This window comes from Pristiophorus japonicus, chromosome 8 (assembly GCF_044704955.1).
Source record: "Pristiophorus japonicus isolate sPriJap1 chromosome 8, sPriJap1.hap1, whole genome shotgun sequence".
NCBI lineage: Eukaryota > Metazoa > Chordata > Chondrichthyes > Pristiophoridae > Pristiophorus > Pristiophorus japonicus.
This window is the reverse complement of record NC_091984.1, coordinates 82,188,976-82,261,064: the sequence shown is the minus strand read 5'-3', so window position 1 is coordinate 82,261,064 and position 72,089 is coordinate 82,188,976. Positions and strand designations below refer to the sequence as shown.

At 46.1% G+C, this 72,089-nt stretch overlaps 1 pseudogene; it reads right to left on the bottom strand.

Moving 5' to 3' along the window:
- Positions 1 to 70,182: 70,182 nt before the first annotated feature.
- On the bottom strand, positions 70,183 to 71,450 carry LOC139269135 (MORN repeat-containing protein 1 pseudogene; annotated as a pseudogene).
- Between the last annotated feature and the right edge of the window lie 639 nt (positions 71,451 to 72,089).

The window sequence follows — 72,089 nt, the reverse complement described above, 5'->3', positions numbered from 1 at the left end:
TTAGTAACTGTCTTGTTTGCATGTTTACCTTTTCTAGTGCTCTGACTAGATGTCTCCCATGTAGTTACAGATTGAGAGTGGAAGGATGCTGAACTTGCATTGAGGACACTTCAGATTGCTGTGATGGATGACCTTGAGCAGCTCTGGGCCTTGAGGGCCTGGCTGCAGACTGCAGCATCTCGCTATGGGCTGGAGTAGTGTGACCCAGCTGGTTGTGAGACACTGACAAGGGCACTATTGGAGTGGACGTAGGAATGCTGTCCTCCTGAGAGAAGACAGCAGGTGCCTCTCCCTTTGGAGCCAAGACTATTCTCCTGGGACTTTGCCACAGCACTTCTGCAGCTCTGCATGAGTGCAGGAGTGATTTTACGCTCTGGTAGCCCCTGTCAACACTGGCCCCAGTGCCAAGATGGCAGCAGTTTAAGCTTCCATGGCAACAGTGTGAGTCCAAACATGTCAGAATAACAGTGTATTCGCCTTCCAGATGCTGATAAGACCTACTTATAGTAGCAGACTTATTAAGAAAAGGACAGCAAGGTTTGGAGCTGTATTATCATTAAGCCATGCAGAGAAGTTAATGAAGCCAAATATTTTCACTGGAAAAAAACATGAAGCGTACAGTAAGATGGGCCAAATTTATACAGTAATGAAGGGAATTGACAATATAGTTGAACAGGGGAATTTTGTGCATAACCAAGATAGGAGATTACATATAGTAAGTTTAAAGAGACCAGTGAGAAGATTGCCTAAACGCACGGTCATTTTTCAACCTTGCTTTTAGTGTTCTTTTTTGGTTTTAAAGAAGTTTTGTGGCTGTTGTTCTGCTGCTACCACCTTTTTATCCAACCATGTTACAGTGGCTTTCCAAATGTGAATTCTGCCTCCCAATATCTGAGCTTTTTGGAGAAATAGGGAAGGACCAGTGGAGGGATGCCAAGCAATTGAGACTGCACTAAAGGAGTTTGCACTCATTGCTCGTATCCTCACATCTGCACCTACAAACAGAAGTGCACCTACCTCACTTTATCAGAAGATCAGTGCATGCGGAGGCTGTAATTCCCTAAAAATGACTACGATAGCAGACACAACAGTCGAAATACAATATAAGGTCTGGCTAATTGTAATGTCAGATGGTTCAAAGAAAAAACCCCAATCACAATATTTCCTGTTCTAAGCGGTTATTCTTATTGCTCGATCTGACCATGATGGCACCTGGGGCTAGACTTTCGGCACATCATCGCCCAGTTAAGAGCTGAGATGCAGGCTATCTAGATAGGAATAGTGCAATCAAGCAGATGCAACATGGATTCATGAAGGGGAAATCATGTTTAACTAATTTACTGGAATTCTTTGAGGATATAACGAGCATGGTGGATAGAGGTGTACCGATGGATGTAGTGTATTTGGATTTCCAAAAGGCATTCGATAAGGTGCCACACAAAAGGTTACTGCAGAAGATAAAGAGTCAGAGGAAATGTATTAGCATGGATAGAGAATTGGCTAACTAACAGAAAGCAGAGAGTCGGGATAAATGGGTCCTTTTCAGGTTGGCAATCGGTAGTTAGTGGTGTGCCACAGGGATCGGTGTTGGGACCACAACTGTTTACAATATACATAGATTACCTGGAAGAGGGGACAGAGTGTAATGTAACAAAATTTGCAGATGACACAAAGATTAGTGGGAAAGCGGGTTGTGTAGAGGCTGCAAAGAGATTTAGATAGGTTAAGCGAATGGGCTAAGGTTTGGCAGATGGAATACAATGTCGGAAAATGTGAGATCATCCACCTTGGGAAAAAAAACAGTAAAAGGGAATATTATTTGAATGGGGAGAAATTACAACATGCTGCGGTGCAGAGGGACCTGGGGGTCCTTGTGCATGAATCCCAAAAAGTTAGTTTGCAGGTGCAGCAGGTAATCAGGAAGGCGAATGGAATGTTGGCCTTCATTGCGAGAGGGATGGAGTACAAAAGCAGGGAGGTCCTGCTGCAACTGTACAGGGTATTGGTGAGGCCGCACCTGGAGTACTGCGTGCAGTTTTGGTCACCTTACTTAAGGAAGGATATACTAGCTTTCGAGGGGATACAGAGACGATTCACTAGGCTGATTCCGGAGATGAGGGGGTTATCTTATGATGATAGATTGAGTAGACTGAGTCTTTACTCATTGGAATTCAGAAGGATGAGGGGTGATCTTATAGAAACATTTAAAATAATGAAAGGGATAGACAAGATAGAGGCAGAGAGGTTGTTTCCACTGGTCGGGGAGACTAGAACTAGGGGGCACAGCCTCAAAATACGGGGGAGCCAATTTAAAACCGAGTTGAGAAGGAATTTCTTCTCCCAGAGGGTTGTGAATCTGTGGAATTCTCTGCCCAAGGAAGCAGTTGAGGCTAGCTCATTGAATGTATTCAAATCACAGATAGATAGATTTTTAACCAGTAAGGGAATTAAGGGTTATGGGGAGCAGGCGGGTAAGTGGAGCTGAGTCCACGGCCAGATCAGCCATGATCTTGTTGAATGGCGGAGCAGGCTCGAGGGGCTAGATGGTCTACTCCTGTTCCTAATTCTTATGTTTTTTTTTTCTATCGCCCATATTTGCTGAAAAGTGGAAACTAGCACCAAATTAAAAAGGCGAAACTAGAGGTTTTTAAAATGGGCAATATTCCAGCGATCTTGAAAAATAAAAAAAGCACTAAGGCCGGAAATATCGCCCAAAACGACCATAGTGGAAAGTCTAGCTCCCTTTTCCATGGGGCTGAAGTCTGGCACTTTTATCCGTGCTACACAACATTTTAGCAGATAACTAATAAGCAGTAACTAAGGCACACACAACGATCAATAAACACACAGACTCTGCTTTTCGTCTGTCCATTTTACCAATAAACATACAAAAAGGTTAATGTACTCATGCATGCGCTCTGCAAATATGAGCTTTGAGATCACATGCCCGTTACTCATTTTTTAATTTACTAATCAAAAACGCAATTAGCCACCTCTAGAGTTCCATTTAGCCACATGTGGCTGATGTATTGGACAAAAGTGCTATAAAATATATCACATCTGACTAAACTGCAAAATTCATTACATTCAACTGTATTACAAAATATATCACAACACAGCATGACTAAAAGATAACTAAGATCCATAACTGTGTTTTACTTTATTAAAATAAATGTTTTGGTAAGTCCTGTCCCCCAGTGTGTAACTCAGCTGTGTTGCAGAACACCACGATCATCATATAATTCCTTAAGGCAGAATTTCATTTTAACAAGACAGAAAAAGTACATCAGATGTAAAGTGGATATTTTCAGTAAACATTAAGGGCTAGACTTTCGGCTTAATTGTTGGCGATTTTCTTGACAGTACGGTTGTTTTTACACCCGGCAAAAGATTCCACTTAAGTTTCTTCATGATATCACTCACATCTGAAGACGCCTGCTGGGACCAAACCGCCCACGTGCAACGTCGAGAACAACCGCCAGGGCATAAGTTTGGCCTCAACCGCCAACGTACAGATTGCCGAGAGAACTGCCCTGTAAAAGCTGCTTAAAAAGGGTGGTAGGTGAGTACCCTGCAAAGAAAGGTAAGTTAAAGGTTCTTTTTTTTTTAATTTTAAAATGGCGATTAGGTTTAAAACTGTCTTGGGAATGCTTTGTACATTTTTATTTTTTTTATTGAAATTTAAAAAAAATTTTCTCCCCTCCCTAGGCCCAACTACGGCCTCTGACTAAATTTTAGTACTTACCATCCATTCCAGTAACGACCGCCCATGTTGCTAACTTTCCACTTACCCGCCAAGAAAACCACCGACATTGAGTGTGCAATGCCCATTTTTTCGCCGGGCAATTAGTTTTGATTACTTTAAACATAAAAATGGAAATTCTCACCATCGAATGTTAGCGGTTCTTCTCAGCGGGCAATCAGGCATTGAGAGCCTTTAGGGAAAGTATAGCCCGTACTCTTATGCTATGTCTCAAAAGCAAAATGATTAATAATACAAAATTGTCTTTTAACATAAGAACATAAGAATTAGGAACGGGAGTAGGCCATCTAGCCCCTCGAGCCTGCTCTGCCACTCAACAAGATCATGGCTGATCTGGCCGTGGAATCAGCTTCACTTACCCGCCCGCTCCCCATAACCCTTAATTCCCTTATTGGTTAAAAATCTATCTATCTGTGACTTGAATACATTCAATGAGCTAGCCTCAACTGCTTCCTTGGGCAGAGAATTCCACAGATTCACAACCCTCTGGGAGAAGAAATTCCTTCTCAACTCGGTTTTAAATTGGCTCCCCTGTATTTTGAGGCTGTGCCCCCTAGTTCTAGTCTCCCCAACCAGTGGAAACAACCTCGCTGCCTCTATCTTGTCTATCCCTTTCATTATTTTAAATGTTTCTATAAGATCACCCCTCATCCTTCTGAACTCCAACGAGTAAAGACCCAGTCTACTCAATCTATCATCATAAGGTAACCCCCTCATCTCCGGAATCAGCCTAGTGAATCGTCTCTGTACCCCCTCCAAAACTAGTATATCCTTCCTTAAGAAAGGTGACCAAAATTGCACGCAGTATTCCAGGTGCGGCCTCACCAATACCCTATACAGGTATATTGGTAATTTAAAAAAATATTCACTTGGGAAATCTTGAAACATTTTGATTAGTTTGAGCTATTATTAATTTCAGCTGCTCTTCATCTCCCTGTCTGAAACATGTATTGATTAACTGATTCCAACCACCTCTCACCTTTCTATTAGCTACAATATGTATCATTATGATTTTTCCAGCAAGAATGGAGTTGGCCAGTCTCTGCCTTGAAAGCAAATTAAATTAAGATCTGAAGATTAATAAACTCAGATTAAAATTGAAAGGAAAGCAAACAAAGCTGTTCCACTCCACAGTGGTCATCGTAGAAAAAAAAACTGTTCTTAACTTCAAGAAATAACATTTCTAACCATTCAGGTTTAAACATAAAAAACACGTACATAATTTGTACTTTGCTCACTATCTTTACACCCCCATGCTAAATACATAATTTCCTGGCTGATGGAAAGGGTCTGGGACCTGCTTCTTGAACTCTGCTAATAGTGCACCCGTGCTGCAGTTGTACTGTTGGTACCAAAAAGATACAAGTTGAAACCTCCCTTATGCAGAACTCCCTTATCCAGAACCACCCTTAGTCCAGAAACATTCCCGGCCACCGGGTGGCACATGTGCAGAACTTTGACATGAAAAAATTGAACAAATTGAAGTCCTTCCTCACTGCCAACTCCCAAAATCGTTGGCCTGACCCCACGATCCACTGCCACCCCCCCCCCAACATAATCTCTCTGCCACACTCCCAGCCCAAGCCAGCCAGCCCCGATATCCCCTTGCTCAGTACCTGTACCATCCAATTTAACATGACCACCTCTCATCCGGAGAAATCCCTTATCAGAACAGGCCAGGTCCCAAGGGTTCTGGATAAGGGAGGTTCAACCTGTACTGATATTTTTGGAGTAGTGTGAGCACAGTACTGAGTCATACTGCCTGCTCAATGAAACAGAGCATTGTACAAGCATACTTAAGCACAGAGGCTACTGAGTCTCCAAAACATCGACTGAAACTTATAAGTTTATAAGAACTACCATCCCAATCAGCTCTTTTCTAACTTTAAACGTTCACCTGCTCCGCATAACCACCATTAACATTAAAAGTTTAAGGTTTTAAAATTTAACTACAACTGTGTGAAGCCAAAGTGATACAAGACCACTTATAAGTGGACTCACATTGCTAGAAAAACTTTAAATCGATGAAACTTCAGCTAAGCCATACTGCTCATCTTGTGCCTGTGCAATGCAAAAACTGTTTCGCACTGAAGCTGCCAGCAAGTGCACAAGACTAACCTCAACTTCCCTCAGACCTCCTATGAGGATAAGCACATTTGCTTGGTACCAGCAAGGTGATATTAGGGATGCATTATATTATTATACTAGCATAGGCAGCACTGACACACTGCATTCACACCATCTCAAAACATTTCTCTTCAATGTATTTTGTTTTAAAATGTGTGCCTATAATGCATGTTGAGACAGTACAACCAATCTGGGAGTTTAAGTTGGCATTGTTTAGAGAGCACAGGGCAGGGACTTAATTTGGAGGTTTGGGCAACAAGGTGGCGTGGTCCTATTTGGAACAAATTAATGTAGTATGCCATAGTATCACATGAATATAACCTTGAGTCTAGATCTAATAGATTTATGACAGAAAAGTTACAGGGTGAATATTAAAGCACTGAGATGGATGGTCAGAGACAACACAAAGACAAGGCGTAAAACATAAAAGTTAGGACAGTGTACACATCCAGGTGAGTTAGGTCAGGAATTGGGACAGATAGATAGCAATATCTTAGGAGATTACTTGGAGACTGGTAAGTCGAAAGAGCTGGCGCAGGCTCGATAGGCTGAACGACCCCCTCCTGTGCTGTACTATTCTATGATTCTCTGCTTCTCAGAAGTCAGGTGCAAGCCGTACCGGGCAATTCCACAGTATTGAGAGATCAGGACTGATGGCAAGTGTCGGGGAAGATAGAACAATGAGATAGCAATATATTTTAACATGAGATTTACATTCAAGTAACTACCACACATAAAAATGAATGATAAAAAAACTAATATTTTTGTCTTGGTAGTTGTTGGTGTCTGAAAAATAAAATGAGCAATATTAAAACATTGAGCACTTGACTGACGATAGTACTCACATCAAGGTCAGGTACTATTGAAGTTAACCTTTAATCATAACTAATTCTAGTCTGATGTTTGATGGTAAACACACCAATATGATTATGCTTTTATATCCCTTAGATATAAGATCACATTTAGCACTGATCAACTGAAATAAAACCAGAAGAATAGAAGTTGATTGAAAGATTTTTTAAATTAAATGTACTTTTAATTTTTTTCTTAGAGAGCAAGATTATAATAGTCTCAGCTTTGGATCAATTGTTAGCACGATTGCCACTGAGTCAGAAGATTGTGCACCCACTCCAGAGATTTGAGCACAAAAATCTAGGCTGATGACTAGGGCTCAATATAGGGCTTTTAACTAAATAGTGTGGGGTGGGGGGGGGGGGGGGGGGGGAGGGATCCGGTGAGCAGAAATTTAAAAGGTCAAAGAGAAAGGAGAAGGCAAAAGTGCAGGGTAGCGATAGGGGTAATGATAACCAGTGTGTGACAAGTAGGGACAGAATGTATACACATAGACAAAATTAAAAGCTCTATATCTGAATGCAAAAAGCATTTGGAATAAGATAGATGAATTGATGGTACAAATAGAAATAAATGGATATGATCTCGTTGCCATTACAGAGACGTGGTTGCAAGGTGACCAAGGCTGGGAACTAAATATTCAGGGATATTTGCCATTTCGTAAGGATAGGCAGAAAGGAAAAGGAGGTGGGGTAGCTCTGTTAATAAAGGATGAGATCAGTGCAGTAGTAAGAAATGATATTGGCGCAGAAGATCATAAGAACATAAGAAATAGGAACAGGAGTAGGCCATACTGCCCCTTGAGCCTGCTCCGCCATTCAATAAGATCATGGCTGATCTGATCATGGACTCAGCTCCACTTCCCCGCCCGCTCCCCATAAACCCTTATCCCCTTATCGTTTAAGAAACTGCCTATTTCTGCCTTAAATTTATTCAATGTCCCAGCTTCCACAGCTCTCTTAGGCAGTGAATTCCACCGATTTACAACCGTCTGAGAGAAGAAATTTCTACTCATTTCTGTTTTAAATGGACGACCCCTTATTCTAAGATCATGTCCTCTAGTTCAAGTCTCCCCCATCAGTGGAAACATCCTCTCTGCATCCACCTTGTCAAGCCTCCTCATAATCTTATACATTTCGATAAGATCACCTCTCATTCTTCTGAATTCCAATGAATAGAGGCCCAACCTACTCAACCTTTCCTCATAAGTCAACCCCCTCATCCCCGGAATCAGCCGAGTGAACCTTCTCTGAACTGCCTCCAAAGCAAGTATATCCTTTCATAAATATGGAAACCAAAACTGCATGCAGTATTCCAGGTGTGGCCTCACCAATACCGTATATAGCTGTAGTAAGGTATCCCTGCTTTTATACTCCATCCCTTTTACAATAAAGGCCAAGATACCATTGGCCTTCCTGATCACTTGCTGTACCTGCATACTATCTGTTGAAGGGCACTTCCATAGAGCAAAGGCACCTGTGGTATAATGTTAGAATCAAATATATGTGTGTATAAGATGGTGGCAGGATCTATATGTAAAGATGGCTGCCAGTAATTCAGCAAAGCAGAATTGACCACATTCCTAGTTACTGATAACTGTCGTTCCTCACACAGGAATACACAGAAAAGACAAACTCAGCAGATGTCTTTAATCAACAGACCTCCAAGCCCCAGACAAGATGTCCTGGTAGAATGATAGAACAATAGTACTCCTGTAACAGGATTAAGGTTAAAGAAACTACGCAGAGACAGCACCCAAGGACAGTAAGGTAAGGGGGGCCTGGACAATGTCATAAGACCATGAGTAATCCTTAGTAATACACGAGGCGATCACGCGGCCACCTGATGTTTAGAGACCAATTCTATTGGCCTAACTGAATCTATATGTAATCTATAATCAATGTGATTGGATATGTCCAGCCGAAATGGGCTGAAGTAGCTGTAGAAAATTGTTGTAAAACATATAAATATCCATGAAATGTTCTGTTCGGTGGAGAAAAGTGCCTGGATGAACCAGTGGCTTCAACTCCCCGCCAGCGTAATAAACCATTTTGATGTATGACCCAGAGTGACGAGTGATTCTTCCAGAAAACATTCGCGCTTACAGTGGCGTAGTTGGCAGGATATTGCAGAGGTCATTGGGACACCCCTGGAGAATCTGGTTGAGTATAAGTCTGTGTAAAAATAGCGGGGTGCTGGAGGTGAACGCACAGGTTGATCGACACGGATGGATGGTCCAGTATCTCACACACCTAGCCTGAGCCTGATTTAAGAGGACTTAATCTCACGTGACAGCCAGGATCAAGTAGGTGTAGAGAACCCCCTGAGACCATAGGATTGTGAGACCAAGCGCCACCTCCTGGACCCAGTAAGGGAATTGGCAGTCGATCCCGGGGGGAAGGGACCAGGTGGTGTATGGAGGCCGACGCAATATCCAACCTGCGAGAAGGGTCGGATCAACATCCAAAACGGTGGTAGGTAGTCGTTAAGGAGGCGTAGGGCACTGCAGGAATTGCTTAAAGGTGCTTTAAGAATTGTATAAGTTTGTGTAATAACAGACTTGTGACCTGACAGTAGCTAGAGACGGTCTACTACAAGTTGCGCTGGGCAAAAGCAGACCTCTGAGAGTAAGTTTCCTAACGAGCTAATCATACCCAATATGGCCAATGTAACAACAAAACTCGAGTGGGAGCCCAAAGGATCCCTTACCTGCCACTTGGCAGAGAAACAGAAAAAGATGATAGCCCGAATGATTACATCAGGCTGGAGACCCCACGACTCGCTGGAAGAACAGCGAGAGTGGTGGAAATAGGAAAAGAAAGATAAAGACAAAAAAGGCTTGGTCCTGATCCTCCGGGCCCATGTAATACTGACAGGAAAAGTAAACCAATATATAAAAAATAAAAGGGAGCAGGTAAATGTCATGTCCAGACGGACTGTCTTGCCAACCCTAACAAAGGGCGTGGACGCACCACCTAGTGAGGAAGACATTGATTGGGGACTCCCAGATGAAGGGACGGATGGGTATGATCGGGATGAAGGAGATGCCCTGCCCCCTCCATATGCGCCGACGTACCCAGCCAAAGCAGCCCCGATAAAACTAGAGTACATACCAGGGACCCTAGCGCGGCGCCCCGGACAATAAGAACATAAGAATTAGGAACAGGAGTAGGCCATCTAGCCCATCGAACCTGCTCCGCCATTCAACAAGATCATTGCTGATCTGGCCGTGGACTCAGCTCCACTTACCCGCCCGCTCCCCTTAACCCTTAATTCCAAAGTGAATCTGTTCTAACTGACTAGAACTGGAGCAAACTAAATGCAGAGAATTTGAATTTCTAAGATACTCCGTTCTACATCAGTTGCTCCAAAAAATCAGGAGCAACTGAGGCCAAAACTTGGGCCCAATGATTCAACATTTTGTTCATTAGAACCAATATCGTCTCTCACAACTGCCCTGATATCATCCTTTATTAACAGAGCTATCCCACCTCCTTTCCCTTCTTGTCTATCTTTCCAAATTGTCAGATATCCCTGTATGTTTAATTCCCAGTCTTGGCCACCCTGCAACCATGTTTCTGTAATGGCCACCAAATCATACCCATTTGTAATGATTTGTGCCGTCAATTCATTTACTTTGTTTCGAATGCTGTATGCGTTTAGGTAAAGTGTTTTAATACTAGTTTTTAAACCATGATTTTTAGTTCTGACCCCTCCTGCAGCCCCTTTATATTCATACATATTGACCCTTCCTATCACCTTGTGGTTTACACTTACCCCAGTGCTACTCTGCTCTGTTGCCTCCTGCCTTTTGCATCCTTTCTTGGGGTTCTGTTCATCTAAGCTCTCACCCACTCTAACTAGCTCAGAGCTCTCTCCTGGGTTCCCATCCCAGTGCCAAGCTAGTTTAAAGCCCTCCCAACTGCACTATAAAAACCACCCGCGAGAACATTGGTCCCGTCTCTGTTGAGGTGTAACCTGTCCGACTTGTACAGGTCCCACCTATCCCAGAAGCGGTCCCAATTGTTCAGGAAATTAAAGCCCTCCCTCCTACACCAATGCCCCAGCCACGTATTTATCTGACTAGCCTTCCTATTTCTACCCTCACTAGTAAGTGGCACTGGCAGTAATCCCGAGATTACCACCTTTGAGGTCATGGCTTTCAATCTTATTCCTAGCTCCCTAAACTCAGCTTTCAGGACCTCACCCCTCTTTCTACCTATGTCGTTGGTACCAATGAGGACCACAACCACTGGCTGTTTCCCTTCCCTCCCCAGAATGCCCTGCAGTCGCTCAGTGACTTCATTGACCCTTGCACCAGGGAGGCAACACACCATCCTGATGTCACTTTTGCTGCCGCAGAAGCGCCTATCTGCTCCCCTAACTATTGAATCTCCTATCACTATAGCCCTTCCCGTCTTCTTCCTCCTTCCCCTGTGCAGCTGAGCCTCCCACGGTGCTGTGGACTTGGCCCTGGCTGCACTCCCCAGAGGCATCACCGCCCTCGCCAGTAGTCAGAATAGAGTACCGGTTGGAGAGCGGGATAGCCTCAGGGGACTCCTGAACTACCTGCCTCGCCATACTCTTGTGTGTGACAGTCACCCATTCCCTATCGTCCTGTACCCTTTTAATCTGTGGGGTGACCAACGCCTGAAACGAGCTATCCACGTACCTCTCGTTCTCTCGGATGCTCCTCAGTGCCTCCAGTCCTCGCTCAAGTTCCGAGACTCGGCGCTCGAGTTGGAGGAACTGGAGACACTTCCTGCACATGTGGTCATCCCCGTTGCGGGAAGCATCCAGGAATTCCCACATGGCACAGGTGTTGCATTCCGTTTGAACGAGATGTCCTGCCATCCCACTAGTTACCCTTAAATTACCCAGCAAAAACACTGACTCCCACTACACACACTAAACAGCTATTTAGTAATTTATCCTCTTATCAATTAGAAGACAAAATCAAAGAGATATACTCACCAGCCGATCAGTCAACCACTTACCAGCTTGGCTGTGACGTCACTTTTTGATTTCTTGTCCCTCCTCCCCGCACTGCTCGCTCACCGACTGCCGCTGGGCCTTTGTAGGCCGCTGACCCCGGACTGCCGCTGGGCCTTTGTAGGCCACTGACCCCAGACTGCCACTGACGCTGCTCCTCCCCGCACTCGAGTGGGGACCAGGGGTCCCTGACACAGTACCGCCTTCCCGAAGCGTCCGTCCGCCTTCTCCACCCGCGCAGGCTCAGTGCCTATCTCCTGGGGATACAATGCAGCTGCTATACAAATTACCTGTCCTGGTACCCCGGAGTAGCAATGCAGTTTTCTGGCAAAAAATCAAAGAAATGCGCATTTGCCACCAACTCCACAGCCGGGACATAGCGGGATTAGTTAGGACCAAGATGCCCGAAAACTACTGGGCACGGTTACCCGTGGCTTATTGGGACGGAGTTTGGTGTGAGGACCTGTCCACTGACCAGCAACAGCAGGAAATAGACATAGCAGCACTTAAAGTAGAAGTTACAACAGCTTTAGGGCAGGTCCCCGTGAATTGGAATTCGATAGTAGGAGTAACACAAAAGGAAGGCGAAGGAGCACAGGAATATGGAACTAGGAAATTTGAAGCCTTCTTAGCACATAGTGGAGTGCCAAATGTAGATAGGCAGAACCCAGCCTTCGTACAGCTGTATAAAGATGGGTTAAGCCCCACACATCAAATTATACTGAAAACAGGGCTAGTGGCATTTAACAATTATGACCATCTGGAAAACTGGGCCACCGCGGTAGATAATCAGCAGAAATCTAAAGTGGCACCCAACACCACAGAAACCTGTGTAGCAGCTAACACAAAGACACCGGAAGTGTGTTTTAATTGCCAAAAACCGGGACACCGCCGTGCGGAGTGCTGTGTAGAGTACAAAGCCCCACAGCGAGAGATTCGCAAAAAGTGCCGGAACTGTAGTAAACTGGGACATGAGATGAAGGATTGTTGGGCAGAGGGAGGTGGACGGGAGGGACAGGGACCCTACCCGGTATGGAGAAAAGAACAGGGATCCGACGAGAAAACGGTGGACACTAGTAAACTGGGAAACCAGCAGCTGTTGGACATTATACAGCAGCTAACCCAGCAATAGACGCGGCCCCAATGAATTGCATCGGCCCCCAACCAGGGACACGACCCTCGTACGCATCGTTAGGGGGCCGGCGATGCGACATGTTAATAGATACAGGTGCATCGGTGTCCCTGACCAACCTTGACCTGCCCACAACCCGACGATCAATTACTGTACAGGGAGTGGGAGGAAGCCAAGCCGTTGCATATCAGAGTGAATATCAATTACTAGAAGTAGGCGGGATTATGTTACCGGTACAGTTCTGGGTATGTCCAAACTTGGAGGGTACCATATTAGGAATAGATTTGTTGAATGAGTTAGGCACAATAGTAGACGCCTGAAATAGACAAGTAATTTGGATGGCGAGAAAGGGACATAAAGACAAAATCACCGGAAAATGGGTCCCGGTGAGGAATGTAGCCACCGTAGGTAGTGCGGCTAAGTTAACTAGGGACTGGACTAAAGATGGGATGTTAGGATCAATATGTCAAGTTTTGCCTGATATCTAGGCGAAAGACAAACAGGACTGCGGACTTATTAATATATTACCAGAGAAGATTATAGGGCCTACTCACCCTCCCCACAAGCAGTACCAGATTAAACCTGAAGCCATACAGGCCACTGAGATCATCATAAAAGACCTGGTAGAACAAGGTATATTAAAACAAACAGTATCAGTCACAAACTCCCCAATGTGGCTGGTGAAAAAGCCCGACGATAGCTACCGATTAACCATAGACTATACAGCCCTGAATAAAGTGATCCCCAAAGAACATCCAATCATAGCCAGTCCGGCCACGATCTTTAACGGCCTGAGTCCGGAACACAAGGTCTTTACCGTTCTAGACATTGCTAATGGATTCTGGTCGATCCCAGTGGACCCCGAGTCCCAGGAAAAGTTCGCCTTCACTTTCCAGGCCAAGCAGTACACGTGGACTCGACTCCCTCAAGGATTCCACAATAGTCCAAACATTTTCCATCGAGTCATGAGTAGGGCCCTGGAAGAATGCGATTTAACAGTAAAATCCTATAATACGTGGCCGACATTCTCATAGCCTCGTCAAATGACCGAGACCATCTGGGCGCCCTAACAGCAGTATTGAGAACGTTAGGGAAGGCAGGATTTAAGATAAATCCGATGAAAGCACAAATGGGACAGACTTCTGGTGAGCCTTAATTTTTATTACAGCCGCTGGGAGAGGCTGTTTGACGGCTTTTACTAGTTCTCGGACTACATTCTCGTGTCTAATATGTCCCCCTCCCGATGTTATATATCCCCGTCTATTCCAGGCTGTCATATACTCGTGAACTACCTCAAACGCGTATCGACTGTCTGTGAAGACATTCAGGTGCTTTCCCTCCGCTAGTTTCAAGGCTTCTGTTAGCGCCATGAGTTCGGCTACCTGAGCTGATACTGTCCCTTCCAAGTCTCCTCGCAAGAGTGTGGTCCCGTCTTGGTCTACCACAGCCCATCCAGTTCGAAACTGTCCGTTGATGTACCGACGGGATCCATCGATGTACCGACGGGATTACGCATGAACCGGATCATACAGGGCGGGATGGGACATTAAGTCGTTTAACATGATATGCGCGCAGCGTAATCCCGGAAAACCTATAAAGGTTAAATTGGCACATCAGCCGTGTCCTACAGGCCCGTGGGAAAACTTACAGATTGATTTCACCGGACCGTTACCCAACAGCAGGGGGAAGAAATATTGTTTGGTAATCATCGATCAGTTCACCAGATGGGTGGAGGCATTCCCCACTCGGGATTGTGGGGCCACCACCGTGGCCGGTATTCTTGCTTTCAACATAATCCCACGCTGGGGGGGGTACCCCTCCAAATTGATTCTGAGCAAGGCACACACTTTACAGGACAGGTCATGACACGGGCGTGCGGACTATTAGGGATTCAGCAACGGTTTCATATCCCCTATCACCCCCAAAGTTCAGGGATGATGGAACGCATGAATCGTACTCTTAAGACGGCAATTGGTAAGGCAATAGCTGAGACAGGAAAGGGATGGGTGGACGTTCTACCCTGTATATTAATAAGGCTTAGGGCCACCCCAAATCGAACAACAGGTCTGACCCCTTTCGAGCTAATGACCGGTAGAGCCATGAAACTCCCTGAGAATGTAATAGTGGGAGGGGAAGATATGGGACCCTTACGAGATCACATTAAACAATATGTTAAACAATTAGATTCACAGTTAAAAGAATTGCGACAGGAGGTGAGGGACCAGCAGACCATATGAGACCGAGAGACCCAAGACCAGGGCACGACCGAACCTCACCTGCCACAGGTAGGGGACAAAGTCTTGGTACAAGTCACCCCTGAACGCACAGGATTTGCCCCAAGGTGGACTGGGCCCTGTGACATAATCTTAACTAGTGACACCTGTGCATGTATTGATATGAAAGGAAAGGGCCGGTGGAAGCACTGATCCCAGTTGAAGAGATATAACTAAAACCATGACGGACCCTGAGATAGTACCCCTCAGGGAGACTGCCTGGTATGCTGCTAAATACCAAGAATGGCAAAACACATTAAAGGATGGAATGTTTGCAGGCATAATGGTGGCCTTAATATTGGTAGGAGTATGGATGGTATTTAGATGGGTTACTGAGCAAGCTCGAGCTCGACCTGCCTTAGTACAGGACCAACGACCACACAGACGAGGACAGGTAGTGATAGAGATGGTACGGCTATAAAAAGTATGGATAACCTAATCTTCACCTCTAATTTTACAGAGCAACCTCGGCGCGAGCAAATCAGTACCTAATACCTGGTGACGACCAGGCTATCTGTTTAAAGTTTTCAGATAAACCAATCACCGAGATGGAATTGCAGTGGCCACTTCAGCTCTGCAGCATGATACTAGGGATCTCGACACTCATACAAGCGTCAGATAACTCGGATGGACTACGAGGGATGCAGCAAACGCAGGAAAGACATACTTACCCAAACTATGGGATCTTGTTTAATTTAACTGACGGAATATGCATCCCAGCAGCCAAAGACTGGAGCAAGGACAGAACTTATTTTAATGCTTGGCTGCAGGTACACTCGAGCAAAGACACAGTATGCGTACAATGCTCCACTGATACCAGGTTCAACTGTATCAGAAGGGAGGAGGCCAGGGGACTCGATAAGTGTACTTTTGGGATAATTTGTGCGCCCCCTGTCAAGCCCCAGCTGGCGGGCACTTACAGAAAGGAAGTGGGGGTGTGTGGCTATTATGAGGAGGTAGGGGCAGCCGCTGTATCTTTGTACGTATGTTTTTCACCTCCTCCGATGTTGCGCCCCATAGCGACCTCCACCGCGTCCGAAATCTTACCATGCCCCTCAACCACAATGGGACCGCAGAACGGGATTGTATTACTTAACGAAGGTGAACTATTATATGATAATGTTAAGCATACAAATGCCGGAATATTGTACGGAACAGGCAAGGAATATGTATAGTGTATTAAGTAAGGTTGTAATGCAGCAGGCTACCGATGCCATGGGTGCCAGTAGGTTCCGAGGACAAGAGCAGGTGCATAGGAATAAGAGAGGAATAGTTAATGATGCTGCTCCCGGCTTTAATAACGGAACCTCCATAGTAAACTCACTGGATATACAAGGGTTGAATGAAAAGGTGGAATAACTTAAAGGGGTGATGAAAGAACTACTAGAGCGGGCAGAGCAGAATCAGAAAGACCAAGCCGATCTAGGAAGTGAAGGCATGGAGATACAGTTAGATGGAATTTCATGCCAAAACAATTCATCGCCTAATTGACAAGGAAAAGGAAGATGCCGGAAAGCTCCGACAGGGGCAACTCTGTCACGCTTATGGTTTTATGGATGGTAGGACAGATACGACATAACCTCGATCAGATCCAAAGGGGGGAGGTACCAGACTGGATAGACAGCTCACACCTATCTCAGCTAGCCAAGCTGAAGGGGACACTGGACAACTGCACTCTAAAGGGACTAACCAGAGTATACCCAGTGATCCCAAACTGCCAAATGGGAAAAGCTGCCGGAGTGGGGATTGTCTTGATGATCCCTATAGTCACATGAGACTCAGGTCCTGTTTCCCCTTTATCAACTGGAGAATATTGGGGTCGTACGCTACAATGCCTCCCTACTTAACCGAAGCCTCCGCTATCCGTAGAGATAACATGCTATACGACGTCTCCCTGACGGTGCAAACAGAGGGGCGAGATCACGGTGTGCCCCCACCTAGTGGGACAGAGAGAATTAGATGAGTGAGCTTTTAATCGAACCGATGGATGCGTTCTGGAAATAGTACCTGCCCCCACACATTTTGCCTGGGCCGGGTATGGAGGCAAAGGGAGACACTGTGTCTCCACCACGGAACGTTCATATCAGTATAACGGCTTACAATGCCAGATCCAGCAACCAAACTTCTGCTTTACACCCCTACGACCCGTTACTATAGGCCAAGCCCGTATTATCCAAGTTAGACGGCGAGGTACCGAAATCATTAACGTTACCAATCAGCTCCATGATCACCTGCAGGACTATGATAAGCCAGTGCAGGCCCCTATCCTACATTTAGCTGAAGTGTTAAGGGAACTAAGACTCAGAGTAGGCCAGTCTGTCAAACTCTACCACCAACTACAGACGTAGATTGAAATACTGGAGAAAGACACCGACACAGAGTTGCAGGATGAGAGTTGGTGGAGGAGAGTTTGGAACTGGGGGATGAATGTCAACATCCACCCCTGGATTCAAATAATATCACATATACTGGTCGGAATACAGCTAGTCCTAGCATTAACATGGGGTGTCATGGCCTGCCGGTCCTGCAGATACTTTGCACAACAACAGAGGTTTAACACCAGAGCTCAGATAAGCAAGAAAGTCTGTGTAACAGACGAGAAAGGCGGTTCAAACTATATCCATTTGGTCTAAGCAACTGAGACTCATAAAATCACGTGACTGGCCAGCACATTATGGCAGGGAGTACCGGGTGATACAAAAATATAAATAATATAAATTAGTGTCGGTTTAAGGGGCTAAAAGGGGGATTGTTGAAGGGCGTTTCCATAGAGCAAAGGCACCTGTGGTATAAGGTTAGAATCAAATATGTGTGTGTGTAAAATGATGGCAGGATATATATAAAGATGGCTGCCAGTGATTCAGCAAAGCACTAAGGGAGTGGAGCTAGCAGAATTGACCACATTCCTAGTTACTGATAACTGTCGTTCCTCACACAGGAATACACAGAAAAGACAAACTCAGCAGATGTCTTTAATCAACAGACCTCCAGGCCCCAGACAAGATGTCCCGGTAGAATGATAGAACAATAGTACTCCTGTAACAGGATTAAGATAAGGAAACTACACAGAGACAGCACCCAAGGACAGTAAGGAAAGGGGATCCTGGACAATGTCACAGGACCACGAGTAACCCTTAGTAACACACGAGGCGATCACGCGGCCACCTGATGTTTAGGGACCAATTCTATTGGCCTAATTGAATCTATAATCAATGTGATTGGATATGTCCAGCCGAAATGGGCTGAAGTAGCTGTAGTAAATTGTTGTAAAACATATAAATATCCATGAAATCTTCTGTTCGGTGGCAAGAAGTGCCTGGATGAACCAGTGGCTTCAACTCCCCGCCGGCGTAATAAACTGTTTTGATGTATGGAACCGACCCAGAGTGACGAGTAATTCTTCCAAAAAACATTCGCACTTACACTATCCTTTTGTGTTTCATGCACAAGTACCTCCAGGTCTCGCTGTACTTTGCAATCTTTCTCCATTTAAATAATAACTTTCTCTTTGATTTTTTTTCTGCCAAAGTGCATGACCTCACACTTTCCAACATTATACTCCATCTGCCAAATTTTTGTCCACTCATTTAGCCTGTCTATATCCTTTTGCAGATTTTTTGTGTCCTCCTCACATGTTGCTTTTCCTCTCATCTTTGTATCATCAGCAAACCTGGCTATGTTACCTTCAGTCCCTTCTTCCAAGTCCTTAATATAGATTGTAAATAGTTGGGGTCCCAGCACTGATCCCTGCGGCACCCCACTAGTTACTGGTTGCCAACCAGAGAATGAACCATTTATCCTGACTCTCTGTTTTCTGTTAGTTAGCCAATCCTCTATCCCTGCTAATATATTACCTCCAACCCCGTGAATTTTATCTTGTGCAGTAACCTTTTATGTGGCACCTTGTCAATTGCCACAAGATGTAGAATCAGTTTGAGTGGAGATAAGTAGTAATAAGGGAAATAAGTCACTGGTGAGAGTGGTCTACAAGCCCCCAAACAGTAGCCACTCTGTGACACAAATTATAAAAAATTAAGAAATAATGGAGGTTTGGAAGAAAGGTACATCAATAATCATGGGCAATTTTAATCTGCATATTGATTGGACAAATCAAATTGGCAATGGTAACCTTGAGGAAGAGTTCATAGAGTGCATGCGGGATGGTTTCTTGGAACAATACATTGTAGAACCAACCAGGGAGCAGACTATTTTAGATCTGGTAATGTGTAACGAGTCTGGATTAATTAATGATCTTGTAGTGAAGGATCCTCTTGGGAAGAGTGATCATAACATGGTAGAATTTCAAATTCAGTTTGAAGGTGAGAAAGCTAGATCTCAAACTAGTGTCCTGAACTTAAATAAAGATAATTACAAAGGTATGAAGGCAGAATTGGTTAAAGTAGACTGGGAAAATATATTAAAGGGTAAGACTGTAGAAATGCAGTGGCATACATTCAAGGAGATTTTTCATCACACTGAGCAAAGATTTATTCCAGTGAGAAATAAAGATGCTAACAGAAGGATCATCGTCATCATCATCATAGGCAGTCCCTCGAATCATAGAAACTTTGAAACATAGAAAATAGGTGCAGGAGTAGGCCATTCGGCCCTTCGAGCCTGCACCACCATTCAACAAGATCATGGCTGATCACCCACCCCAGCACCTCCCCCCCCCACGAGGATGACTTGCTTCCACGCCAAAAGGTTCAGAGGTGTTTCAATGAAGGACCTAATATTCTAGGTCCCTAGCTAAATCTCGAAGGGTGGAAGATGCCTATGTGTGGATCTTTTTAATGTGTGGTGGCTGTTGCACACCAGCCACCACATGGGCTTGGCAGAGCTAGGTCTTGATCCAGTAGCAAGGATTAACCAAGACAACTGGAGACCAGCTATGCCAGAAGGATAAACCATCCCTGGCTAACTAAGGAAGTAAAGGATGGTATCAAATTGAAAACAAAGGCATACAATGCTGTGAAGGACAGTGGAAGGCCAGAGGATTGGGACGTTTTTAGAAACCAGCAAAGGACGATTAAAAAATGTATAAAGACAGAGAAGATAGCATATGAGAGTAAATTAGCAAGAAATATAAAAACAGACTGTAAAAGATTCTACAGATATATAAAAAGGAAACAAGTAGCTAATGTAAATGTTGGTCCCTTAGAGGATGAGACTGGATAATTAATAATGGGAAACAGGGAAATGGCAGGGACCTTGAACAAATATTTTATATTGGTCTTCATGGTAGAGGACACTAAAAACATCCCAATAATTGATAATCAAGGAGCTATTGCGGGGGGGGGGGGGGGGGGCAACTTAAAACAATCACCATCATTAGAGATAAAGTACCAGGAAAATTAATGGGACTAAAAGTGGACAAATCTCCTGGACCAGATGGCATGCATCCTAGGGTCTTAAAAGAAGTAGCTGCGGAGATAGTGGATGCATTGGTTGTAATCTACCAAAGTTCCCTGAAATCTGGAGAGGTGCCAGCGGACTGGAAAACTGCAAATGTAGCACCCCTTTTACAGAAAGGAGGGAGACAGAAAGCAGGAAACTATAGACCAGTTAGCCTAACATTTGTCATTGGGAAAATGCTGGAGTCAATCATTAAGGAAATAGTAGCAGGACATTTAAAAATTCATCATGCAGTCAAGCAGAGTCAGCATGGTTTTATCAAAGGGAAATCATGTTTGACAAATTTGCTGGAGCTCTTTGAGGATGTAACGAGTAGAGTGGATAAAGGAGAACCAGCTGATGTCATATATTTGGATTTCCAGAAAGCATTCAATAATGCGCCACACAAAAGGTTATTGCACAAGTTAAGACCTCATGGGATTGGGGGTAATATATTAGTGTAGATAGAGGATTGGCTAACTAACAGAAAACAGAGAGTCGGGATAAATGGGTCATTTTCGGGTTGGTAAACTGTAACTAGTGGGGTGCCACAGGGATCAGTACTGGGGCCTCAACTATTTACAATTTATATTAATGACTTAGATGAAGGGACTGAGTATAATGTAGCCAAATTTGCTGATGATACAAAGATAGGTGGGAAAGCGAGTTGTGAGGAAGACACAAAGAATCTACAAAGGGATGTAGATAGGCTCAGTGAGTGGACACAAATTTGACAGATGGACTATAATTTGGGCAAATGTGAGGTTATCCACTTTGGTAGGAAAAATGAAAAAGCAAATTCTTATTTAAATAGGGAGCGATTAAAAACTGCTGTAGTATAGATGGATTTGGGGGTTCTTGTACATGAAACGCAAAAAGTTAGCATGCAGGTACAGCAAGTAATTAGGAAAGCAAATGGAATGCTGGCCTTTATTGCAAGGGAGATGGAAAATAAAAGTAGGGAAGTCATACTCCAACTGTACAGGGTGCTGGTAGGACCACACCTGGAGTACTGCGTATAGTTTTGGTCTCCTTATTTAGGGAAGGATATACTTGCATTGGAGGCAGTTCAGAGAAAGTTCACGAGGTTGATTCCTGAGATGAAGGGGTTGTCATATGAAGAACGGTTGAGCAGGTTGGGCCTATACTATTTGGAGTTTAGAAGAATGAGAGGTGATCATATTGAAACATATGAGATTCTGAGGCTGCTTGACAGGGTAGATGCAGAGAGGATGTTTTCCCTCATGGGGGAATCTAGAACTAGGGGGCATAGTTTCAGAATAAGAGGTCGCCCAATTAAAACAGAAATGAGGAGGAATGCGTCTCTGGAATTCTCTACCCCAGAAAGCTGTGAAGGCTGAATATATTTAAGGTGGAAGTAGATAGATTTTCAATGATAAGGGAGTCAAGGGTTATGGGGAGCTGGCGGGGAAGTGGAGTTGAGGCCAGGATCAGATCAGCCATGATCTTATTGAATGGCGGAGCAGGCTCGAGGGGACAAATGGCCTACTCCTGCTCCTATTTCTTATGTTCTTATGATGCAGTACTGAGGGAGTACTGCATTGTTGGAGGTTCTGTCTTAAAGTTCAGACATTGGACTAGAACCTCCACTTTTTTTGCATGCTTAAAGCCCACTTAACCGCTGAAATGACGTATAATGCCCATATATCGCCCATTTTGGCACAAAATGGAAACTGACGGGCATTTTTAGGAAACTTATCGCTGAGCGTACTTTCCCCATGTGTTTATTGCTGGGAAAAAATATTACTACCCGCCCACTTTTTTGGGGCGGAATCGTCAGAATGGGCGAAATCAACGCACATAATATCGCCTACTATTACTTTCCACACAGAATTAACGCCGAGATTCAATAATACCGTCCGCCCATTTTTTTTAGTCGTAAAGAGCACATTTGGCAAAACTGATGCCCAGGAGATCGCCCACCGTCACTTTCACCACTTCGCACACATATCGCCCACAATAACACTCGCCCAGAAAAACACCCAGAGAAAGTGGAACTGTTCTGAAATAAAGCCAGCGGTGTGGGGGCTGCCATTTTTTAAATCGCAGGTTGCTTCATTTCAAGAGGCTGCTGTACATCAACCTCGGCGGAGTTCGGATGTACTCTGCAGGTAGTTGAAGTTGATGTGAACATCTCTACAAACATCTTGACCATACTGTGACTGATTAGAATTGAATAGGTGTCTTCGACGGGACATTCCTTGTTTGTGACCAATCGGTGGAAAACAGAGAGCTACTGCAATGGGGGCTGCCCATTATCACCCTCTCTTGCTGACCAATTACATGCAGCAGACTCAAGATCGCCGAAGGTACGCTCCACTGCATTCATCATAGGCAGTCCCTCGGAATCGAGGAAGACTTGCTTCCACTCCTAAAGTGAGTTCTTTGGTGGCTGAACAGTCTAATACAAAAGCCACAGACCCAGTCACAGGTGGGACAGATATTCGTCAGGGGAAGGGTGGTGGTGGGGGGGGGGGGGTGGCACTGATTTACCACATGCTCCTTCCGCTGCCTGCACCTGACCTCTTCACACTCGCAGCGTTGAGATTCGAAGAGCTCACGTTCTCCGGGATGCACTTTCTCCACCTAGGGCAGCGTTTTGCCAGGGTCTCCCAGGCGTCAGTGGTGATGTCGTACTTCACCAGGGAGGCTTTGAAGGTGTCCTTGTAATGTTTTTGCTGCCCACCTTTGGCTCGTTTGCCATGAAGGAGCTCTGCATATAGCAATTGCTTAGGGAGTCTCGTGTCTGGCATGCGAACTAAGTGGCCTGCCCAGCGAAGCTGATCTAGTGTGGTTAGTGCTTCAATGCTGGGGATGTTAGCCTGGGCGAGGACACTGATGTTGGTGCGTCCGTCCTCCCAGGAAATTTGCAGGATCCTGCGGAGACATTGTTGGTGATATATCTCCAGCGACTTGATGTGTCTTCTGTAAGTCGTCCATGCCTCTGATCCATACAAAAAGACGTGAATTACTACAGCCCTGTAGACCATGAGCTCAGTGGTAGGTTTGAGGGCTTGGTCTTTGAACACTCTTTTCCTCAGGTGGCCGAAGGCTGCACTGAAGACGATGTTGAATCTCCGCATCAATGTCTGCCTTTGTTGACAAGAAGCTCCCGAGGTATGGGAAGTGGTCCACGTTGTCGAGAGCCGTGCCGTGAACTTTGATGACTGGGGAGGGGCGGGGGGGCGGTGCAGTGCTGTGCGGTGAGGACAGGCTGGTGGAGGACCTTTGTCTTACGGATGTTAAGCATAAGGCCCATGCTTTCATAATCTTCGGAGAATACATCGATTATATCCTGGAGTTCAGTCTCCGAATGTACGCAGATGCAGGTGTCATCCGTGTACTGCAGTTCAACGACAGAGGTTGGGGTGATCTTGGACCTGGTCTGGAAGTGGTGGAGGTTAAACAGCTTCCCACTGGTTCTGTAGTTTAGTTCCACTCTAGCGGGGAGCTTGTTGACAGTGAGGTGGAGCATGGCATCGAGGAAGATTGAGAAGAGGGTTGGAGCGATGAAGCAGCCCTGTTTGACCCTGGTCCGGACGTGGATTGGGTCTATAATGGATCCGTTGGTAAGGATCATGGTCTGCATGTCATCGTGGAGCAGGCGAAGGATGTTGACGAACTTTTGGGGGCACCCAAAATGGAGGAGGACGTTCCATAAGCCCTCATGGTCGACAGTGTCAAAGGCCTTTGTAAGATCGAAAAAGGCCATATATAAGGGCTGGCGCTGCTCTCTGCATTTGTCCTGCAGTTGTCGTGCTGCAAAGAAAATGTTCATTGTTCCCCGAAAGGGGACAAAATCTGCATTGTGACTCCGGGAGGAGCTCCTCTGGCCACAGGGAGAAGACAGTTGAGGAGCACTCTAGCGACAACCTTCCCAGTGGTTGATAGCAGGGAGATTCCCCTGTAGTTGCCACAATCGGCTTTGTTCCCCTTTTTAAAAATGGACACGATCACTGCATCTCTGAGATCTCCCGGCATGCTCTCCTCCCTCCAAATGAGAGAGATGAGGTCATGTATCCGCGCCAACAGCGCCTCTCCGCCATATTTTAGCACCTCAGCAGGAATTCCATCCGCACCCGTAGCCTTGTTATTCTTGAGCTGTTTTATGGCTTTGCCTACCTCTTGCAGCGTTGGAGTTTCACTGAGGTGGTGGCAGGTTGCATGCTGGGGGATGGAGTTGAGAACACTCGAGTCAAAGGCAGAGTCTCGATTGAGGAGCTCTTCAAAGTGCTCCTTCCAGCGGGCCCTGACAGACTCGGTGGCTGGTGTGCAACAGCCACCACACGTTAAAAAAATCCATCCTTCATGATGTAGTTCGGGATCTGGAATATTAGGTCCTTCATTGAAATACCTGTGAACTCATCCCTTTTTGGCGTTTCGAGGGGCTGCCTATGATGATGAGCGGGGAAGGAGAGGCCCAATCGTCGTTGAAGGGGAAGAAAGCCCGATCCACTGCATTATGTGCCCAATGTAAGGTATGACAGACTGATGAGGAGGATCAGACGTTACAACCCCCGCAAGTACAAGGAGAATAATTCTTACTTCGACATGCCCGACACCACCTGCTTTCGGAGACTGCGCTTCCACAAAGAGGTTATCACTGAGGTATGCCAGCTGATAAGGGCAGATCTGCAGCCTGCCAGCACCATCAGTACTGCACTGTCCATCGAGGTGAAAGTCACCTCGGCACTGTCGTTCTATGCCTTGGGTTCTTTTCAGGCCACAGCTGGAGCATTTGCGGATTTTCAAAGCATGCCATACATCGCTGCATTAGGCAGGTCACTGAAGCCCTGTATGCACGCAGGAGGGACTTGATCAGCTTCCCTATGACCAGGGAAGCACAGAGTGAGAGGACTCTAGGTTTCTCCAGAATTGCTAACTTCCCCAAGGTGTAAGGAGCAATAGACTGAACGCACATCGCAATGCAGGCACCTTTTCAGGATGCAGAGGTTTACAGGAACCGCAAGGGATTCCACTCCCTGAATGTCCAACTGGTTGTTGACCATCAGCAAATTATAATGGCAGTGAATGCTCAATTTACAGGCAGCATCCATGATGCTCACATCCTGCGTGAGAGCACAGTATCTTACTTGTTAAACAAATCAGCCACAAGGTCAATGCTGGATGCTTGGTGACAAAGGATTTGGCCTCACCACCTGATGACCCCCCTGCGTGACACCCACACCGAAGCCAAGAGGCGATACAATGAGAGCCACAGAGCAACTCGCAATATCGTGGAGAAAACCATTGGAGTGCTGAAGTAGCGCTTTAGATGCCTGGACCACTCAGAAGGCGAGCTCCAATGCCACCCTCAGCAGGTAGCTCAATTCGTGGTGATGTGCTCCATGCTGCATAACTTGGCTATCAGGAGGGGAAAAGAATTGCCTGATGAGTCTGACAGCCCACCTCACCAGAGAGAGGACGAGGAGGATGAGGAGGCGGATGCTGACATCGGCCCAGACAATCAGGCTGAGGCTGAAGCCATGCCCCCATCCCCCTGTAGACCGCATGAAAGGGCCCGTGGTGGCATGATAGCTTCAAGAGCCTTACATCAGCAGCTCATCAATGAGCACTTTGCCTGAAAGAACGTTGGTGGTATTTACAAGGCTGACACATTGCTGGGTGTGCAGGTCATACATCAAAGGTTAACATCACCTTGGTGACAGTTAAAGTTTAAGTTGATTGAAGTTAAGTGTAATTATACCTTTCATGTTAAGGAATCACCAGCGTGTAACGCTGCAGCTATCTGAGCCAATGCACTACAAGGTTTTGTTAAATAAAAAACATTTAAACCGAACATTAGTCTGAAATCATCACTATTTCTGTATAAACCAACCCTTCCCTCCCATCCCTCCGCTTCTCCTCCCCACCTCCACCCCTTCTTCCCCTCCTGACTCCAAGCCGCCTGGCCGAGGAGCTCCTCAGGCAATGCTTCATTGGGGGAGGGGGGGCGTGGTGACGGCCGAAACGCTGCTTGGACGGATACGGAAGAGGATGGTCTCGAGGTGGGAACGTGCTCCGAGCCAGAAGCAGGATGTTGCTGCTGGCTCTCATGTGTGGTTGGCAATGGGGGTGCAGCACCTTAGGGTGCAGTGCCATGCTCCGGGACCACTGGGAGCCCTCTGCCACCAGTGTTCCTGGCTACCAGCTCCAGGGCCTCCTCCATCCCTTCCATGTTATATCTTATTTGTTGGACAAAATCTCAGTGCCAACTATGTTCTTGGTGCTCAGTAGGTTTTTTGCGACTGGTGAATCTCCCTCATGCCTCCCACAACAGCCAGACAGGCACACACCACAGCCACATATGCTTTCAGTGGCACTGAACTCTCTCTCTATCTGTCTCCTCTTCTGTGCATGTCATGATGACCCTTGACCTCCTGAATCGCGGGAATCGAGCGTTGCCATGCCGTTGCTAAGGACGGTGACACTTTACGGCAGAAGGTCAAAAAAATGTTACGCTTCCACCCACTTCATATCGCTCGTGGTAACACCCATTTTCAAAAATGGAGACTAGGTGCTTTGAGAATGGGTGAGAAGCTGGCAATCTGAAAACCCATTTTTTCCATCCACGCCGGAAATATTGCCCAAAACACAAAAGTAGAGGTTCTAGCCCATTAAGCCGAGGCCCTGTCTGCTCTCAAGTGGATGTAAAAGATCCATAAGAACATAAGAAATAATAGCACGAGTAGGCCATTTGGCCCCTCGAGCCTGCTCCGCCATTCAATAAGATCATGGCTGATCTGATCATGGACTCAGCTCCATTTCCCGGCCCGTTCCCCATAATCCTTCACTCCCTTATCGCTCAAAAATCTATCTCCGCCTTAAATATATTCAATGACCCAGCCTCCACAACTCTCTGGGGCAGAGAATTCCCTAGATTTACAACCCTCTGAGAGAAGAAATTTCTCCTCATCTCAGTTTTAAATGGGTGGCCCCTTATTCTAAGACTATGGGCTAGATTTTACACTTTTGTGCAGATCGCCCAAAAATGGACGTTAATTCTGGTGTGGGCAGTAAAAATAGGTTTTCAGATCACCGGCTTGTCGCCCATTCTCAAAGCACCTAGTCCCCATTTTTAAAATTGGGCATTACCGCGATATGAAATGGGCATTAGCATTAAATCTCTCTGACCTTCTGCCATAAAGTGTCGCCGTAATTAGCAACGGCATGGCAACGCTCGATTCCCGCGATTCAGGAGGTCAGGGGTCATCATTACATGCGCATAAGAGGAGACAGTGAGAGAGGGAGCTGAGAAGGAGTGAAAGCATTTGTGCATGTGGTGTGGCTGCTTTGGGAGGAAGGAGGGAGAGTTTCAAGCTTTATAGCAAATTGGGAAAAAGAAATTAGCTGTTAGCAGCCAGATATTTTCCCGAATTTGGTGCCTATAATGGAGGGAGAGGAGGAGGTGACACAGCACGCTGTGGAGACTGACGCTGACGAGAGCAGTGAGCTGGGAGAGGAGCAAAGGAGATTTACTAGAATGGTACCATGTTTTCAGTTACGTGGAGAGTTTAGAGAAGCTCAGATTGTTCTGCTTCGAGCAGAGAAGGCTGTGGGGAGATTTAATAGAGGGGTTTGATAGAGTAGATATGGAGAAACTGTTTCTACTGGCAGGAGAATTGGTAACCTGAGGATACCATATTAAGATAATCGGCAGAAGAACTGGAGAAATTACAATGTTTTTTAGCGCAGTGATGTGTTATAATTTGGAATACACTACCTGAAAGGATGATGGAAGTAGAGTCAATAGTAGCTTTCAGAAGGGCATTGGATATTGTAGTGTATGAATAAAAAGCCTGACCAGATACTGTGAGCTCAAAGTAAAGTGTGACTGTAGTCTTTTATTGCAGGTCTCCAGAGTGCTTCTCCAGCCTGTGAGGCCTCCTTAAGTACAGGTGCTACCAAGGGATTGTGGGATCCCTTGAGACTCCAGAGGATGAGTCCTCTGGTGGTTAAACAAGGTATTCACAGGTTTACATATATAACAACACTTCCCCCCCCCCCCCCCCAAGTCAATAGTGTAACTATTTACAAGGTGAGTCGATCTGGGGCCTTTCTTTCCATGGTTGATCGTCTCGGTGCAAATGCTGGTTTTGGTGAATCGCTTGTTGGGCCCTCGCTGGGCTGCTGGGCTTGCTGGGCTGCCTGGTGTGGTGAGTCCTGCTGCGCTGCTGCAGGTGATGGGGTCTACTTTGTGGTCAACCGCTGTGTCGGTTGCCACTGCTGTGTGTGTTGGGGGATCAAAAAAGGTAGGGTCTAATGTGGGTTGCTCTGGATAGTCCGTGAATCTGAGATTGGTTTGGTCCAAGTGTTTCCTGTAATGAGTCCATTTGAAAGTTTGACCCGAAACACCCTACTCCCTTCTTTGGCCACGACAGTGCCGGGAAGCCACTTGGGACCTTGTCCATAGTTCAGCACAAATACAGGATCATTAATCTCAATTTTGCGTGACACATTTGCACTATCATGATATGTACTTTGTTGAAGGCGCCTGATCTCTATCTGTTCGTGTAGATCAGGGTGGACTAAAGAGAGTCTTGTCTTAAGTGCCCTTTGCATGAGCAGCTCACCGGGTGGAATCCCAGTGAGCGAGTGGGGTCTCGTTAGGTAACTAAGCAGGACTCGGGATAGGCGAGTCTGCAGTGAGCCTTCAGTTACCCTCTTCAAGCTCTGCTTGATTGTGTGCACTGCTCTCTCTGCCTGACCATTGGATGCTGGTTTGAATGGGGCAGATGTGACATGTTTGATCACATTGCGGGTCGTGAACTCTTTGAACTCGGCACTGGTGAAACATGACCCCTTGTCACTCACAAGGACATCAGGCAGGCTGTGCGTGGCAAACATGGCTCGCAGGCTTTCAGTGGTGGCAGCGGACGTGCTTGCCAACATTATCTGACATTCAATCTATTTGGAGTATGCATCTACAATCACAAGGAACATTTTTCCCAAGAACGGGCCTGCATGGTCAACATGGACCCTAGACCTCAGTTTGGAGGGCCAGAGCCATAAACTTAGTGGTGCCTCCCTGGGTGCATTGCTTATCTGTGAACATGTGTTACATTTGTGCACGCAGGACTCTAAGTCCACATCGATATTGGGCCACCACACGTGGGATCTGGCTATCGCTTTCATCATTACAATGCCTGGGTAGGTACTGTGGAGATCACTAATGAAAGTGTCCCTGCCCTTTTTTGGTACCACTACCTGATTACCCCACAAGAGGCAGTCTGCCTGTAAAGATATTTCATCTTTGCGCCGCTGGAACGGCTTTATTTCTTCCTGCATTTCTAATGGGACACTGGACCAGCTCCCGTGAAACACACAGTTTTTTTCTAAGGACAGTAAGGGGTCCTGGCTCGTCCAGGTTCTAATCTGTCGGGCGGTAACAGATGATTGCTCACTCTCGAATGCTTCCATTACCATAGCTAAATCTGCCGGCTGTGCCATTTCCACCCCTGTGGCGGGCAATGGCAGCCTACTGAGAGTGAGAATGTGTAAAGAAGGGTTGCGAAAGTGGTAGATGGATAGAGAAGGTGGCAAAAGGATGGAGATAGGGAATCATGGGAAAATAGCTAAAGAAATGTCAAGATGCAGACAACTGCAGAATCAACAGAAAAAAAAGGGGTTACCAAGAGTTGAAGTTGAGGTTAGACACGGGTCATGAGAAAGCCCAAGGCAGCACAAAGAAAGAAAGCAATCCTAGATAGGAAGGGAAAAGTAATAGCTTCTACTGATAAGGAGGAAGGGAAACTAATTGGGTTCTTTACTGATAAGGGAAGACAGTGTAGCAAAGCTATAACTAACCTGACACCAGCCCTAATTGGGAGACTTTCTTGCCTGCCATTGGACGTACTCTGGGGGGAAGCAGAAAGGGATTGGATAGACAAAGTGCTAATCAAATGTGTTCTGTTTTGAAAATGTATATCTACTGTGCTTTTCGCACTGAAAAGGGCTTGTCCAGGGGAAGGTAAACAGGCTCTGATTGAGAGTGTTCCTTTGTCTTGACAAGTTCCGGCCGGAGAATCTTCAATAAAGGTCTTTTACAGAAAAGGCAAGAGGTGTTCGCGTGTCAGTGTATTCGCTGAAACAGATTGATGGAAAAAGAATCCGTGTTAACATTTGGTGTCAGAAGGGGGATCTCAACGGACGGCTGCCGAAAGCTTGCGAATTAAGAGCCGAGCTAGCCTTGGACGAGACGGGAGGAAAGTGGCCACTGGAGTGAGTACTTTTTAAATACCACTTCAGTTTCCTTCAGTTCCAAAAGTCTGAGGAAAGTTTGGCCACTCGCTGGTTCTCAGGTAGCGTCTGAATGAGATCCAGATCAATCTGGCGAATACCTTTCAACTTAGGAAATAAGTGTCCAAGTCAGGTACGACGTCGACTTTGTATATCACTTAGTCCGTCTAGGTGCTGATTGGACTTAAATCGCGCGGCGACGCGAATAGGGAAGTAGACAATTGCGCGGCGACGCGAACCACGCAGCGACGTGGAAGGATAGGGAAATAGACAATCGCGCGACGACGCGAATAGGAAAACCGCGCGGCGACGCGGAGGGATAGGGAAATAGACAATCGCGCGGCGATGCGAATAGGAAAACCACGGGCGACGCGGGGATAGGGAAATAGACTATCGCGCGGTGACGCGAGGAATAGGAAAACCGCGGGGCGACGAGGAAGAAAAGGGAAATTGTGTAAAACTAAATTGCGGGGTGATGCGAGGAATTGTATAAGGATAAAAGGAATTGTGTAAGGATAAAATTGGGCAATCATGGATCCAAAAATAGAGCTGGCCAAAATAAAAAATTTAATTAATAAGCTTTGTTGAATGAAGAGAGACTTTTGTGAATGTCTGTTTTTGAATGAGAGTACTTGTGTGATTTTTTGACTGCGGAATGAATTTTTATGTTTTCATGTTTTTTTTTTAAAACCTGTTTGGAGGAGTGGAGCAGCTGTTTGCTTATTTTAGCTCCACCCACTTCTCCAAACAGAGTGAAAGTTTTTTCAACCCTTTGTAGTGTTGTCCTGTATGTGGGAAGTTTTAAGACATTTTAAGTTAGAAACGCAGGTATGGATTTATTCGGATGATAAGTTACAGAGCTAGGAAATGCACAAAGGATAGGTTTGTTGAGTAAAAGATAAAAAATACATGGTCCCGGTGGTTGAAAAAAAAGAATTTAGTTGACACGCTCACTTACTTGTCGAAAGAAAACATGCAATGATTGATTACATTGGGTTGAAAGACATAAATTTAGTCTTGGAATGAGATAAAGAATGCCTTTTTAAAAAAAGCTTCTAGCTCAAAAAAAAGTTTTAAATAAAGATTGAAATTACAAAGTTTGAATTGGGATTTTGAGATATTCAGAGAAGGCACAGCAAAATACTGAGGTGGATTCAAAAAAAAATTATTAAATTAAATCTGATCTCTTAAAGAAAAAAGGAGATATAAAACTAAAAGGTTTGGAAACAATCTAGAAATACCTTCAGGTATCAGGTCAAACTCCTGGGCAAGTGGCGAGCTATCTGGGAAGGTGTAAAAGGGACTTTTGAAAAATGTTAAAAACAGCAAGCTTTAGCAGTTTAGAAGAGACATTTTAATGACTTTGAAACTGGAGCATTTTGAGATAACGAAAAGCAGCCCACAAAGCCTAATTGCTGGACTCCATTCTAGTTATGGAGAAAATAAAAAGATAAAGACGCCACTTTGAAAGTAAACAAATGATTTTAAATTAACAAATTTATGGAGTCACGAGCCCTCCGTGTAAAATACAAAACCTAATTTGAATAAAGGAGATCTGAAAAAAAAAGATGTAACGTACTAAATAAGTGCTGAAAAAAATGTGTTTGTGATGGAAAAAGACATAACTTACTAAATATTAGTTGATGTTTGCTGTGAAAAAGATATTGGTTTAATTAGGAAAAGGGAAAAAAAATTGGAAGAGGTAAAAGACACTCTACAGTGATAATGATTTTAAATTATGAGAAAGTTTCACTCCAGTTTGAAAGATTTCCAAAATGGACGTTGTTTATCAAGAAAAGTTCCGAACAGTCTAAACAAGCAGGAGGGTTTTGAAGATAAAGAGGAGAAAAGATCTAAGCTATGCGAACTCAGCACAGAAAAAAAACTGGGAATTAGAGAATCTTACTGAATTTTAAAATTCTTATAGAAAATGGAACTGGCACGGATGTTTAGATTTTGTGCCGAGAGAGAAATAAAACACAAGATTTGCCCAGTGAACGGAACCGTAAAATAAAACGAAATGTTAGAATGTACACAGCGTGTGTGAAAATTGGATTTCAGTAAACAAAATAGCTATTAAAAATGTGTGGTCTCGTTTTAAATCAATCAAAAAAATCTTTGGCAATAAGAAGTTAAGAAAACATTGGAGTTTACTCTAAAATGCCATCTTTCCTGATGAGAAGACTTTTATTATGACAGCTTTACTAATGATTTCTGCTGTTTTAACAGATTCCTAATTTCTAAGCAAGTTTTGAAGGCACAAAGACTTTAAAAAAAAAAATTTTTCGGATGATTACGTAAAGTCACGTAATGACATCAGGCTTTCTTACAAACCTGTAAAGGAGTTAACCCTTTCCATTGACAGCTGTTTTATACTGGACATTATTAATTTGGATTTCTTAATAGAATAAAAAAGACTCACCTAACAGAGGAAATGGTGTGATAGTCAGAATAATAATAAAAACAGAACTAGCCTATGTAATAATACTCGCCTGATACAAATAAAAGAAAGATACTCAAACAAAACAAATTCAAGAGTTGAAAGCTAAGCTAAATAAGCTGGAAGAGATTTTTTTTAAAAACGGGGCCAGACGGATAGTGCAGTGCGCAGCCATAGCACCATCACCTATGACAATAGAGCCAATGTACCCCACGGTGGGTAAGTGCAGTCTACAAACCCAACCTAACTTTACCTCCGATTTCACAGAGTGACCGCAACATGCATGGATAAAAGATGAGTAGACCAGAACCTAACACCTGGTGATGACCAGGCTATCTGTTTAAAATTTGCAGATAAAACACTCACCGAGATGGGACCGCAGCGGCTACTTCGACTCTGGAGACTCAGGATACTGGGAACCTTAAGGCCCACGCAGGCACCAGATAATACAGATGGACTACGAGAGATATAGCACACGCAGGAAAGACACTACTACATGAACTAGCTTTGTTTAATTTGACTGCCGAAATATGCAACCTAGCAGCCAAGGACTGGAGCAAGGACAGAACTTATTTTAACGCATGGCTATGTATAGTGTATTAAGTAAGGTTGTAATGCAGCAGGCTGCCGATGCCATGGGCGCCAGTATATTCCGAGGACAGGAGCAAGTTCATAGGACCAAAAGGGGAAGGGCGCAGAAATCCAACTGGATGCAATTTCAGTTCTAGAAGCTCATGTCTGGGCGGACGAAGCTGCAAAACAAGCAGCCAAATCCACCCCGCAAGAGAAACAGAAGGGTGGGAACAGAACGGAGCAAAAAGGGGGTGGGACCCCAGGATGTTTAGGAAAACTGGCCAATGGGATAAAATGAAGTCCAAGGGAGGTCTCTGGAATAGAAGGTGTATGTCCAGAAGCGTGACATGGTTATAACACGGAGAAGCCGGTATTGATCATGCGCAGCGCAAACAAGAAGGAATACAACCTAAAAAGGGGGGCTAGTAATAAAAGAATCTAAAGAAAGGATATAATTTGAGGTGCGTCAGCGACTACTTATCCTAAACCTAATGGATATCATTTTTCCTAGCTTCTGTGGGAATGAAACTATAAGTCTATACCAGAACCTGGCACAACGGATCCTCGAAGGCCCGGAACCCACTACCCTGAGATTTAATGTCAGAAATGGAACAGGGCAAGGTCGAAAAAAAAGGGGAATACTGGAAACACTAGGCACGGGTTATGCGGCAGGAGTTATGACAATGAATTCCATAGGCCTGTAGGCAATATACGACCGGGTTAACAACTTAATGGCGTAGTCTTGAGTGGTTTAGTGGGGAGGAACTTGGATAACCAAGCCCTCCAAGTGCGGTTGGGAGATGGCGCGGAAGAGGAACTGTTACAAGTGGCCCATACATTGCCGAAATGCCAAGACAATAAAATTGATCCACGCAATGGGGAAAGATATAAGTAAACGATTACAGGCTGAGATAGTTTGCTCCAGGTATGGGGCCTGGATATTAAGTGAGGTATAACATAATTTGGAGCAACTCCAGAATGGAGACATACCAGATTGGATTCCGAACAGCATACTTAACAATTGGACTCTAGATAAAAAAATGAATAACACATGCGAGGTACGAAGGAATAGTCACGCATGGGTGCCGAAATTCAGATGTATTACTGGGCGGGTGAATATGATCGGATTTGTGTTGTCCTTACCACAGTATGATGGAACAAAGGGAGACCCCTTATGTCAGATCGATAATATTGGTGAAGTGAGAAACCAAACTCGGTTACGTTACCATCAGCCTGCCAGACGGGTGATTAAAATTAACAATAGTACCAAAGGCATTGATATAACTGACTGCTATAAAATTAACCAAGTGGTTTTATGTCGAGGTATGCCATGAATGACGAATGATGATTGCAGATTCCACCAAACCAACGGATGCATGCTGAGTATCACTCCTCTCGAACACGATCTTGAGACCATCGCTGCCCCGCAAGGGAACGGAGAGTGATGCGTGAGCACGGGGGCAGCCAACTTAACCATTAAGACCAGGGGAGGAGTCACCCCCTGTGTCCTCATTATTCCTAACTTCTGCTTCAGACCCAAGGGAGAAATAGACATCGACGGATATCATATACATCCCGAGACAACGGAAATCATCGACGGAACAATCACGGATACCCTCCGAGAGGGGTACGAAGAGGCGGTATGGGAACAGATACCGGAACTAAATGAGGAACAATTACGTTTGGTGCAAGGAATCCAGAATCAAAGACGACAGTATGTCCGGCTGATGGAAGAAATAGACAACTTACAGAGAGACACTAAGGCAATGCTGGCTGATCAGCCCTGGTACTCAAAGCTGTGGGACATTGGACTTAATATTCAAATTCATCCATGGATAAGAATAATATCACATGTACTTGTAGTAATACAGGGTCTGGTTCTGATGGTCATGATGGGATTAACATGTGCACGAATTAAACAGGCCAAACGATAAGTCAGGGCACGCACTATGATTAAGGCCATAAGGGATGAAAATTTAAGCAGTCCTACAGGAAGGACTTACCTTATATAACTCTGTGGGAAGGTTTCAGGAGGTCCCGAAGCTTGGGAGATGGCCACCCAGGTGAACGAACCTATCTGGAACTTGCCTACAGGGAGATAGTTATTGGGAAATATGGCCAGCTTGGCGTATAGCCAAGGGCCAAAAGGGGGGAAATGTAAGAGAAAAATTTGGTATTAGGGCTACCAGTGGGACAAGGGTTAAAGTGCTGGTTCCTGCACTGGCCCATAAGGAGGTAAAAGGCCTCTCTTCGGCCTTGTATCAAGGCTCCGGAAGTTATCAATTCAATAATATTCCGACAGGATACGATGTGAGAACCTAAACAGACATTGATAAGACCTTGCGAAGAGGTTCGAGGCGGACTCACAGACAATAAGGAGGATCAGGAAAGAGAATGCGCATGGCTAAACGCGATACTCCTGGAATAAGCACCAGGGTTATCCATGATAAAAGGGGGGAATGAGAATGTGTAAAAGGATTGCAAAAGTGGTAGATGGATAGAGAAGGTGGCAAAAGAATGGACATAGGGATTCATGGGAAAATAGCTAAAGAAATGTCAAGATGCAGACAACTGCAGAATCAACAGAAAAAAAGGGGGTTACCAAGAGTTGAAGTTGAGGTTAGTCACGGGTCATGAGAAAGCCCAAGGCAGCACAAAGAAAGAAAGCAATCCTAGATAGGAAGGGAAAAGTAATAGCTTCTACTGATAAGGAGGAAGGGAAACTAATTGGGTTCTTTACTGATAAGGGAAGACAGTGTAGCAAAGCTATAACTAACCTGACACCAGCCCTAATTGGGAGACTTTCTTGCCTGCCATTGGACGTACTCGGGGGGGGGGGGGGGGGAAGCAGAAAGGGATTGGATAGACCAAGTGCTAATCAAATGTGTTCTGTTTTGAAAATGTATATCTACTGTGCTTTTCGCGCTGAAAAGGGCTTGTCCAGGGGAAGGTAAACAGTCTCTGATTGAGAGTGTTCCTTTGTCTTGACAAGTTCCGGCCAGAGAATCTTTAATAAAGGTCTTTTACAGAAAAGGCAAGAGGTGTTCGCGTGTCAGTGTATTCGCTGAAACAGATTGAGGGAAAAAGAATCCGTATTAACAAGAGCATTGGCACAGTTTTCTGTGCCTGGCCTGTGGCGGATGGCGTAGTTGTATGCGGACATGAGCGCCCATCTCTGGATGCGGGCCGATGCATTCGTATTTATCCCCTTACTTTCCGAAAAGAGGGATATCAGGGGCTTATGGTCAGTTTCCAATTCAAATGTGAGCCCAAACAGATACTGATGCATTTTTTTTACCCCATAAACACATGCTAACACTTCTTTTTCAATTATACTGTAGGCCCTCTCAGCCTTAGACAGACTTCTGAATGCATAAGCAACTGGTTGCAAATTCCCAGATTCATTAGCTTGTTGCACTACACACCCGACACTGCATGACGACGCATCACATGCTAGTACTAAACGCTTACATGGATCATACAACACAAGCAATTTGTTTGAACATAACAGTTTTCTAGCTTTTACAAAGGCATTTTCTTGGCTTTTACCCAATACCCATTCATCTCCTTTATGCAATAAAGCATTCAGTGGTTCGAACAGTGTGCCGTTACCAAAGTAGTTCAGGAGTCCTAGAAACGACCACAGCTCCATCACGTTCTATGGCCTCGGTGCGTTCTCGATTGCTTCCGTCTTCGAATCGTTGGGCCTGATGCCATCCGCCGCGATTCTTCTACCCAAGAACTCCACTTCAGGCGCCAGGAAAATGCACTTTGAGCGTTTTAACCTGAGCCCCACACGATTAAGCCGACTAAGAATCTCCTCCAGGTTCTGCACATGTGTCCTGCCCTGTAACCAAGATGTCATTCTGGAAGACCACGGTGCGCGGGACCGACTTCAGTAAGCTTTCCATATTTCTCTGGAATATCGTCGCGGCTGATCAAATCCTAAACGGGCATCTGTTGTACATGAAGAGACCTTTGAGCGTGTTGATGAAGGTGAGGCCCTTCGATGATTCCTCCAGCTCCCGCGTCATGTAGGCCGAGGTCAAGTCCAGTTTCGTGAATGTTTTCACTCCCACTAGCATCGCAAATAGGTTGTCTGCCTTTGGTAGTGGGTATTGATCCTGCAGGGAGAAACGATTGATAGTTTCTTTGTAATCACCACAGATTCTGACGGTGCCATCTCCCTTGAGGACTGGAACAATCGGACTGGCCCACTCGTTGAATTCGATCGGTGAAATTATGCCCTCTCGTTGCAGCCGGTCCTGCTCGATCTCCACCCTTTCTCTCATCATGTACGGTACTGCTCTTGCCTTGTGGTGGATGGGTCACACCCCCGGAAATAGGTGGATCTGCACTTTTGCTCCTTGGAACTTCCCGATGCCTGGTTTGATTTTTTATGAGGCCATACGTTGGTGCCCTGCAAACGGTGAGGAGAATCGCCCTTCATTTGGCAGCGTTCGCTTCTCCTTCCAGCTCGTTGGCCACGAAGTATTGGTCGAGTCGCTCCACGAAGATTTCCCAATCATCTCCCTCTGAAAATTTCTCCAGGATGTCACTGTTCTCTGCATCGTTGCGGTGGGGTTCGATATCTGTATCTCATCGCCAGTTGTAGTGTATGAATAAAGAGTCTGACCAAATACTGTGAGCTCAAAGTAAAGTGTGACCGTAGTCTTTTATTGCAGGTCTCCAGAGTGTCTCTTCAGCCTATGAGGCCTCCTTAACTACAGGTGCTCCCAAGGGATTGTGGGATCCCTTGGGACTCCAGGGGATGAGCCCTCTGGTGGTTAAACTAGGTATTTACAGGTTTATATATATAACAGATATATTACTAAATGGGCTAGAAATTCTACATTTAAGAATAGCACCATTTTTTGGTGCTATTTGTGAATAATGGCTTTTTTTTAATGGCGAAATAACGCCAAAAAAATATTTTTGTAAAATTTCGGCCTAGCATTAAAACAACACCATTTTAAAGGATGGAGATAAAGTTTTTCCACGTTAAATATAGCGCCCGTTCTGCAGAAGCGCAAAAAAAAGAAAAAAAATTGCCTGTTCTGCGCATGCCCAACACTCGAAGCATATACTTGAGGCTCTTTAAAAGTTAAATTCTATTTGCATATGCACTGCCGTGGGTAATGATATGATGAATGCAGCTCAGTTCACTCAGACTATTTTTTCTATCAATGTACTAGAAACAGGATGTAAATGTCAAATACTTGTGCTTGTTAAAGTGTTCTAAATGCAAGAGTTTATACACTACTGTGGTTTGTAATCAAAATGACATCCATTACATAGGGTTATGGCTTAAGGTGGTTTAGGAAGTTGGAGCAGCAAAGTGAAACCATTGAAGAGTACATGTTTGAACAATCTCGGTGAATGCAGTCACACTGCTGCGGAGAGGCAACAAGAGGAGGCACTCAGAACAGCTGATGGTTAGCCCAGAGCTTATTGACCTAGAGCATAAAGAAGGGCAACCAAGTGTAAGCTAGGGAACTGCAGAAAAGGATAGATTTTAAAAATTCCCACTGACCCGATTATGGATGGCAGAGATTTCAGTCACCACCGAACTGTTCACGTCCCGTCTCCGCTGCTCACCGGCCAGCAGGATCGCTCCCTTGACCGGACACATGAGCTCGGCGTTTGGCTTCCACCTCCCCTTGGGCAAGTACCTCTTCTCCCCGGTCTCGGTGCACGGGCACTCGGGTAAGTCTTGCCTTCCTCTTCCAATGATTTTGAGTAGACTTTACTTTAAAAAGGCGAATATGTGTTACATGTGGGGCCCGCCTTTGAGTTGTTTGTTTTTTTTTTAAACACACATTTCAATGATTTTTCGAAACCATGAGAGTTTGTTCAGTACATTTCTGCAAAAGCTCCGTTTCCCAAGATGGCGCCATTATCGCCAGGTAGGACAAGCTTTTTCAAATCGGTATTTAGCACTGTCCTTAAAAATGTCCTTATTGGAGAAACTGTCAAAAACGGCGTTATCGTTGGTTTTGACGCCGAGTGACGTCAAAAAAACTGTTCTCAAACAAATCGGTCCTTATTTTTTTTAAGGACGGCGTTATACCACTGGCAAAACTAGCAAAATGGCCTTAAATTTATTTAGTTCCAAAAAAAACTTTTAGCTGGAGCTAAATCGATCGTTATGGTGGCAAATTTCTAGCCCAATGAGCTAAAGAAAAAGAGCAGGTGAGATAGCTCTTTCAAAGGGCTGATGCAGACATGATGGGCCAAATGGCCAACTTCTGTACTGTAAGATTCTATGAATCTAAGATGACGTTGGGGTGCTAATTTACATTTTTATGACAATCTCATTCAGAATCAAATGACTATTTGATATTTCATTGAGAGTCATGAGACAATACTTTGAAGACTATTCTGTTTATCAACTATGCTGTCTCTGCAATCCTTTGCTATAAGTAAGGCCTCCTTTAGAATATCTTTCTCTTAGTTTCCCCTCATCAACCAGCAACAATGTTCGCTGGTACTCTTGTTTAAAAGACTCTTCAGACTAGAGGTAATTAGTTGAGGGCTGTGGACATTGAATTTTTATAGGACCATTGGGGTACATAGAATTTACACCACAGAAACTGCCATTTGGCTCAACAGGTCTATGCCAGTGTTTATGCTCCACACGAGCCTCCTTCCACCCTACTTCATCTAAACCTATCAGCATACCATTCTATTCCTTTCTCCCTTGTGCATCTAACTAGCTTCCCCTTCTTTGCATCCATGCTAATCACCTCAACTACTCATCTGGTAGCAAGTTTCACATTCTCATCACTCTTTTGGCCTGGCAGGCAGATGAGATTACTTCACTGATCACCCACACCCATTACCTATGGCCCAAATTTTGCAGTCTGTAACCTCCTTTGAAATCCACCACAAGTTTGGGATTGTGCGGAAATCCGGAACTTGGAGTCTATCAACGTATACCTTGACAGACCATCCGCGTGGCCCACGAGAAAGGAATTGCTGGCGCAGAGTTGGGCTGTTTGTCCACCTACTGGTCAGCAATTGCATTTGGAAATGTTGTGTTGTAAAGGGATACCCCAGGCATGATTTAAATATTTTCATATCGGAAATTATACACATACACTGAATCAAGAGTTTCTGCAAATATTGGCCTGGATTAGAGTTTTAAAGATGTTGAAAATGAATTTAAATTTTAGTGAGGTTGGTGGAATGAAGCTAATTACAAATTACATTCCAATCCTGTAAATTGTAATTAAATCTGATTTTGGAATTCCATTCAATCGCATTACGGGGATCGAATTCTTTTTGTGATTGGGGGACCAAGCCTATATGATCCCAGGCACACTTCCGCACCACCTGCAATCCCTGGGATCCATGGACCATTATGTTGCCCTCCGCCTTGCAGCATCAGAACACAAGTTTTCGCATCCTCGCCATCATTTTCGCGGAGCGCATGCGCACTCCGGAAGTATGCCTCCGACCGCATTTTTTGGCCCTTTATCAATTGGCAGAGACATATTTGTCTTTGTCTGTTTTTGGACCAGCAGTGCATGACTGATCACATGGGTGCAATTAGGAGGCAAAACTGGTCAGACACTCTCATTATCATTAAATGGCTACCACCATTAGTCACACTGTTAATTGGCAGTTTGCCTAATCATGGACTTAAATATCTGATGTCCCTGAAGCTGTTTAAAGGAGAGGTGCACTTTGGATGCAGGTAACTAGAAGTTGTTATATCCACAATGTGTACAATAAAGAGTTTTTTTTTCATTGATGTTATTCTTTATATCTTTGGTCTTGCATACCTCATGAAATAGTTTTGGAGGGCATGCAGAAGATGAGTGGACGGAGTGAGTGGATCAAATGCGGGGACTGTTGGTGTTCTGAGGGGAGTGTTTGCTTAGGAGAATCTTGCCTCAATAATTTGCTGTCTTGCAGCTCTGGCAGCTGACAAAATTGTTCGGCTTTGGTCTTCCTCTTCATCCACGTTTTCCTCGTCTCTTCTTCATCTTGCTCCTGCACTTCGTGTGGAGGCGGCTGCAAGGCTTGAGTTCTCAATGGCATTGTTGTGCAGCATGCAGCAACCCACTTCAAATCTGAAGAATTACTCGGGGCTATGCTGCAGGATTGCAACAGAATCTTTGCTTTAGGGCGCCTATGATTTGCTTATTGACAGCTCTGGATTGAGCATGGCTCTCACTGTATTTGTGCCTGGGTTCCTGTCAGGAATCGTGAGCCAAGTGTACTGGAGATATTCCCCCAGGGTTGCAGACTGGGGGATTGAGGATTAGCACAGTATGAAGGCCTTATGACTACTGCCAAGAATATGGGCACAGATCAGCTGAACATTCAGCGAGTGGAACCCCTTCCTGTTATAAAGCATTGCTGGTTCTTGATAGGGACAACATGTGTGCTGTCAATTATACCTTGCACCTGGGGCAACCCAGCAATGTGGACAAATCCGACAACTCCCTCCTGATTGACAACCTGTAGTGGGAAGGTGATGTATTGCTCTCTCCTTGCAAAAAGGGCATTTGCCGCTTGCTCGATGGCTGTATGGAGAGCAAACTGACTGGTGTTGTTTAAGTCACCGTTCGCAATCTTGAATGAGCCTGTGGCAATGGATGTTGAGGGCCACCATAACCTTCACAGTCACGGGCAGTGTGGGTGTGTCCTGGTGTTTGGCTCTAATTCCAGCTTCAACAAATCACATAGGTCAGTGACTGCCTGCCTGCTGAAACACAACCTCCTGATATATTTCTCCTCTCATGTTGAGGCAAGACATCCTGCTCCACACGTCCCGCATGCTATAAGGCTGCCTTGGCCCTTGCCCCCTTAGCCATCTTCCTCGAGCCTCCACTGGCCTGTGCTGCTGTGTTTGCTGCTGCTCCTGCTGCAATGTCTCTTTGTAGTCTGTCGTATCCAACAAAGACATTGATGTGCTAATCATCAATGGCATGTGTCTTCAAGTGGCTGTATAGGCCAATTCTGGATGCAGATAGTCTCTTGCACGTCGGACAAGCGAAGTTCGATGTGCCTGATGCTGACAGTACTGCCACCTGATGTCGTCTATCTCTAGTGTCCCGCAGGCGTTGACATCGGCTTTCTTCGAAGGTCTGGCAGGATTTTATTAGCTGCTGTATTCTCGAGGTCCTTGTATTGGCTAAGTTAAAGCTGTTCTTTTAGCAGTAGGGCAACAGTTGCAGAGTAATCTTGATGCATGGATGTTACTGTAACAACTATGTTATACTAGCAGAGACACGCAAAACATTTGCGTCAAATTAGTATCAGTGGGCTCAATTTTGGCCAGGAGTTGCTCTGTTTTTTTTGGAGTTTCCTGCTTTTTCTGGCATAACTTAAAAATCCCCAGTTTCCCCAATCAATTTGCACCAGCGTAACTCACTTCGTTATGTTTTTTTTAGGTTAGTTTTTTTTTCTCAAAAGGGGGCATTACCAGCCACCTACGCCAGTTCTGCCCATTTAGGCAACTTTGGCCAGCTAATAGTTACTCCATTTCTACTTAGGCCAGCGTATGTGGCCACTTGAGAAAACCCTTGCGGAGAGTTAAAGAAATCAGTGCAGTTTGGTACGTCGGAGGCCATTCGGCCTGGGATGGGGCATGAAGTGGAGAGGACCTGCACCTAAACAAACCAAGCCTTATCCTGAGTACTTTTTGATGGCAAACATGGCTAACAATTCAATAAGAAATAAAAAGTTGAAGTCCTACCTTCATCTTCAAACTCGGTCCGGGAAGGCAGTGGGCGGGCGGGCGGGGGTGCGGAGGCCACTCGGCCTGGGCTAGGGGGCGGGACAACGCACCAGGAAGCCACTCGGCCAGGGCTAGGGGCGGGACAACGCACCAGGAGGCCACTCGGCCAGGGGCGGGACAACGCACCAGGAAGCCACTCGGCCAGGGCTAGGGGCGGGACAACGCACCAGGAGGCCACTCGGCCAGGGGCGGGACAACGCACCAGGAAGCCACTCGGCCAGGGCTAGGGGCGGGACAACGCACCAGGAGACCACTCGGCCAGGGGCGGGACAACGCACCAGGAGGCCACTCGGCCAGGGCTAGGGGCGGGACAACGCACCAGGAGGCCACTCGGCCTGGGCTAGGGGGCGGGACAACGCACCAGGAGGCCACTCGGCCAGGGCTAGGGGGCGGGACAACGCACCAGGAGGCCACTCGGCCAGGGCCAGGGGGGGGGACAACGCACCAGGAGGCCACTCGGCCAGGGGGGGGACAACGCACCAGGAGGCCACTCGGCCAGGGCTAGGGGCGGGACAACGCACCAGGAGGCCACTTGGCCTGGGCTAGGGGGCAGGACAATGCACCAAGAGGCCACTCGGCCTGGGCTAGGGGCGGGCAGGGGAACTGATAATGCTCCTGCCTGCCAGTGATTTCTATCAGTTCCCCTGCCCGCCCCTAGCCCAACAAAGGAGGCAGAATAAATGCAGAGAATTTTACCTAAAGGAGCCCAGCAGCACGGGGAGGAAGAACATCACCACGCTCTGAAACTGTTACTGCTCATGCGCAGACATCACGAGCGGACTCCACTGCGCATGTGCAGATGTTCCGGCACATTTTCCAGCGCAGAACACTGGCTCCAATCCTGACTCAATTGGCCACGCTGCGCGACTGCAGTGAAGAGGCCGGTCAGCGGCCAAAGTGGCAACATTTTTTTCTCGACATTTCTCAGAACGTAGATATGCGGCGCAACTCCGATAAGTGCGCCGAAAAACGGGCTCGGCCAAAATTGAGGCCTTTATTGCAACAGTACTTGTTTAGACTATTATCATCTTTGTCTATAGAATCGACGCTGATATCCACCCTCTCTCTCCTCTCCATCCCTCTCCCTCTGTCACTTATTCTCCCTCCCATCTTCCTTCTCCATTCCCCTCCCTCTCCATCCATTCCCCTCCCTCTCCATCCATCCCCCTCCCCATCCGTCCCTCCCTCTCCCTCTCCCCCTACATCCATCTCTCCCTCTCCCTACATCCATCTCTCCCTCTCCCTCTCCCTACATCCATCTCTCCCTCTCCCTATCCATCCCTACATCCCTCCCTATCCCTACATCCATCCATCCATCCCTACATCCATCCATCCATCCCTATCCCTACATCCATCCCTCCCTATCCCTACATCCATCGCTCCCTCTCTCCCTCTCCCTACATCCATCTCTCCCTATCCCTACATCCCTACATCCCTATCCCTACATCCATCCATCCCTATCCCTACATCCATCCCTCCCTATCCCTATATTCATCCATCCCTATCCCCATCCCCATCCCTATATCCATCCCTATCCCAATCCCAATATCCATCCATCCCTATCCCTATCCCTATATCCATCCATCCCTATCCCTATATCCATCCATCCCTATTCCTATCCCTATCCCTATATCCATCCATCCCTATCGCTATCCCTATCCCTATATCCATCCATCCCTATATCCATCCATCCCTATCCCAATCCCTATATCCATCCATCCCTATCCCTATGTCCATCCATCCCTATCCCAATCCCTATATCCATCCATCCCTATATCCCTATCCCTATATCCCTATCCCTATATCCCTATCCCTATATCCCTATCCCTATATCCCTATCCCTATATCCATCCATCCATCCATCCCCATCCCTATATCCATCCATCCATCCCCTATCTCCCTCTCCTCCCCCCCTCTCTCTCCCCCTCCCTCTCCTCCCCCTCCCTCTCCTCCCCCTCCCTCCCTCTCCTCCCCCTCCCTCTCCTCCCCCCTCCTCCCACCCCCTCCCCTCCCTCTCCTCCCCCCTCCCAGATCTATCCTCCCCCTCCCTCTCCTCCCCCTCCCTCTCCTCCCCTCCCTCTCCTCCCCCTCCCTCTCCTCCCCCCCCTCCCTCTCCTCCCCTCCCTCTCCTCCGCCTCCCTCTCCTCCGCCTCCCTCTCCTCCGCCTCCCTCTCCTCCGCCTCCCTCTCCTCCCTCTCCCTCTCCTCCCTCTCCTCCCTCTCCCTCTCCTCCCTCTCCCTCTCCTCCCTCTCCCTCTCCTCCCTCTCCCTCTCCTCCCTCTCCCTCTCCTCCCTCTCCCTCTCCTCCCTCTCCCTCTCCTCCCTCTCCTCCCTCTCCCTCTCCTCCCTCTCCCTCTCCTCCCTCTCCTCCCTCTCCCTCTCCCTCCTCTCCCTCTCCCTCTCCTCCCTCTCCCTCTCCTCCCTCTCCCTCTCCTCCCTCTCCCTCTCCTCCCTCTCCCTCTCCTCCCTCTCCCTCTCCTCCCTCTCCCTCTCCTCCCTCTCCCTCTCCTCCCTCTCCCTCTCCTCCCTCTCCCTCTCCTCCCTCTCCCTCTCCTCCCTCTCCCTCTCCTCCCTCTCCCTCTCCTCCCTCTCCCTCTCCTCCCTCTCCCTCTCCTCCCTCTCCCTCTCCTCCCTCTCCTCCCTCTCCCTCTCCTCCCTCTCCTCCCTCTCCCTCTCCTCCCTCTCCTCCCTCTCCCTCTCCTCCCTCTCCCTCTCCCTCTCCCTCTCCCCCTTCTCCCTCTCCCTCTCCCTCTCCCCCTTCTCCCTCTCCCTCTCCTCCCTCTCCCTCTCCCTCTCCCTCTCCCTCTCCCTCTCCCTCTCCCTCTCCCTCTCCCTCTCCCTCTCCCTCTCCCTCTCCCTCTCCCTCTCCCTCTCCCTCTCCCTCTATCCATCCATCTATCTACTTCCCCCTCTCCTTAATAAGAACATAGGAAATAGGAACAGAGTAGGCAACCTGACCCCTTGAGCCTACTGTGCCATTTAATAAGATCATGGCTGATCTGATCATAGACTCAGCTCCACTTCCCTGCCCGCTCCCCGTAATCTTTTATTCCCTTATCGCTCAAAAATCTGGCTATCTTCGCCTTAAATATATTCAATGACCCAGCCTCCACAGCTCTCTGGGGCAGATAATTCCATAGATTTACAACCCTCTGAGAAGAAATTCCTCCCCATCTCAGTTTTACATGGGCGGCCCCTTATCCTGAGACTATGTCACCTAGTTTTAGATTCCCCTATGAGTGGAAATATCCTCTTTGCATCCACCTTGTCGAGCCTCCTCATTAGCTTGTATGTTTCTTCTGTACAATGAGTATAGGCCCAACCTACTCAACCTATCTTCATAAGTCAACCCCCTCATCTCCGGAATCAACCTAGTGAACCTTCTCTGAACAGCCTCCAATGCAAGTATATCCTTCCTTAAATATAGGGACCAAAACTGTACGCAGTACTCTAGGTGTGGCCTCATCAATACCCTGTACAGTTGTTGCAGGAGTTCTCTGCTTTTATACTCTATCCCCGTTGCAATAAAGGTCAACATTCCATTTGCCTTCCTGATTTACTTGCTGTACCTGCATACTCACTTTTTGTGTTTCATTGACAAGGACCCCCAGGTCGCTCTGTACTGCAGCACTTTGCAATTTTTCTCCATTTAAATTATAATTTGCTTTTCTATTTTTTTCTGCTAAAGTGAATAACCTGATATGTTCCCACATTATACTTTATCTGCTAATATTTTGCTCGCTCGCTCACTTAGCCTGTCTATGTCCCTTTGCAGATTTGTTGTTTGTTCACAATTTGCTTTCCCACCCATCTTTATATCATCAGCAAACTTGGTGACATTACACTCTGTCCCTTCATCCAAGTCATTAATATAGATTGTAAATAGTTGAGGACCCAGTACCGATCCCTGCGGCACCCCACTAGTTACTGTTTGTCAACCGGTAAATGACCCATTTATCCCGACTCTCTGTTTTCTGTTATATTAGCAAGGATAGAGGATTGGCTAACTATTACCCCCAACTCAGTGAACTTTTATCTTGTGCAGTAACCTTTTATGTAGCACTTTATCAATGCCTTCTGGAAATCCAAATACACCATATCCACTGGTTCCCCCTTATCCACCCTGCTCATTACATCCTCAAAGAACTCCAGCAAATTTGTCAAACATGATTTCCCTTTCATAAAACCATGCTGACTCTGCTTGATTGAATTATGCTTTTCCAAATGTCCCACTGCTGCTTCCCTTAATAATGGACTCCAGCATTTTCCTATCTACAGATGTTAGGCTAACTGGTCTATAGCTTCTTGCTTTTTGTCTGCCTCCTTTTTTAAATAGGCGCATTACATTTGCAGTTTTCCAATCCGCTGGAACCGCCCCAGAATCCAGGGAATTCTGGTAGATTACAACCAATGCTTCCGCTATCTCTGCAGCCACTTGTTTTAAGACCCTAGGATGTAAGCCATCAGGTCCAGGGGACTTGTCTGCCTTTAGTCCCATAAGTTTACTGAGTTCTACTTCTTTAGTGATAGTGATTGTATTAAGTTCCTCGCTCCCTATAGCCTCTTGATTATCCACTGTTGGGATGTTTTTCGTGTCTTCTACCGTGAAGACCGATGCAAAATATTTATTCAACGTCCCTGCCATTTCCCTGTTCTCCATTACTAATTCCCCAGTCTCATCCTCTAGGGGACCAACATTTACTTTAGCCACTCTTTTCCTTTTTACGTATCTGTAGAAATTCTTGCTGTCTGTTTTTATATTTCGTACTAGTTTACCTTCATAATCTATCTTCCCTCTCATCATTTTTTTTAGTCATTCTTTGCTGGCTTTTAAAAGTTTCAGAAGCCTCTGGCCTCCCACTAGTCTTGGCCACATTGTATGCCCTTGTTTTCAATTTGATACCATCCCTTATTTCCTTCGTAAGCCACGGATGGTTATCCTTTCTCTTACAGTCTTTCCTTCTCATTAGGATATATTTTTGTTGCGAGTTATGAGATATTTCCTTAAATGTCTGCCACTGCTCATCAACCGTCCCAAATGTAATCTCTTTTCCCAGTCCACTTTAGACAACTCTGCCCTCATTCCTTTGTGATCTCCTTTATTTAAGCTAAGGACACTAATTAGAGATCCAACTTTCTCACCCTCCAACTGAATTTGAAATTCAACCATGTTATGGTCACTCATTCAGAGATCTCCTACGTGATCATTTATTAATCCTGTCATAAGAACATAACAACATAAGAAATAGGAACAGGAGTAGGCCATACGGCCCCTGGAGCCTGCTCCACCATTCAATAAGATCATGGCTGATCTGATCATGGATTCAGCTCCACTTCCCCGCCCGATCCCCTTATCCCCTTATCGATTAAGAAACTGTCTATTTCTGTCTTAAATTTATTCAATGCTCCAGCTTCCACAGCTCTCTGAGGCAGCGAATTCCACAGATTTACAACCCTCTGAGAGAAGAAATTTCTCCTCATATCTGTTTTAAGTGGGTGGCCCCTTATTCTAAGTTCATGCCCTCTAGTTCAAGTCTCCACCATCAGTGGAAACATCCTCTCTGCATCCACTTGTCAAGCCACCTCATAATCTTATACGTTTCAATATGATCACCTCTCATTCTTCTGAATTCCAATGAGTAGAGGCCCAATCTACTCAACCTTTCCTCATAAGTCAACCCCCTCATCCCCGGAATCAACCTAGTGAACCTTCTCTGAACTGCCTCCAAAGCAAGTATATCCTTTCGTAAATATGAAAACCAAAACTGCATGCAGTATTCCAGGTGTGGCCTCACCAATACCTTATATAGTTGTAGTAAGACATCCCTGCTTTTATACTCCATCCCCTTTGCAATAAAGGCCAAGATACCATTGGCCTTCCTGATCACTTGCTGTACCTGCATACTATCCTTTTGTGTTTCATACACAAGTACTCCCAGGTCCCACTGTACTGCGGCACTTTGCAATCTTTCTCCATTTAAATAATAACTTTCTCTTTGATTTTTTTCTGCCAAAGTGCATGACCTCATACTTTCCAAAATTATACTGTATTTGCCAAATTTTTAGCCTGTCTATGTCCTTTTGCAGAATTTTTGTGTCCTCCTCACACATTGCTTTTCCTCCCATCTTTGTATCATCAGCAAACTTGGTTACGTTACACTCAGTCCCTTCTTCCAAACCGTTAATCTAGATTGTAAATAATTGGGATCACAGCACTGATCCCTGTGGCACCACACTAGTTACTTGTTGCCGACCAGAGAATGAACCATTTATCCCGACTCTCTGTTCTGTTAATTAGCCAATCCTCTATCCATGCTAATATATTACCCTCAACCCTGTGAACTTTTATCTTGTGCAGTAACCTTTTACGTGGCACCTTGTCAAATACCTCTGGAAGTCCAAATACACCACATCCACTGGTTCCCCTTTATCCACCCTGTTCGTTACATCCTCAAAGAACTCCAGCAAATTTGTCAAACACTACTTCCCCTTCATAAATCCATGCTGACTCTGCCTGACCAAATTTTGCTTTTCCAAATGTCCTGCTAATACCTCTTTAATAATGGACTCCAACATTTTCCCAACCGCAGATGTTCGGCTAACTGGTCTATAGTTTCCTGCTTTTTGTCTGCCTCCTTTTTTAAATAGGGGCATTACATTTACAGTTTTCCAATCTGCTGGGACCTCCCCAGAATCCAGAGAATTTTGGTAAATTACACAGTACCAGATCTAAGATAGTCTGCTCCCTGATTGGTTCCGCAACGTACTGTTCAAGGAAACTATCCCGGATACAAGCTATGAACTCTTCCTCCAGCTACACTGACCAATTTGCTTTGTCCAATCAATATGAAGGTTAAAATTGCCAATGATTATTGCCATTCCTTTTTACAAGCCTCCTTTATTTCTTGATTTATACTCTGTTCAACAGTGTAGCTATTTTTAGAGGGCCTATAGACTACACCAGTGACTTTTCCCCTTTATTTTTCCTTATCTCCACCCAAACTAATTCAACATCTTGATCTTCTGAGCTAATATCGTTTCTCACTAATGCACTAATCTCATCCTTTATTAACAGTGCTACCCCACCTCCTTTTCCTTTCTGTCTGTCCTTCCGAATTATCAAATACCCCTGAATAGTTAGTTCCCAGTCCTGGTCACCTTGCAACCACGTCTCTGTAATGGCTATCAGATCATACCAATTTTTATCTATTTGTGCTGTCAACCCATCTATTTTGTAATGAATGCTACATGCATTCAGATAAAGAGCTTTTAAATTTGTTTTTTTTACCATTTTTACCTACATTGACCCCATTTTCTGATTCACCGTTACGTTCCGTCCCTCCCTGGCACACTCTGGTTTTAGTTTCTCCCAGTGCTACCCTGATCTATTGCCTTCTCCTTATTCTTTGAGTTTTTAAATTTTTGCTCACCTGAATCCTCTACCCCACTAATTAGTTTAAAGCCCTGTACAGCCCTAGTTATTTGATTCACCAGGACCCTAGTCCCAACACGGTCTAAATGGAGCCCGTCCAAACGGAACAGCTCCCTCTTACCCCAGTACTGGTGCCAGTGTCCCACGAACCAAAACCCATTTCTCCCACACCAGTCTTTGAGCCACGTGTTTAACTCTCTGATCTTATTTACCCAAATTTGCTCGTGGCTCAGGTAGTAATCCAGAGATTATTATCTTTTGTGGTTCTGCTTTTTAATTTAACTCCTAGCTACTCGTATTGCCTCAGCAGAACCTGTTTCTGTGCCCTACCTATGTCGTTGGTACCCACATGAACCACGACAACTGGATCTTCCCCCTCCCATTCCAAGTTCTTCTCCAGCCCTGAGGATATGTCCTTAACCCTGGCAGGCAACACAGCCTTTGGGACTCACACTCTCGGCTGCAGAGAACCTTATCTATCCCCCTAATGATACTGTCCCTTACCTACAACGTTTCTTTTTACTCCCCCCACTTGAATAGCCCCCTGTACCACGATGTTGTGGTCAGTTTGTTCATCCTCCCTGCAGTCCCTGCTTTTGTCCACACAGGGAGTAAGAGCCTCGAACCTGTTAGACAAGATCAAGGGCTGAGGCTCCTTCATCACTCCACCCTAGTCCTCATACCTTCCTCACTAATAGTCACACCCTCCTGTCTCTGGCCACGGATCGAATTTGAATTAATTACTCTAATTGGTGTGACTAGCTCCTGGATCGCGGCATTCAGGTAACTCTCCCCCCTCCCTGATGTATCGTGGTGTCTGCAGCTTGTACTCCAGCTCATCAACACGGAGCCAAAGTTCCTCGAGCTGCAGACACTTGCTGCAGATGTGGTCGCCGTGGACCTCAATGATGTCCACCAGCTTCCACATGTTGCAGCAGTGACACATCATCTGCCCTGCCATCTCTAATGTATTTAATTAATTGGATTTAGTTTTTAGTTATTAATCCCAGCCATTAATTTAAAGCAAGAAAAGAGAGAAAAACTCACCAACCAATCACTTCCCTGCCTTCCTGTGATGTTAAATGTAGTTGTCCTTCTCTACCCTCTCCCTCACTTTCCCTCCTTCTCTACCCCTCCCTCACCCCCTCCCTCCTCCTCCTCCCCCTCCTCCTCCTCCCCCCTCCTCCTCCCCCTCCCGCCTCCCATTCCCCCCTCCCCCTCCCTGATAGTGGCTGCACAAATAAGGCAAACATATGTATTGATCTCTTGTCATCATCAAGGTCAATGAGCAATTGGGTAATACAAATATCCATATCCTAAGTGATTGTTTTCCTGTAGTGCAGTCTGTTAATCTAAACAATACACCATCTATTTGCCTCCTGTTGCAACATAGTAATAATAATGCAGATCAAGTCATATAATTTACCAGCATTACACATTTAGCTATCCATATATAGCTATCAGCTAATCAGATATCTTGACAATTTGAATTTAAAATATAACAAACAAGTTATCTTTAAATAGACTTTATAGTCACAAGGTTAACTTATTTTTATTGGTGGACGACTAGCCAGCAATCCCTCTGGGAAGGGGACACAGGGCCAGAGGTAAATGCAGAGGAGATGGCTCCAAGGTGACAAGCAAAATGGAATATCTGAACTAAATCAACCCTCTGTCGTAGATGTGGCTCCAATAACCTTGCAAGCCATTGGACCAATGGGAAGGGTGGTTCTAGACAGACAAGCAACTAGAAACTTGTCCTCACCTTTCACCCCACCAGCCTCCCCGTTCAGCGGATCATCCTCTGCCATTTCCACCACCTCCAGCATGATCCCACCACCAATCACATCTTCCCTTCCCCTCCCCTCTCAGCGTTCCGAAGGGATCGCTGCCTCCGCAACACCCTGGTCCATTCCACTGTCACCCCAAGCACCCCCTCCCTTTCCCATGGCACCTTCCCATGCAAGCGCAGGAGATGCAACACCTGCCCTTGTATCTCCTCCCTTCCCACTATCCAGGGCCCCAAATACTCCTTCCAGGTGAAACGGCGATTTACTTGTATTTCTTTCAATTTAGTATACTGTATTCGCTGCTCACGATGTGGTCTCCTCTACATTGGGGAGACCAAGCATAGATTGGGTGACTGCTTCGCAGAACACCTTCATTCAGCCTGTAAGTGTGACCCCAAGCTTCCGGTCGCCTGTCAGTTTGATTCTGCACTCCACTCCCACCATGATCTCTCCGTCCTCGGACTCCTACACTGTTCCAGTGAAGCTCAGCACAAGCTCGAGGAACAGCACCTCATCTTTCGTTTAGGCACTTTACAGGCTTCTGGACTCAACATCGAGTTCAACAATATCAGAGCATAACCTCTGGCCATCTTTGGCTCCCTTCCCCTCCCATCCCGTTTCCCCCCCCCCCCCCCCTCCATCTTATGTTTTTTGCTTCTTCCCTTTTTGTTCTCTTTGTCTCTAATGGCAGCAAGTCATTATTCCACCATTCATACCCTATCCAGCTTAACCTTTTTCTAACCTCTGTCATTACTATTTCAATTCGGCCCATCATCCCTTTTGTCTCTCTAATCTCTCCTGCCTTCCATCCTATCACAGACCTTCCCTTTTATTCTATCTTCCCCTCCCCCTTCCAGTGCTGAAGAACGTGCTCTTTTCAAATCCTGTTCTGACAAATTCGAAGTTGTGACAAAGGGTCATCGACCTGAAACGTTAACTTTGTTTTTCTCTCCACAGATGCTGCCTGATCCGCTGAGAGTTCCAGCAGTCTGTGTTTTTATTTCAGATTCCAGCATCCGCAGTATTTTGCTTTTAAACTAGAAACTTACGATTCCTTTGTACTGAAAGCTATGTTCTTAGCTGGTTAAGCTGTATTCAGCAGTACCCCTGTACAATCTTGAGGATTACTAAGCCTTGACCCTGCTAACTTGCGAATAAGCTCTCTGTACTTGGATAAGTGAGATGCGTCTCATACTGGGCAAACAAAAACCCCAAATGTTGGTGAAGATTTGATTGGAGATTCCGAAACCTGCTGATGGGTTTCTATGCCTCAGACATCTGACTGTCCCAAAACATTTTAATGGATTCTGATGCAGGCAGAAAAATGTCTCCTTACCCCTCCCTTTCCATCCCAGGTTAATTTATCAAACTTATCAAACAGCGGTTGCTAAATCTAACTTCTAATCTTGTTATTACATTAATTAAATGAACTAATTAATATATATTATATTTACAAAATGAATTTCCTGTATCTTGTGCATTTTGATAGTGAATTATAGCCGTTTATATTGTAAGTGTTGCTAACTTGGTTTCAATAACATCTGAAAACTGGTTCAAACTTTGCCAGCATGTATCAAACATTGTTTTCAAATTTAAGTTTGAATCAGATCAAAAAGCAGAAATCTTGTCTTTGCAGTTTCATTGTGTAATGATCAAATAATATCTAAATCATCTCTAATCCCATAACTCCAGATTATAAAGAAAGATTTGCATCTATATATCATCATAGGCACTCTCTCTCAAAATCGAGGAAGACTTGCTTTCATTCTAAAAGTGAGTTCTCAGGTGTCCAATATGGGAACTACAGTCTCTGTCACAGGTGGGACAGACAGTCGTTGGAGGAAAGGGTGGGTGGGGAGTCTGGTTTGCCGCAAGCTCCTTCCGCTGCCTGTGCTCCTTTTCTGCATGCTCTCGGCAATGAGACTCAAGGTGCTCAGCACCCTCCCGGATGCTCTTCCTCCACTTAGGGCGGTCTTTGGCCAGGGACTCCCAGGTGTCAGTGGGGATTTTGCACTTAATCAAGGAGGCTTTGAGGATGTCCTTGAAATGTTTTCTCTGCCCACCAGGGGCTCGTTTGCCATATAGGAGTTCAGAGTAGAGCGCTTTCTTTGGGAGTCTTGTGTAGGGCATGCGAACAATGTGGCTCGCCCAACGGAACTGGTCGAGTGTGATCAGTGCTTCGATGCTGTGGATATTGGCCTGATCGAGAACACTGACATTAGTGCATCTGTCCTCCCAGGGGATTTGCAGGATCTGGTGGAGAAATCATTGGTGGAATTTCTCCAGCGATTTGAGGTGTCTACTGTATATGATCCACGGCTCTGAGCCATACAGGAGGATGGGTATCATTACAGCCCCTGTAGACCATAAGCTTGGTGCCAGATTTGAGGGCCTGATCTTCGAACATTCTCTTCCTCAGTCGGCCAAAGGCTGCGCCGGCGCACTGGAGGCAGTGCTGATCCTTGTCGTCAATGTCTGCTGATAATAGGCTCCCGCGGTATGGAAAATGGTCCACGTTGTCCAGGGCCGCATCGTGGATCTTGATGACTGGGGGGCAGTGCTGTGTGGCGGGGTCAGGTTGGTGGAGGACCTTTGTCTTACGGATGTTTAGGGTAAGGCCCATGCTTTCGTACGCCTCGGTGAAGATGTTGATGATGACTTGGGAGTTCAGCCTTTGTGTGTGCGCAGACGCAAGCGTTGTCTGTGTACTGTATTTCGACGACAGAGGTTGGGACGGTCATGGATCTGGCCTGCAGGCGACGAAGAAGGCGTCTCATCTATATAGCACCTTTTACGACCTCCGGATGTCCAAAGCACTTTACAGCCAATGAAGTACATTTTGAAGTATAGTCACTGTTATAATGAAGGAAAGACAGCAGCCAATTTTCTCACAACAAGCTCTCACAAATGGCAATGCCATAATGACCAGATAATCTGTTTTTAGTGACTTTGAGGAATAAATATTGGCCAGGACATCGGGGATAACGCCCCAGCTCTTCTTCGAAATAGTGTCATATATATTTGCATTGGAGGCTGTTCAGAGAAGGTTCACTAGGTTGATTCTGGAGATGAGTGGGTTGACGTGTGAGGATAGGTTGAGTAGGTTAGGCCTATATACATTGGAGTTCAGAAGAATGAGAGGTGATCTTATTGAAACTTATAAGATAATGAGGGGGCTCGACAAGGTGCTTGTAGAGAAGATATTTCCACTCATTGGGGAAACTAAAACTAGGGGATATAGGGCTAGATTTTCCATTATTTTTGCATGCATAACATCCACTTAACGTCCATTTTAACGCTGAAGTGAGGTGTAACGCCCAGATAGCGCCCACTTAGCTACAAAATGGAAACTGACGCCCATTTTTCAGACACCTATCGCCGAGCGTTACTTTCGCCAGGTACGTAACGCTGGTTAAAAAAATACCGGCCGCCCACTTTTTTGGGGCGGAATCATCAGACCAACGTTACTTTCAGCACATAATTAATGCAGAGATTCAATAATGCCGCCTACCCACTTTTTTTTGTCGTAAAGATCAAATTTTCCAAAATTAACGCCTAGTATATCGCCCAATGTCACTTTCACCACCTCGCACACATTTTGCCCACAATATTGCTCGCCCAAAACACCGCTCTGAAAAAGTGGAACTGTTCTGAACTAATCACAGCGGTGTGGACGCCATTTTTCAAATCACAGATCGCTTCATTGAAAAGGCTGCTTCAACTTCGGGGGAGTTTGCATTGACTCTGGCGTTCTTCTCAGATGAAGTGACCATCTTTTCAGACTCTGGACGATTGGGTTTTACTGCAGGTATCTTTTAGTGTTGAAATTATTGCTTCTGAACAATCGGCATTATATTTTTAATGGAATGGGTCCAGCCATTTCTCAGCCTGCATCAATTATTACGCAGATGCTGCAGAGTGCAAATGGCACAACGTCTAATGCACACAATTATGTTCCCAATCTAAGACGTGCCAGACTGAAGTGGAGGTCCAGACATACACACCCCGCATTTACAGAGAGAAGAGGTCTTACCTCGACGTGTCAAAGTACATCTGCCTTTGGAGACTGTGCTTCCACAAAATTGTGATCACTGAAATATGCCAGTTCATCCGGGCAAATCTGCAGCCTGCCATCACCTTCAGGACATCACTGTCTGTTGAGGTTAAGGTCACCGCGGTACTGTTGTTCTAGGCATCCGGTTCCTTTCTGGATTTCGCAGTCGACAATACCGCTCTGTCTCACCATGTCACACATCGCTGCATTAGACAGGTCACGGAGGCCCTGTACGTGCATAGGATGGACTTTATCAGCCTCCCAATGACCACGGACGCTCAGACTGACAGGGCTGGAGCATTCTACCGCATTGCTAAGTTCCCCAAGGTGCAGGGAGCAATACAGTGTACTCACATCGCCATGCGGGCACCTTCTCAGGATCCAGAGAGCTTTTTTGCAACAGAAAAGGATTTCACTCCCTGAAGGTCCAACTAGTTGTCGACCACAACCAGATAGTAATGGCAGTAAATGCCAAATGTCCGGGCAGCTTCTATGAGGCTCACATCCTGCGTGAGAGCACTGTCTCTGACATGTTTAAGAGTCAGCCACAAGGACAATGCTGGATGCTTGGTGACAACCGATATAAGAACATAAGAACATAAGAAATAGGAACAGGAGTAGGCCATACGGCCCCTCGCGCCTGCTCCGCCATTCAATAAGATCATGGCTGATGTGATCATGGTCTCAGCTCCACTTCCCTGCCCGCTCCCCATAACCCCTTATCCCTTTATCGTTTATCGGGGAGGAGGCGTGGGAGATCGAGGAGGCCTATAAAAGGCCCAACAGTCGGGGAGTGGCAGCGTCGAGGAGGAGGTCTATAAAAGGCCCAACAGTCAGGGAGCGGCAGCATCGAGGAGGCCTATAAAAGGCCCAACAGTCAGGGAGCGGCAGCATCGAGGAGGATGCCAGCTGGTTCAGCTGCAACAGGGAGAGAAGGCAAAAAAAAAGTAGAAAGAAATCGAAGAGTGACGTCACAGCCAAGGGGGTAAGTGATTGGCTAGTGATTGGTGAGTAGTTTTTGTTTTTCTTTTCCTTTTATCAGTAGGTAACCAGTATCATTGTTGTTGCCAAATTAAGTTAATCTAGGGGTTAAGTCATGGCAGGTGAGCTTGGACACATGTCATGCTCCTCCTGTGCTATGCGGGAACTTGGGGACGATTCCAGTGTCCCTGATGACTATATGTGCAGGAAGTGTATCCAGCTGCAGCTCCTGACAGACCGCATTGTGGCACTGGAGCTGCGGGTGGATTCACTCTGGAGCATCCGCGATGCTGAGGATGCCGTGAATAGCACGTTTAGTGAGTTGGTCATACCGCAGGTAAAGGTTACACAGGGGATGGGTGACCAGCAGGAAGAGCAGTGGAAGGAAGATAGTGCAGGGGTCCCCTGTGGTCATCCCGCTCCAAAACCGATATACCGTTTTGGGTATTGTTGGGGGGATGACTCATCAGGGGAGGGCAGCAGCAGCCAAGTTCATGGCACCGTGGGTGACTCTGCTGCACAGGAGGACAGGAAAAAGAGTGGGAGAGCTATAGTGGTAGGGGATTAGATAGACGCTTCTGCGACTGCAATCGAAACTGCAGGATGGTATATTGCCTCACTGGTGCAAGGGTCAAGGATGTCTCGGAGCGGCTGCAGGAAATTTTGGAGGGGGAGGGTGAACAGCTAGTTGTTATGGTGCATATAGGTACCAACGATATCAGTAAAAAATGGGATGAGGTCCTACAAGATGCATTTAGGGAGCTAGGAGTTAAATTAAAAAGTAGGACCTCAAAGGTAGTAATCTCAGGATTTCTACGGTGCCACGTGCTAGTCAGAGTAGAAACATAGAAACATAGGTGCAGGAGTAGGCCATTCAGCCCTTCGAGCCTGCACCACCATTCAATAAGATCATGGCTGATCATTCACCTCAGTACCCCTTTCCTGATTTCTCTCCATACCCCTTGATCCCCTTAGCCGTAAGGGTCGTATCTAACTCCCTCTTGAATATATCCATTCAACTGGCATCAACAACTCTCTGCGGTAGAGATTTCCACAGGTTAACAACTCTGAGTGAACAAGTTTCTTCTCATCTCAGTCCTAAATGGCTTACCCCTTATCCTTAGACTGTGTCCCTTGGTTCCCCAACATCGGGAACATTCTTCCTGCATCTAACCTGTCCAGTCCCGTCAGAATTTTATATGTTGCTATGAGATCCCCTCTCATCCGTCTATACTCCAGTGAATATAGTCCCAGTCGATCCAGTCTCTCCTCACATGTCAGTCCTGCCATCCCGGGAATCAGTCTAGTGAACCATCGCTGCACTCCCTCAATAGCAAGAACGTCCTTCCTCAGATTAGGAGACCAAAACTGAACACACTATTCCAGGTGAGGCCTCACCAAGGCCTTGTACAACTGCAGTAAGACCTCCCTGCTCCTATATTCAAATCCCGTAGCTATGAAGGGCAACATATCATTTGCCGCCTTCACTGCCTGCTGTACCTGCATGCCAACTTTCAATGACTGATGTACCATGACACCCTGGTCTCGTTGCACCTCCCCTTTTCCTAATGTACCGCCATTCAGATAATTTTCTGCCTTCGTGTTTTTGCCACCAAAATGGATAACCTCACATTTATCCACATTATACTGCATTTGGCATGCATTTGCCCACTCACCTAACTTGTCCAAGTCACCCGACAATCTCTTAGCGTCCTCCTCACAGCTCACTCCGCCACCCAGCTTAGTGTTACCTGCAAACTTGGAGATATTACACTCAATTCCTTCATCTAAATCATTAATGTATATTGTAAATAGTTGGGGTCCCAGCACTGAGCCCTGCGGCACTCCACTAGTCACTGCCTGCCATTCTGAAAAGGACCCGTTTATCCCAAATTCGTGCTTCCTGTAAGCCAACCAGTTCTCTATCCACATCAGTACATTACCCCCAATACCATGTGCTTTAATTTTGCACACCAATCTCTTGTGTGGGACCTTGTCAAAAGCCTTTTGAAAGTCCAAATACATCACATCCACTGGTTCCCCTTGTAGTGTATGGAGAAAGAGTCAGACTGAACACTGTGAGCTCAAAGTAAAGTGTGACCGTAGTCTTTTATTGCAGGTCTCCAGAGTGGGATCCCTTGGGACTTTGGGGATTGAGTCCTCTGGTGGCTGTACAGAGTAAATACAAGTCCACATATATAACAACATTCCCCCCCCAAAGTCAATAGGGTAACTATTTCCAAAGTGAGTCGATCTGAGGCCCTTCTTGCCCTGGTTGATCGTCTCGGTGTGAAAACTGGTGGTGTTGAATCATTTGTTGAGCTCTCGCTGGGCTGCTATGCAGCTGGCCTTGCTGGGCTGCCTGGTGTGTTGGGCCCTGCAGGGTTGCTGTGGATGATGGGTTCTGCTTTGTGGTCAACTGTGGTGTCAGTTGCCACTGGTGTGTATGTTGGGGGATCAAAAAAGTAGGGACCAAGGTGGGTTGCTCTGGGTAGTCCATGAATCTGAGTTTGATTTGGTCCAAGTGTTTCCGGTGAATGAGTCCATTTGAAAGTTTGACCCGAAACACCCTGCTCCCCTCTTTGGCCAGTACAGTGCCGGGAAGCCACTTGGTACCTTGTACATAATTTAATACAAATACAGGATTATTGACTTCAATCTCACGTGACACATTTGCGCGATCATGGTATGCACTTTGTTGAAGCTGTCTGCTCTCTACCTGTTCATGTAAATCAGGGTGAACTAACGAGAGCTTTGTCTTAAGTGCTCTTTTCATGAGCAGTTCAGCAGGTGGGATCCCAGTGAGTGAGTGGGGTCTCGTGCGGTAGCTAAGCAGGACTCGGGATAGGCGCGTCTGCAGTGAGCCTTCAGTTACCCTCTTCAAGCCTTGCTTGATGGTTTGCACTGCTCGCTCTGCCTGACCATTGGACCCTGGTTTAAATGGGGCAGATGTGACATGTTTGATCCCATTACGGGTCATGAACTCTTTGAACTCAGCACTGGTAAAACATGGCCTGTTGTCGCTCACCAGGACATCGGGTAAGCCGTGAGTGGCAAACATGGCCCGCAGGCTTTCAGTAGTGGCAGCGGACATGCTAGCCGACATTATCTCACATTCAATCCACTTGGAGTACGCATCCACAACCACAAAGAACATTTTACCCAAGAATGGACCTGCATAGTCGACGTGTACCCTCGACCACGGTTTGGAGGGCCAAGAGCATAAACTTAGCGGCACCTCCCTGGGTACATTGCTTAACTGCGAGCATGTATTACATCTGTGAAGGGAGGACTATAAGTCCGCATCGATACCGGGCCACCACATGTGGGATCTGGCTATCGCTTTCATTATTACGATGCCTGGGTGGGTACTGTGGAGGTCATTGACTAAGGTATCTCTATCCTTCTTGGGGACCACTACTTGATTGCCCAACAGAAGGCAGTCTGCCTGTATAGACATTTCACCTTTGCACCACTGGAATGACTTTATCTCTTTCTGCATTTCCACTGGGACACTGGACCGACTCCCGTGAAGCACACAGCTTTTGACTAGAGATAATAAGGGGTCCTGGCTTGTCCAGGTTTTGATCTGCCGGGCAGTGACGGGTGATTGCTCACTCTCAAATGCTTCCATAACCATGGCTAGATCTGTGGGCTGCGCCATTTCCACCCCTGTGGTGGGCAATGGCAGCCTACCGAGAGCATCGGCGCAGTTTTCTGTGCCTGGCCTATGGCGGATGGCGTAGTTGTATGAGGACAACGTGAGCGCCCATCTCTGCATGCGGGCCGATGCGTTGGTATTTATACCTTTTACTCTCGGAAAACAGGGATATAAGTGGCTTATGGTCAGTTTCCAATTCGAATTTGAGCCCAAACAGGTATTGATGCATTTTCTTTACCCCATAGACACATGCTAACGCTTCCTTTTCAAACATGCTGTAGGCTCTCTCAGCCTTAAACAGACTCTTGGATGCATAAGCAACCGGTTGCAGTTTCCCGAAATCATTAGCTTGTTGCAATACACACCCGACGCCATATGACGACGCATCATATGTTAGTACCAAATGCTTACATGGATCATACAACACAAGCAATTTGTTTGAGCATAACAATTTTCTTGCTTTTACAAAGGCATTTTCTTGGCTTTTGCCCCAAACCCATTCGCCCCCTTTTCGTAGTAAGACATGTAGTGGTTCTAGCAGGGTGCTGAGACCGGTAAGAAGTTACCAAAATAGTTCAAGAATCCCAGAAACAATTGCAGCTCCATCACGTTCTGTGGCCTCGGTGCGTTCTCGATTGCCTCCCTCTTCGCGTTGGTGGGCCTGATGCCGTCCGCCGCAATCCTCCTTCCTAGGAACTCGACTTCAGGCGCCAGGAAAACGCACTTCGAGCGTTTTAAGCTGAGCCCCACGTAGTTGAGTTGACTAAGAACCTCCTCCAGGTTCTGCAGGTGCTCGACTGTGTTCCGACCTGTGACCACGGTGTGCGGGACCGACTTCAGTAAACTTTCCATGTTTCTCTGGAATATTGCCGCCGCTGATCGGATTCCAAACAGACATCTGTTATAAACAAAATGACCTTTGTGCGCGTTGATGCAGGTGAGGGCATTCGATGATTCCTCCAGTTCCTGCGTCATGCAGGCTGAATTCAGATCCAGCTTCGTGAACGTTTTTCCTCCCGCCAGCGTTGCAAAGAGGTCATTGACTTTTGGTAGTGGGTATTGGTCCTGCAGGGAGAAACGATTGATAGTTACTTTGTAATCGCCACAGATTCTGACAGTGCCGTCTCCCTTGAGGACTGGGACAATAGGTCTGGCCCACTCGCTGAACTTGATCGGTGAGATGATGCCCTCCCTTTGTAGCCGGTCTAGCTCAATCTCTACCCTTTCTCTCATCATGCACGGTACTGCTCTCGCCTTGTGATGGATAGGTCGCACCCCCGGAATTAGGTGGATCTGCACTTTTGCTCCTTGGAATTTCCTGATGCCTGGTTCGAACAGTGAAGGGAACTTGTTTAAGACCTGGGCACACGAAGTGTCGTCAACGGGTGATAGCGCTCTGATTCATCCCAGTTCCAGCGTATCTTTCCCAGCCAGTTCCTGCTGAGTAGCGTGGGACCATCCCCCGGTACTACCCATAGCGGTAGTTTCATAGGAGAGCTTTACGGTAGCACTGCCGATTTACAGGAATCAGTTCTTTTGTGTAAGTTCTTAGTTTCGTGCAAATTGGAGTTAAGACTGACCTTGAGGCCTTGTTGCACCACAACCTTTCGAAAGTCTTTTTGCCCATGATGGACTGGCTTGCGCCCGTGTCCAGCTCCATTGACAGCAGGAGTCCATTTAGTTCAACATTCAGCATTATCGGGAGTCAATTCGTGGTGAATGTGTGTACCCCATTGTACCTCTGCCTCCTTTCTCTGAGGCTCTGTTTCGTCATGATCCTCCTCTGCAACCTGGTGGTTTGCAGGTTTAACAGGCTTAGCAACTCGCCTGCGCACTCGTTGGAGATATCCCATTGTTCCATAGCCCTTGCAAATGTATCCTTTGAATCAGCATGAATGGAAACGATGATCACCCCCGCAGCGCCAATAAGGTGTTAATGGCCTTGCATTCATCACCCTTGATGGTGGACTCTGAGACATCTGCGGAGGTGTAGCTGCAGATATGTGTGACCTGCCCTGTACGTTATGATTTGAAAAGAACATCGCTTTGTTCACAGTACTTGTAGCAGCACTCGTGTGCTGAGAGATTTGCTTAGTATTGTCACTGGTGGCAATGAACGCCTGGGCTATCGCTATGGCCTTACTCAAGGTTGGGGTCTCTACAGTCAAAAGTTTGCGAAGTATGGTTTTGTAGCCAGTGCCAAGTCTGAAAAGGTCTCTGAGCATGTGCTCCAAATGTCCTTCAAATTCGCAATGTCCTGCAAGGCATCTTAGCTCGGCAACATAACTCGCCACTTCCTGGCCTTCAGATCTTTTGTAGGAGTAGAACCGGTACCTCGCCATCAGACCGTTTTCCTTCGGGTTCAAATGCTCTCGGACCAGTGTGCACAAATTGTCGTACGATTTCTCTCTGGGTTTCGCTGGAGTCAGCAGATTCTTTGAGGCCATACGTTGGTGCCCCACAGATGGTGAGGAGGATCGCCCTTCATTTGGCAGCACTCATTGGCCACGAAGTATTGGTCGAGTCGCTCCACAAAAGTTTTCCATTCATCTCCCTCCGAAAATTTCTCCAGGATGCCCACTGTTCTCTGCATCTTTGGGTTCGCTATCTGTATCTTGTTGCCAGTTGTTGAGTATGGAAGAGTCAGACTGAACACTGAGCGCAAAGTAAAGTGTGACCTTAGTCTTTTATTGCAGGTCTCCAGAGTGCTTCTCCAAATTTATCAAACATGACTTCCCTTTCATAAATCCATGCTGACTCTGCCTGACCGCATTTTGCTTTTCCAAATGTCCTGCTACTGCTTCTTTAGTAATGGACTCCAAAATATGGCCTAGCCACCTGGCTGATGACCCCCGCCACCCCCCGGCGTGACACCCACACCGAGGCCAAGAAGCGATACAACGAGAGCCACATGCAATGTGGTCCAGAAAACAATTAGTGTGGTTAAGCAGCGCTTTAGATGCCTGGACTACTCAGGAGGGGAGCTGCAATGCAACCCTGAGCAATAGCTCAATTCGTGGTCATGTGCTCCATGCTGCACAACCTGGCTATCAGAAGGGGACAAGAATTGTCAGAGGGACTGATGGTGCACTTCAGGAGAGAGAGGAAGAGGAGGACGTGGGGCTGGATGCTGACCTTGGGCCAAACAATCAGGCTGACCATGCAACCATGCCCACGCCCCCCTCCACACCGCAGAAAAGGGCCCATGGTGGCTAGATAGCTGCAAGACTCTTACATCAGGAGCTCATAAATGAGTGATTTATCTGAAAGTACATTGCTGTAATTGACAAAGTTGACACACTGCTGTCTGTGTTTACAGCTTAGACATCAATGGTGGGAATCACCTTGGTGCCAGTTAAAGTTTAAGTTGTTTCAAGTTAAGGATCCAGCTATCTGAGACAATGCGCAACAAGGTTATGTTGATTAAAAAACATTTAATACGACCATTGATCTGAAATCATAAATATCACGGGCAAAAGCACCCCACCCCACTTTTTCGACCATTGACATCAATCAAATGGTCAACATGTCCAGCAACACAGAAAGTAGGAGGGTGGCCCCCTCCCCCCCCATACATTACAACAAATTGCATACACCGAGATGGAGATATAATGAAGCCATCACCTGCGGACATGCACCTCACTTTCCTCCCCCCTCCCCAACTTCTCCCCACCTCTAACCCTTCCCCTCCTCGCTCCACGCTGCCTGGCTTAGGAACTCATCAGGTGGTGTCTCATTGGGGGAGGGGGGAGGAAATGAAGGCAGAGCCAGTGGTTGTACAGGTACGGGAGCAAGGGGGGGGTACATTCTCGGATCCAGAAGCAGGATCTTGGTCCTGCCTCTCATCTGTCATTGGCAGTGGTGGTGTAGAACCTAGGGGAGGAGTGCCACGCTCTAGGACCACTGGGAGGCCTGTGCCAGCAGTGTTCCTGACTATCGCCTCCAGGGCCTCGGCCATCCGCGGAATGTACTCCGTGATGGTGCTGGAGGTGGTGGCCAGCTGTCTGGATACGTCCCCCCCAATGCTTCGATGAGCTGGTCACCAAAGTCTACAGTCCTCCTGGACAACTGTACCATCTCTCTGCTGTGCGATGGCACTCGTGGAACAGACCTGCCGTGTCCACGGGACCTCCACAGGGTCGGCGCCATCCTGGGGATAAATGGGGTGCCCTGTGGCGAGGTGCTTGGGCCTGGTACCTCCAGAGTACAGGTGGGAATGGCTGGAGGAGCACTAGATGGCCTTTGGGTGGAATGCCTTCTGGAGCCTGGTGATGCAGATTCCTCAAAGTCGGCACTCTCATCCGTAGAGAACAGACCCAGAGGATTGACGGGCGAGAATCGGAGCTCCTCAGCAGCAGGTGTAGGATCGTCCGTCGAGTCTGGCCTCGCGCTCCCACCTTCTGGTCTCTGTGGTCTTGCCTTGGGACACTCTGCTGGCTGAGCTGCAAAACACAAATGAGGTTATTATAGGAGAAGGGGGTGCTAGGGTCACAAGGTGAGTCCAGCGCTACACACAGCATATGCACGACAAAAGGACCACCGCTATCAAAATCATCACAGACGTCACATTTCATGACCAACACATTGTGCATTGCAGTGATTTTCATTAGGCCAGCATTATTTACAAAATTATTTACAAATTTTACAAAACCATCTATCATATATTATTGTTCAGATATGAGTAGGTGTGGACTTTAGATCACGCAGTGGTGTATACTTTTACTCACGTGGCATCACTTCAGGGTCTGCAGCTGCTTGCGTGGCCATCCGGGGGTGCCTCCCCATGAGTGTGAGCACCCGCTCCTTGATGTCGCTGATGACTGGTCGCCCCCCACCTGTTCGGCTCTGCTCAGATCTAATCATCGATAGCTTCTTTTGTAAAAGGTAGCAGGACGACATGGCATAAGATCATTGCGTGATATCATTGCTAGGTACTGTCACAGCGACTGATACAACACATAACCGACAGATCTAATCATGATTATAATAATTGTCATTCTTTACCTAAAGACGTGCACCATGACCACAGGCTTTGAGTACAATATTTCCGGTAAAAGTGAAACACCTCACATCTGATGGTAGTCGCTCATGACTCTTACAAATCAAATTATATAGATATATCATGTTGGTTCCTTAGAGGACGAGACCGGGGAATTAGTAATGGGGGAATATGGAGATGGCAGAAATCTGAACAAATATTTTGTATCAGTCTTTACGGTAGAGGACACTAACAATATTCTGACAGTGGATAGTCTAGGGGGTATAGGCGGGGAGGAACTTAACACAATCACAATCACTAAGGAGGTGGTACTCAGTAAGATAATGGGATTAAAGGCAGATAAATCCCCTGGACATGATGGCTGCATCCTAGGGTCTTAAGAGAAGTACCGGCAGGGATTGTGGATGAATTGGTTATAATTTACCAAAATTCCCTGGTTTCTGGGGAGGTCCCAGCATATTGGAAAACTGCAAATGTAACGCTCCTATTTAAAAAAGGAGGCAGACAAAAAGCAGAAATCTAAAGACCAGTTAGCCTAACATCTATGGTTGGGAAAATGTTGGAGTCCATTATTAAAGAAGCAGTAGCAGGACATTTGGAAGAGTAAAATTCGGTCAGGCAGAGTCAGCATGGATTTGTGAAGGGGATGTCATGTTTGACAAATTTGCTGGAGTTATTTGAGGATGTAACGAACAGGGTGGATAAAGGGGAACCAGTGAATGTGGTGTATTTGGACTTCCAGAAGGCATTTGACAAGGTGCCACATGAAAGGTTACTGCACAAGGAAAAAGTTCATGAGGTTGGGGGTAATATATTAGCATGGATAGAGGATTGGCTAACGAACAGAGAACAGAGAGTCAGGATAAATGGTTCATTCTCTGGTTGGCAACTAGTAACTAGTGGGGTGCCGCAGGGATCAGTGGTGGGACCCCAACTATTTACAGTCTATATTAACAACTTGGAAGAAGGGACTGAGTTTAATGTAGCCAAGTTTGCTGACGATACAAAGATGGGAGGAAAAGCAATGTGTAAGGAGGACACAAAAAATCTGTAAAAGGACATAGACAGGCTAAGTGAGTGGGCAAAAATTTGGCAGATGGAGTATAGTGTTGGAAAGTGTGAGGTCATGCACTTTGGCAGAAAAAAATCAAAGAGCATGTTATTATTTTAATGGAGAAAGATTGCAAAGTGCTGCAGTGCAGGGGGACCTGGAGGTACCTGTGCATGAACACAAAAGGATAGTATGCAGGTACAGCAAGTGATCAGGAGGGCCAGTGGTACCTTGGCCTTTATTGGAAAGGTGATGGAGTATAAAAGCAGAGAATCTTACTACAGCTATATAAAGTATTGGTGAGGCCACACCTGGAATACTGTGTGCAGTTTTGGTTTCCATATTTACGAAAGGATATACTTGCTTTGGAGGCAGTTCAGAGAAGGTTCACTCGGTTGAATCCGAGGATGAGGGGGTTGACTTCTGAGGAAAGGTTGAGTAGTTTGGGCCTCAACTCATTGGAATTCAGAAGAATGAGAGATGATTTTATCGAAACGTATAACATTATGAATGAGCTTGACAAGGTGGATACAGAGAGGATGTTTCCACTGATGGGGGAGACTCGAATAAGGGGCCGCCCATTTAAAACAGAGACGAGGAGAAATTTATTTTCTCAGAGGGTTGTAAATCTGTGGAATTCACTGCCTCAGAGCTGTGGAAGCTGGGACATTGAATAAATTGAAGACCGAAATAGACAGTTTCTTAAACGATACGGGGTTATGGGGAGCGGGAGGGGAGGTGGGGCTGAATCCATGATCAGATCAGCCTTGATCTTATTGAATGGCGGAGCTGCTCGATGGGCCGTATGGCCTACTCCTGCTCCTATTTCTTATGTTCTTATGACAGGATTAATAAATGATTTCCTAGTAAAGGATCCTCTAGGAATGAGTGACCATAACCTGGTTGAATTTCAAATTCAGTTGGAGGGTGAGAAATTTAGATCTCAAATTAGTGTCCTAAGCTTAAATATAGGAGACTACAAAGGAATTTGAGTACAGGGGCAGGGAGGTGTTGCTACAGTTGTATAGGGCCTTGGTGAGGCCACACCTGGAGTATTGTGTACAGTTTTGGTCTCCTAACTTGAGGAAGGACGTTCTTGCTATTGAGGGAGTGCAGCGAAGATTCACCAGACTGATTCCCGGGATGGTGGGACTGACCTATCAAGAAAGACTGGATCAACTGGGCTTGTATTCACTGGAGTTCAGAAGAGTGAGAGGGGACCTCATAGAAACGTTTAAAATTCTGACGGGTTTGGACAGGTTGGATGCAGGAAGAATGTTCCCAATGTTGGGGAAGTCCAGAACCAGGGGTCACAGTCTAAGGATAAGGGGTAAGCCATTTAGGACCGAGATGAGGAGAAACGTCTTCACCCAGAGAGTGGTGAACCTGTGGAATTCTCTACCACAGAAAGTAGTTGAGGCCAATTCACTAAATATATTCAAAAGGGAGTTAGATGAAGTGCTTACTACTCGGGGGATCAAGGGTATGGCGAGAAAGCAGGAAGGGGGTACTGAAGTTTCATGTTCCGCCATGAACTCATTGAATGGCGGTGCAGGCTAGAAGGGCTGAATGGCCTGCTCCTGCACCTATTTTCTATGTTTCTATGAATGAGGGCAGAGTTGTCTAAAGTGGACTGGGAAAATAGATTAAAGTGTGGGGAGGTTGTTGAGCAGTGGCAGACATTTAAGAAAATATCTCATAACTCGCAACAAAAATATATCCTAATGACTAAGAGAAGGGATAACCATCCCTGGCTTACTAAGGAAATAAGGGATGGTATCAAAGTGAAAACAAGGGCATACAATGTGGCTGAGACTAGTGGGAGGCCAGAGGATTCTGAAACTTTTAAAAGCCAGCAAAGAATGACTAAAAAATGATGAGAGGGAAGATAGATTATGAAGGTAAACTAGCACGAAATATAAAAACAGCTAGTAAGTGTTTCTACAGGTACGTAAAAAGGAAGAGTGGCTAAAGTAAATGTTGGTCCCCTAGAGAATGAGACTGGGGAATTAGTAATGGAGAACAGGGAAATGGCAGGGACTCTGAATAAATATTTTGTATTGGTCTTCACGGTAGAAGACACTAAAAACATCCCAATAGTGGATAATCAAGGGGCTATACGTAGGGAGGAACTTAATACGATCACTAAAGAAGTAGTACTCAGTAAACTAATGGGACTAAAGGCGGCCAAGTCCCCTGGACCTGTTCGCTTACATCCTAGGGTCTTAAAAGAAGTGGCTGCAGAGATAGCGGCTGCATTGGTTGTAATCTACCAAAATTCCCTAGATTCTGGGGCGGTCCCAGCGGATTGGAAAACTGCAAATGTAATGCCCATATTTAAAAAAGGAGGCAGACAAAAAGCAGGAAACTAAAGACCAGTTAGCCTAACATCTGTATCATAGAACTGTACAGGACAGAAGGAGGCCATTCGGCCCATCATGCCTGTGCTGGCTCTGAATGAGCTACCCAATTAGTCTCACTCACCCCTCCTTGCTCTTTCCCCGCAGCCCTGCAAATCTTTCCTTTTCAAGTATTTATGCAATTCCCTTTTTGAAAGTTACGACTGAATCCGCTTCCATCATCCTTTCAGGCATCTTCAGTAACAGCGGCAACAGATGCCGGGAAAAGACAGGGCAGGATAGGGCTCGGTTGTGATGGCTACCACCAACAATCGCTCTCTAAGGCCCACAGGCCACTGCTCTCAGTTATCTTCTTCTGTGAGACTGATCCTTTGTCACTCACTTCTCTGTTGCTTGACTTCTTGCTTGCTTTCTTCTCCAGTTCGTCCAGAATTACAAAGGGGCGATAGCAAACGGGGGGCGGAGCCAGGACAATATCCTGAAACAACGCATAGCCACATTCTGCTTTTTGATAGCTCAGAGTAGGAACGGAACTATTTTCCTCTGATGGAGAGATCTGGCACCCGTAAAGAGCTCGGTCCTGCTGCTTTGTCCCTTTTTCTTCGTTGACGAGTGAGGAGCCTGATGTACCATGCAATGAGCCCCATGTGTCTCCAGTCACTGCAGGAAGATCCAGTTTAGTCTCATTCACATCGCCGTCTTTGACACTCAATGAATCAACCGTGGACGTTCCAGATTTAGTTGCTGCAACATTGCCAGTCTTCACCTCGACAGATTCTGGCACATATTTCATCAGGGGATAGCTGATAGCATCGTAGCCAAATGGTGTTTCAACAAGTGATTCTTTCAGATCATCCCGGAGCTCTAAGGAGGAGGTGCTGAGGTTTGGGGGAAGCTGAATGTGCTTGACTCCTGCCCAGATCTGCAAGGCTCGCCCAATTTCAGCTTCTACGACCTCTCCTTCATTACTTTGAACTTCAATGGTAAATGGAGAACCCTGCACCACCTCCTGTATCTCCTCACCGAGGATCACCAGCTTAGTAGCTTCAGCGGCGGGACGGCCATTGATCCACATTCCATCATAAACAACACTACTGCAGTGAATCATGCAGCCTCGCCCATTAAACAGGTCATTTCTCCACTGTCCCTCATAAAGGGAACTATCTGCACACTGCAGCATGCCATGGCCCTGTCGCCGGTCCAGGACCCAGTTTCCCTGGTAGTGGTCCCCGTTCTTATAGTATATCTCTCCTTCTCCATGTTTCTTATGGTTGTGGAAGGAGCCTCGTTATATCTGCCGCTCTTTATCAATCAGTGTTCCATATCCTGAGGCGGCCTAGTACCGAACACCATTCCCTTCTATTTCTCCGTTCACAAACTCCCCCGCGTAGTAACTGCCATCCTTCATTAGTAATTTCCCATTACCATGTTTTTTCCCACTTTTCCATTCTCCCTCAACGAAAAAAGCTGTTTGGATAAACGTACAGACCAAACCTGTCCCGCAGCTGCTGCTTCACCTCCCCGACATAGCCACCACAAGCCGCCCGCTCCTCCATGGCATCGCGGCCCCGCCACCAATAACGCCGCCAGCCATTGGTCAGGCCACCGGCGCCGTTGCTAGGGAAAACCCACCAATCACGATTCTGAGTTTGCACAGGTCCAACTCCCCCAACCAACGCCAGAGACAAGTTGGGAAAATGCTGGAGTCCATTATTAAGCAAACAGCAGTGGGACATTTGGAAAAGCATAATTCAATCAAGCAGAGACAGCATGGTTTTATGAAAGGGAAATCATGTTTGACAAATTTGCTGGAGTTCTTTGAGGATGTAACGAGCAGGGTGGATAAGGGGGAAGCAGTGGATGTGGTGTATTTGGATTTCCAGAAGGCATTTGATAAGGTGCCACATAAAAGATTACTGCACAAGATAAAAGTTCACGGGGTTGGGGGTAATATATTAGCAAGGATAGAGGATGGGCTAACTAACAGAAAACAGAGAGTCGGGATAAATGGGTCATTTTCGGTTGACAAACAGTAACTAGTGGGGTGCCGCAGGGATCGTTGCTGGATCCTCAACTGTTTACAATCTGTATTAATGACTTGGATGAAGGGACAGAGTATAATGTCGCCAAGTTTGCTGATGATATAAAGATGGGTGGGAAAGCAAATTGTGAGCACTCAAAAAATGTGCAAAGGGACATAGACAG